Here is a 72,089-nt window from a genome sequence, read left to right on the forward strand (position 1 = left end):
TGGAGAGACCTGTTTATATATGATGTTTATATATTATATACAGCTGGTGCTGTGATCCTGGAGAGACCTGTTTATATATGATGTTTATATATTATATCCTCTTGACATTACCCTAGGATAGGGGGCGCCACAGCGCATTTTGGAAAAAATTCGTGGCCATTTTCAACGGCCTACTAATCAAACTCAGAAGCTAGGATATGCATATAATTAATACCGGTGGATAGAAAACACCCTAAAGTTTCTAAAACTGTTTGAATGGTGTCTGTGAGTATAACAGAACTCATATGGCAGTCAAAACCCCGAGACCGATTGAAACAGGAAGTGGAATTCTGAATTGTGGACTCAACTTCACGTCGTTGCCTATTTTTCACACCGTGAGCTATCGTTATTTGAGCACTTCCTATTGCTTCCACAAGATGTCGCCAGTCTTTACAAAGTGTTTTGAGCCTTCTACTGTCGAAACTCAGTGAATGAGACGCATTGGAAATTGGTCACAGGGGGAGGGCCATCACCATTATGACGCCCTGTCTACCCCCACCTTTGGAAACGTTTTGAAACACAATGAAATCGTCCCCCTCGAATCTTATTGGCTCTCTTGTTGAAACCGGCCATGAAGATTTATGTTATACAACGTTTGACATGTTTGAACGAACCTAAATGGGAAAAAAAAAAAAAATCCGAAACGGCTGTCCGCGGCCGGCAGAGCTTTTGGATACAGCCTTCAGACGCGCTAACAACAGCAAGCTAATGGAACATAAAGGATGGACTTTTTCGACCGAAAATACATCTGTTGTTGACCTGGGATTCCTGGAAGTGCTTTCTGATGAAGACAACTAAAGGTAAGGGATTATTGACAATATTATACAACATTAGATGTGATATGCGATTGTTCCAAGATGGCGCCGAGCTGTATTTACTAGCTCATTTTCTGAGTATCGCATCCCCTTTTATCGCTAAGTGTGATTACCCAGTAAAGTTATTTTTAAATCTGGTATGACAGGTGCTTTCAAGAGATATTCATCTATAAATCTTAGAATGACAATTTTACATTTTAAACATGTTTTCGAATAGTAATTCAGTAAATTGTAGCTCTGTTTCCCCGGATTGCATTTGACTGGAAAATAGTTAGTCAACGTTACGCACCGATGTAAAATGCTGTTGTTATATATAAATATGAACTTTATTGAACAAAAGAATGCATGCATTGTGTAACATGATGTCCTAGGTGTGTCATCTGATGAAGTTTGTAAAAGGTTAGTGCTGCATTTAGCTGTTTTTGGGTTATTTGTGATGCATGTAGTTGGTCGGAAAATTTTCATGTTGCTGCTTTTACGATGGACTCCTCTAACATAATCTAATGATTTGCTTTTCCTGTAAAACCTTTTTGAAATCGGACGACGTGGGTCGATTCAGGAGAGGTGTATCTATAAAACGATATGAGACAGTCCTATATTTGAAAAAAATATATATTACATTTCGTTATGCTAATGTCGCTAGGAGTTTTCCCTGGATTTTGATCCCGCTTGCGGGACGAGACGCTGAAGAGGATATACAGCTGGAGCTGTGATCCTGGAGAGACCTGTTTATATATGATGTTTATATATTATATACAGCTGGAGCTGTGATCCTGGAGAGACCTGTTTATATATGATGTTTATATATTATATACAGCTGGACCTGTATGCATATTCTAGTTACTGGGTAGGATTAGTAACCAGATTAAATCGGGTACATTTTTTTTATCCAGACGTGCAAATGCTGCCCCCTAGACCCAACAGGTTAACCTCTCTGGGCTAATTCGTCCCACCTACGCAACAGCCAGTCTAATCCAGTGGCGCGATTTTCAAATACCTTAAAAATCCTATTACTTCAATTTCTCAAACATATGACTATTTTACAGCTATTTAAAGACAAGACTCTCATTAATCTAACCACACTGTCCAATTTCAAAAAGGCTTTACAATGAAAGCAAAACATTAGATTATGTCAGCAGAGTACCAAGCCAGAAATAATCAGACACCCATTTTTCAAGCTAGCATATAATGTCACAAAAACCCAGAAGACAGCTAAATGCAGCACTAACCTTTGATGATCTTCATCAGATGACAACCCTAGGACATTATGTTATACAATACATGCATGTTTTGTTCAATCAAGTTCATATTTATATCAAAAACCAGCTTTTTACATTAGCATGTGAAGTTCAGAACTAGCATACCCCCGCAAACTTCCGGCGAATTCACTAACAATTTACTAAATTACTCACGATAAACGTTCACAAAAAGCACAACAATTATTTTAAGAATTATAGATACAGAACTCCTCTATGCACTCGATATGTCCGATTTTAAAATAGCTTTTTGGTGAAAGCACATTTTGCAATATTCTAAGTACATAGCCCAGCCATCACGGGCTAGCTATTTAGACACCCGGCAAGTTTAGCACTCACCAATATCAGATTTACTATTACAAAAGTTTGATTACCTTTTGTTGTCTTCGTCAGAATGCACTCCCAGGACTGCTACTTCAATAACAAATGTTGGTTTGGTCCAAAATAATCCATCGTTATATCCGAATAGCGGCGTTTTGTTCGTGCGTTCCAGAAACTATTCGAAATGGTAAATCAGGGTCGCGCGCATGGCGCAATTCATGACAAAAAAATTCGAAATATTCCATTACCGTACTTCGAAGCATGTCAACCGCTGTTTAAAATCCATTTTATTGCATTTTTCTCGTAAAAAAGCGATAATATTCCGACCGGGAATGTCCATTTAGCTAAACAGAGGAAAGAAAACAAAGCTTTCGGTCGACGCGGGCATGAGCCTGAGTCTCACAGTACTGTAACCAGCCACTACCCAAACGCGCTACTTTGTTTCAGCCAGAGCCTGCAAAGCCATGATTCAGCATTTTGCCGCCTTCTGAGAGCCTATGGCAGCCGTAGGAAGTGTCACGGGACAGCTAAGATCCTCACTCTTCAATAAACAGAGACAAGAAGAACGACACCTTGTCAGACAGGCCACTTCCTGCATGAAATCTTCTCAGGTTTTTTCCTGCCATATGAGTTCTGTAATACTCACAGACACCATTCAAACAGTTTTAGAAACTTTAGGGTGTTTTCTATCCAAAGCCAATAATTATATGCATATTCTAGTTACTGGGCAGGAGTAGTAACCAGATTAAATCGGGTACGTTTTTTATCCAGCCGTGTCAATACTGCCCCCTACCCCCAACAGGTTAAACATATGAATTCCTTTATCAATCCACCCTTTTACTAAATATTACACACTGATACTTCAGTCTTTATTAGAAAATAAAGTCATACCAAATCAAACAAAACCAATACATGTATTTACATCACATACTCATCAACGACTGTTCTAGGCCTATATCCAATTATAACTCTTCTTTTTAGGATTTTCATTATAATCTTCATTATCCTCTCTAGGGTACGGGCAGTATTTTCATGGCCGGATGAAAAATGTACCCAAATTAAACTGCCTGCTACTCGGGCCCAGGAGGTAGGATATGCATATTATTAGTAGATTTGGATATTAAACCCCGTTCTGCCAGTGGAACCTCTAGCCAACAGCCAATGGTGTCGAATGGTGCGAAATACAAATACCTCAAAAAATCTATAATTTCAATTTCTCAAACATATCCACACACATCAACACACTCATACAGGCTAAAGCGGCAACACGGTGATTATAAAATTTTTATAACATTTTTCCATTTCCCAAACATACTAAAACATACTTCCCAAACATACTATCGAACCACCCTGTCACAGATGTATTAACCCCTGAGTTCTCAGCCCATTCTTCACTTAGAGCCATTAACCCTGCTAGAGCTCTAGTTTTATTAGAAATAAACGTACAACAACGAACCCCTATTGTTCTACATACCCCGCCCTTTTCTGCCAATGACATATCAAGAGCCAGCCTATTTTGCCAGGTCATGAAGGAGGTGGCGGATAATTGGTCAGAGATCCCCTTTACTGCATCCCCGGTTTCATTCATCATATCAAATGTATTTATATAGCCCTTCTTACATCAGCTGATATCACAAAGTGCTGTACAGAAACCCAGCCTTAAACCCCAAACAGCAAGCAATGCAGGTGTAGAAGCACGGTGGCTAGGAAAAACTCCCTAGAAAGGCCAAAACCTAGGAAGAAACCTAGAGAGGAACCAGGCTATGAGGGGTGGCCAGTCCTCTTCTGGCTGTGCCGGGTGGAGATTATAACAGCACATGGCCTAGATGTTCAAATGTTCATAAATGACCAGCATTGTCAAATAATAATAATCATAGTAGTTGTCGAGGGTGCAACAAGTCAGTAAGACAAGAGTAAGTGTCAGTTGGCTTTTTCATAGCCGATCTTTGAGAGTATCTCTACCGCTCCTGCTGTTTCTAGAGAGTTGAAAACAGCAGGTCTGGGACAGGTAGCACGTCCGGTGAATAGGTCAGGGTTCCAGCAGGTCTGGGACAACAGGTCTGGGACAGGTAGCATGTCCGGTGAACAGGTCAGGGTTCCATATCTGCAGGCAGAACAGTTGGAACTAGAGCAGCAGCACGGCCAGGTGAACTGGGGACAGCAAGGAGTCATCAAGCCAGGTAGTCCTGAGGCATGGTCCTAGGGCTCAGGTCCTCCGAGAGAGAGAAAGAAAGAAAGAGAGAATTAGAGAGAGCATATTTAAATTCACACAGGACACCGGAAAAGACAAGAGAAATACTCCAGATGTGACAGACTGACCCCAGCCCCCCCGACACATAAACTACTGCAGCATAAATACTGGAGGCTGAGACAGGAGGGGTCAGGAGACACTGTGGCCCCATCCGATGAAACCCCCCGGACAGGGCCAAACAGGTAGGATATAACCCCACCCACTTTGCGAAAGCACAGCCTCCACACCACTGGAGGGATATCTCCAACCACCAACATACCATCCCGGGACAAGGCCGAGTATAGCCCACAAAGATCTCCGCCACGGCACAGCCCAAGGGGGGGCGCCAACCCAGACAGGAAGACCACGTCAGTGACTCAACCCACTCAAGTGATGCACCCCTCCCAGCGACGGCATGGAAGAACACCAGTAAGCCAGTGACTCAGCCCCTGTAATACGGGTAGAGGCAGAGAATCCCATTGGAAAGAGGGGAAACCGGCCAGGCAGAGACAGCAAGGGCGGTTCGTTGCTCCAGCCTTTCCGTTCACCTTCACACCCCTGGGCCAGACTACACTTAATCATAGGACCTACTGTAGAGATATGTCTTCAGTAAAGACTTAAAGGTTGAGACTGAGTCTGCGTCTCTCACATGGGTAGGCAGACTATTCCATAAAAATTGAGCTCTATAGGAGAAAGCCCTGCCTCCAGCTGTTTGCTTAGAAATTCTAGGAATAATTAGGAGGCCCGCGTCTTGTGACCGTAGCGTACGTGTAGGTATGCACGGCAGGACCAAATCGGAAAGATAGGTAGGAGCAAGCCCATGTAATGCTTTGTAGGTTAGCAGTAAAACCTTGGAATCAGCCCTTGCCTTAAAAGGAAGCCAGTGTAGGGAGGCTAGCACTTGAGTAATATGATCACATTTTTTGGTTTTAGTCAGGATTCTAGCAGCCGTATTTAGCACTAACTGAAGTTTATTTAGTGCTTTATCCGGGTAGCCGGAAACTAGAGCATTGCAGTAGTCCAACCTAGAAGTAACAAAGGCATGGATTAACTTTTCTGCGTCATTTTTGGACAGAAAGTTTCAGATTTTTGCAATGTTACGTAGATGGAAAGAAGCTGTCCTTGAAACAGTCTTGATATGTTCTTCAAAAGAGAGATCAGGGTCCAGAGTAACTCCGAGGTCCTTCACAGTTTTATTTGAGACGACTGTACAACTATCCAGATTAATTGTCAGATTCAACAGAAGATCTCTTTGTTTCTTGGGACCTAGAACAAGCATCTCTGTTTTGTCCGAGTTTAAGAGTAGAAAGTTTGCAGCCATCCACTTCCTTATGTCTGAGACACAGGCTTCTAGCGAGGGCAATTTTGGGGCTTCACCATGTTTCATTGAAATGTACAGCTGTGTGTCATCCGCATAGCAGTGAAATTTAACATTATGTTTTCGAATGACATCCCCAAGAGGTAAAATATATAGTGAAAACAATAGTGGTCCTAAAACGGAACCTTGAGGAACACCGAAATGTACAGTTGATTTGTCAGAGGACAAACCATTCACAGAGACAAACTGATATCTTTCCGACAGATAAGACCTAAACCAAGCCAGAACTTGTCCATGTAGACCAATTTGGGTTTCCAATCTCTCCAAAAGAATGTGGTGATCGATGGTATCAAAAGCAGCACTAAGATCTAGGAGCACGAGGACAGACGCAGAACCTCGGTCTGACGTCATTAAAAGGTAATTTACCACCTTCACAAGTGCAGTCTCAGTGCTATGATGGGGTCTAAAACCAGACTGAAGCATTTCGTGTACATTGTTTGTCTTCAGGAAGGCAGTGAGTTGCTGTGCAACAGCTTTTTCAATTTTTTTGAGAGGAATGGAAGATTCGATATAGGCCGATATTTTTTATAATTTCTGGGTAAAGATTTGGCTTTTTCAAGAGAGGCTTTATTACTGCCACTTTTAGTGAGTTTGGTACACATCTGGTGGATAGAGAGCCGTTTATTATGTTCAACATAGGAGGGCCAAGCACAGAAAGCAGCTCTTTCAGTAGTTTAGTTTGAATAGGGTCCAGTATGCAGCTTGAAGGTTTAGAGGCCATGATTATTTTCATCATTGTGTCAAGAGATATAGTACTAAAACACTTTAGTGTCTCCCTTGATCCTAGGTCCTGGCAGGGTTGTGCAGACTCAGGACAACGGAGCTTTAGAGGAATATGCAGATTTAAAGAGGAGTCTGTCATTTGCTTTCTAATGATCATGATCTTTTCCTCAAAGAAGTTCATGAATTCATCACTGCTGAAGTGAAAGCTATCCTCTCCTGGGGAATGCTGCTTTTTAGTTAACTTTGCGACAGTATAACACCACAGGTACTGTAATACTGTATAACACTATAACACCACAGGTACTGTAGTACTGAATAACACTAACACCACAGGTACTGTAATACTGTATAACACTATAACACCACAGGTACTGTAGTACTGAATAACACTATAACACCACAGGTACTGTAATACTGTATAACACCACAGGTACTGTACTACTGTAAAACACTCCAACACTATAATTCCAGGTGGATCTGGTCCAGTCTGTGTTAATATCCTCGCTCTCTCCTGTGTTTAGTTCCAGGTGGATCCGGTCCAGGTGATGTGACCTATGCTGACGTCAACCACACAAAAAGACAACACAACAGGAGGAGAGGTAGGAAGAAGGGAGAGGCCAACAACACTCCGCTCATCTTTCTGAAGTAAAAAATATGTTTTTAGTGTTTTAACATGTCACTAGTTGTAACCTGTTTATATGTTTCTTTCAGAGAACGTCGTTCCAGACCCTGTCTACTCAGCAGTGAAGACAGACAGACCGAGATACAGGTCAGAAGGTCGATCCAGTCCCTGTCTACTCAGCAGTGAAGACAGACAGACAGACAGACAGACAGACAGACAGACAGACAGACAGACAGACAGACAGACAGACAGACAGACAGACAGACAGACAGACAGACAGACAGACAGACAGACAGACAGACAGACAGACAGACAGACAGACAGACAGACAGACAGACAGACAGACAGACAGACAGACAGAGATACAGGTCAGGCTCAATGATGATGATGAGAAGTAGAGATCATGGCAGCCATTTTGTGCCAGAGGGCTCAGCAACACCCATCAGTTTCTGTGCATAGTGTAGAGAATCATTGTACCATCAAAACCACTGTGAAATATATATTCTATAACCAAGAATATTGTTGTTTCAGCTGTTTCTAAAAGATGCAAAAACATAAGGGAACGTATATCATTGCTCACATAGAACAGATCTACTGCTACTATAAGATCTATAACACACATTTCTATGTGAATTTTGTCAGGTCGCCCCAAAAATAACATATTGCCAGTTTAACTAATTAAATCTATGTGTCCTATAGGTAGAGCTGTATCTGGACCCAGGGAAGTAATGTACAGACTGAGGTAGGTCCATATTACTGTATCACTAACCCTAATGTACAGACTGAGGCAGGTCCAGTTCACTGTATCACTAACCCTAATGTACAGACTGAGGTAGGTCCTGATCACTGTATTACTAACCCTAATGTACAGACTGAGGTAGGTCCATATCACTGTATCACCAAACTGTAATATAGACTGAGGTAGGTCCTGATCACTGTATCAATAACCCTAATTTACAAACTAAGGTAGGTCCATATCACTGTATCACTAACCCTAATGTACAGACTGAGGTAGGTCCAGATCACTGTATCACTAACCCTAATGTACAGACTGAGGTAGGTCCAGATCACTGCATCACTAACCCTAATGTACAGACTGAGGTAGGTCCTGATCACTGTATCAATAACCCTAATTTACAAACTAAGGTAGGTCCATATCACTGTATCACTAACCTTAATGTACAGACTGAGGTAGGTCCAGGTCCAGATGTATATATAACCCTAAATTCATCCTTAACTTCAAAATGAAGTGTTTGTTATAAATGATGTAGCATGTTGTGTTATGAATGATGTAGCATGTTGTGTTATGAATGATGTAGCATGTTGTGTTATGAATGATGTAGCATGTTGTGTTTGTTATTAATGATGTAGTATGTTGTGTTTGTTATAAATTATGTAGCATGTTGTGTTTGTTATGAATGATGTAGCATGTTGTGTTTGTTATGAATGATGTAGCATGTTGTGTTTGTTATAAATGATGTAGCATGTTGTGTTTGATATGAATGATGTAGCATGTTGTGGTATGAATGATGTGGCATGTTGCGTTTGTTCAAATCACATGGTTAGCAGATGTTAATGTGAGTGTAGCGAAATGCTTGTGCTTCTAGTTCCGACCATGCAGTAATATCTAACAAGTTAACTAACAATTTCACAACAATTCAAAACAACAATTTAATTTGTCTGGGAGCAAGACGTCGGTGCCCGCGACGGGGCTGGTTTTCTTTTTGTAATCAGTGATTGACTGTAGACCCTGCCACATACGTCTTGTGTCTGAGCCTGTGACGAACGTCGTAAGGAGGAGACCAAGGTGGACATCTACACATGGTGGTGGCTCCGGTTCGGGGCGTAGCTCCCGCTCCGCCCGCTGATCCCTCTGCTTTTGTGCCACCGGACCGTGGATTGTTGTCGGAGGAACCGGACCGTAGATCATCGCTAGAGGCTCTGTACTGCAGGCCGCCGCCGGATGCTCCGGTCAGCGGACCGTCGCCGAAGACTGCGGACCGTCGCCGAAGACTGCGGACCGTCGCCGAAGACTGCGGACCGTCGCCGGAGGCTCCGGACCGCGGGCCGTCTCAGTAGGTTCCGGACCGCGGGCCGTCTCAGGAGGTTCCGGACCGCGGGCCGTCTCAGGAGGTTCCGCGCCGTGGGCCGTCTCAGGAGGTTCCGCGCCGTGGATCGTCCCTGGAGGCTCCGGGCCGTGGATCGTCCCTGGAGGCTCCGGGCCATGGATCATCCCTGGAGGCTTCGGGCCATGGATCATCCCTGGAGGCTCCGGGCCATGGATCATCACTGGAGGCTCCGGGCCATGGATCATCACTGGAGGCTTCATGCCATGGATCATCACTGGAGGCTTCGAACCATGGATCATCACTGGAGGCTTCGGACCATGGATCATCACTGGAGGCTTCTTATGTGGAGCTGGAACCGGTTTCACCGAACTGGGGAGACGCACTGGAGACCGGATGCGCAGAGCTGGCACAGGGTATACTGGGCCGTGGAGGCGCACTGGAGGTCTGGAGCTTAGGTCTGGCACAACCCGTCCTGGCTGGATGCTTACTTTAGCCCGGCAAGGGCGGAGCGCTGGCACAGAACGAACTGGGCTGTGAAGGCGTACTGGCGACACAGTGCGTAGAGCTGGAGCAGGATATCCTGGACCGAGGAGGCGCACTGGAGACCAGGAGCGCTGAGCTGGCACAATCCATCCTGGCTGAATGCCCACTCTATCATGGCAAATGCGGGGCGCAGGCACATCGCGTACCGGGCTATGAATGCTCACTGGAGATATAGTGCGCATCATAGCATAACACGGTGCCTGGCTGTTCACCTGGTCCCCACGGTAAGCACGGTGAGTTGGCTCAGGTCTCCACCCTGACTCTGCCAATCTACCCGTGTGCCCCCCCATTTTTGGGGCTGCCTCTCGTGCTTCCGTCGTTGCCGTGCTAGTTCCTCGTCACGTTGCCGTTCTGCTCTCGCTGCCTCCACCTGTTCCCATGGGAGGTGATCCCATCCAGCCTGGATCTCCTCCCACGTCCAGGATCCCTTGCCATCCCGGATGTCTTCCCAGGTCCATTTCTCCTGACCACGCTGCTTGGTCCTTTTGTGGTGGGACGAACGTCGTAAGGAGGAGACCAAGGTGCAGCGTGGAAAGTTGTCATATTTATATTTATTGTAACTCAGAACACTAAAGCAAAATAACGAAACAACTGCAGTCTTGCAGGCTTTACTGAGCTGTACAAACACAAGATCCACAACTGAAGGTGGAAAAAGGGCTGCCTATGTATGATTGGTAGGCAGCTGCATCTGATTAGGAACCATACTCGGCTCAACACAAAGAAAAAGAAAACATAGAATGTAACATAGAAATTTACCACAGACTGCCCACCCCACACCCTGACCTAACAAAATAGAGAAATAAACCGTCTCTCTCAGGTCAGGGCGTGACAGAGCCGTTGAATTGCAACTCTACTTTGTCTCTATACTGACACTTAGCTTGTTTGATTGCCTTGCGGAGGGAATAGCTACACTGTTTGTATTCGGTCATGTTTCCAGTTGCCTTGCCATGATTAAAAGCAGGGGTTCGCACTTTCAGTTTTGCGCGAATGCTGCCATCAATCAACGGTTTCTGGTTGGGGAAGGTTTTAATATTCACTGTGGGTACAACATCAACGATGCACTTGCTAATATACTCGCTCACCGAAACAGCGTATACATCAATATTGTTGTCTTAAGCTATCCGGAACATATCCCAGCCCACGTGATTGAAGCAATCTTGAAGCGTGGAATCCGATTGGTCGGACCAACATTGAACAGACCTGAGCACGGGCGTTTCCTGTTTTAGTTTCTGTATACAATACATGCATGTTTTGTTCAATCAAGTTCATATTTATATAAAAAACCAGCTTTTACATTAGCATGTGACGTTCAGAACTAGCATACCCCCCGCAAACTTCCGGTGAATTTACTAAATTACTCACGATAAACGTTCACAAAAAACATAACAATTATTTTAAGAATTATAGATACAGAACTCCTCTATGCACTCGCTTTGTCCGATTTTAAAATAGCTTTTCGGTGAAAGCACATTTTGCAATATTCTAAGTAGATAGCCCGGCATCACAGGGCTAGCTATTTACACACCCACCAAGTTTAGCACTCACCAAAGTCAGATTTACTATAAGAAAAATGTTATTACCTTTGCTGTTCTTCATCAGAATGCACTCCCAGGACTTCTACTTCAATAACAAATGTTGGTTTGGTTCCAAATTATCCATAGTTATATCCAAATAGTGGCGTTTTCTTCGTGCGTTCAAGACACTATCCGAAGGGTAAACAAGGGTGACGCGCACGGCGCGTTTCGTGACAAAAAAATTCAAAAAATTCCATTACCGTACTTCGAAGCATGTCAAACGCTGTTTAAAATCAATTTTTATGCAATTTTTCTCGTAAAAAAGCGATACTATTCCGACCGGGAAACCCTGTTTTCGTTCAAAGAAGAAAAAATAAAAACATGGTGTCGGCTCGTGCACGCGCCCCAGTCTCATTGTTCTCAGATCGACCACTATCCAAATGCGCTACTGTTTTTCAGCCATGGCCTGCAAAGTCATCATTCAAAGTTCTGGCGCCTTCTGAGAGCCTTTGGGAGCGTTAGAAAATGTCACGTTATGCCAGAGATCCCCTGTTTTGGATAGAGATGATCAAGAAGGCCAAGAAATAGTCAGAGAGGGCGCTTCCTGTTTGGAATCTTCTCAGGTTTTGGCCTGCCATATGAGTTCTGTTATACTCACAGACACCATTCAAATAGTTTTAGAAACATTAGGGTGTTTTCTATCCAAATCAAACAATTATATGCATATTCTAGTTTCTGGGCAGGAGTAATAATCAGATTAAATCGGGTACGTTTTTTATCCGGCCGTGAAAATACTGCCCCCTATCCATAACAAGTTAACTAAGACTGTCTCTGTGTTGGCTCTAAGATAATTTACTACTTTAACTAAGACTGTCTCTGTGTTGGCTCTAAGATAATTTACTACTTTAACTAAGACTGTCTCTGTGTTGGCTCTAAGATAATTTACTACTTTAACTCAGACTGTCTCTGTATTGGCTCTAAGATAATTTACTACTTTGCCTCTGTGCTTTGGTGGGCACAAAAACCAGATTGGAATTGGAAGGCTTAAATTGTGATATCATTTTCCTGAACATGTCTGTGTCAACCAGGGAAAAGAAATCCATAGTACCTTTGTGTGGTAGATTAGTACACATTATCATCAAACTTCTCATCAGGTCTTGACTGATACCCAGTCCAATGTTGAATCTAGTACCTGAAATATGCTGCAAACTCACCACATTTAGATGTGGAGGAAAGTTCTCATACATTTACATTTTACATTTAAGTAATTTAGCAGACACTCTTATCCAGAGCGACTTACAAATTGGTGCATTCACCTTATGATATCCAGTGGAACAACCACTTTACATACAATAGTGCATCTAAATCTTTTAGGGGGGGATTAGAAGGATTACTTTATCCTATCCCAGGTATTCCTTAAAGAGGTGGGGTTTCAGGTGTCTGCGGAGGTAGGATTTATCAGGCCATCAATGGTGGAGAAGAGCACTCTCTAATTATTCTGATTAATAGTGATCAAGTTAGTAAAATGAGCCCATCTGGCATTTCTAATGGCCTTGTTAAATATGATGCTCTCTCATTTCTAATGGCCTTGTTATATATGATGCTCTCTCATTTCTAATGGCCTTGTTATATATGATGCTCTCTCATTTCTAATGGCCTTGTTATATATGATGCTCTCTCATTTCTAATGGCCTTGTTATATATGATGCTCTCTCATTTCTAATGGCCTTGTTATATATGAAGCTCTCTCATTTCTAACGGCCTTGTTATATATGATGCTCTCTCATTTCTAACGGCCTTGTTATATATGATGCTCTCTCATTTCTAATGGCCTTGTTATCTTGTTATGGATAGGGGGCAGTATTTTTACGGCCGGATAAAAAACGTACCCGATTTAATCTGATTATTACTCCTGCCCAGAAACTAGAATATGCATATAATTATTAGCTTTGGATAGAAAACACTCCAAAGTTTCTAAAACTGTTTGAATGGTGTCTGTGAGTATAACAGAACTCATTTGGCAGGCCAAAACCTGAGAAGATTCTGTACAGGAAGCGCCCTCTCTGACCATTTCTTGGCCTTCTTGATCATCTCTATCCAAAACAGGGGATCTCTGGCATAACGTGACATTTTCTAATGCTCCCATAGGCTCTCAGAAGGCGCCAGAACGTTGAATGATGACTTTGCAGGCCATGGCTGAAAAACAGTAGCGCATTTGGATAGTGGTCGATCTGAGAACAATGAGACTGGCGCACACGTGCACGAGAAGAGTCCATTTTACTTTCTCTATCTTTGAACGAAAACAACGACTCCCGGTCGGAATATTATCGCTTTTTTTACGAGAAAAATTGCATAAAAATTGATTTTAAACAGCGTTTGACATGCTTCGAAGTACGGTAATGGAATATTTTGAAATGTATTGTCACGAAACGCGCCGGGCGCATCACCCTTCATTACCCTTCGGATAGTGTCTTGAACGCACAACAAAACGCCGCTATTTGGATATAACTATGGATTATTTGAAACCAAAACAACATTGGGTGATGAAGTAGAAGTCCTGGGAGTGCATTCTGATGAAGAACAGCAAAGGTAATCCAATTTTTCTTATAGTAAATCTGAGTTTGGTGAATACCAAACTTGGTGGGTGTCAAAATAGCTAGCCATGATGGCCGGGCTATCTACTCAGAATATTGCAAAATGTGCTTTCACCGAAAAGCTATTTTAAAATCGGACACCGCGATTGCATAAAGGAGTTCTGTATCTATAATTCTTAAAATAATTGTTATGTTTTTTGTGAACATTTATCGTGAGTAATTTAGTAAATTCACCGGAAATGTTCGGTGGGAATGCTAGTTCTGAACGTCACATGCTAATGTAAAAAGCTATTTTTTTATATAAATATGAACTTGATTGAACAAAACATGCATGTATTGTTTAACCTCTCTAGGCTAGGCGGGACGAATTCGTCCCACCTACGTCACAGCCACTGCTATCTGGTGGCGCGATTTTCAAAACCTTAAAAATCCTATTACTTCAATTTCTCAAACATATGACTATTTTACAGCCATTTAAAGACAAGACTCTCGTTAATCTAACCACACTGTCCGATTTCAAAAAGGCTTTACAACGAAAGTAAAACATTAGATTATGTCAGCAGAGTACCAAGCCAGAAATAATCAGACACCCATTTTTCAAGCCAGCATATAATGTCACCAAAACCCAGAAGACAGCTAAATGCAGCACTCACCTTTGATGATCTTCATCAGATGACAACCCTAGGACATTATGTTATACAATACATGCATGTTTTGTTCAATCAAGTTCATATTTATATCAAAAACCAGCTTTTTACATTAGCATGTGACGTTCAGAACTAGCAAACTTCCGGGGAATTCGCTAACATTTTACTAAATTACTCACGATAAACGTTCACAAAAAGCATAACAATTATTTTAAGAATTATAGATACAGACCTCCTCTATGCACTCGATATGTCCGATTTTAAAATAGCTTTTGGTGAAAGCACATTTTTCAATATTCTAAGTACATAGCCCAGGCATCACGGGCTCGCTTATTTAGACACCCGGCAAGTTTAGCACTCACCATAATCATATTTACTATTATAAAAGTTTGATTACCTTTTGTTGTCTTCGTCAGAATACACACCCAGGACAGCTACTTCAATAACAAATGTTGGTTTGGTCCAAAATAATCCATCGTTATATCCGAATAGCGGCGTTTTGTTATGCGTTCCAGACACTATCCGAAATAGTAAAGAAGTGTCACGCGCTTGGCGCAATTCGTGACAATAAAATTCTAAGTATTCCATTACCGTACTTGAAGCATGTCAACCGCTGTTTAAAATCAATTTTTACGACATTTTTCTCGTGAGAAAGCGATAATATTCCGACAGGGAATCTCCTTTTCGGCAAACAGAGGAAAAAAATCCCAAAGGCGGGGCGGTCGGGATCACGCGCATAAGCTAGTGTCTCTTGATGGGCCACTTGAGAAAGGCGATAATGTGTTTCAGCCTGGGGCTGGAATGACGACATTCTGTTTTTTCCCGGGCTCTGAGCGCCTATGGACGACGTGGGAAGTGTCACGTTAGAGCAGAGATCCTTAGTAAATGATAGAGATGGAAAAGAAGTTCAACAAATGGTCAGACAGGCCACTTCCTGTTATGGAATCTCTCAGGTTTTGACCTGCCATTTGAGTTCTGTTATACTCACAGACACCATTCAAACAGTTTTAGAAAATTTAGGGTGTTTTCTATCCATATGTAATAAGTATATGCATATTCTAGTTACTGAGTAGGAGTGGTAACCAGATTAAATCGGGTATGTTTTTTATCCAGCCGTGTCAATGCTGCCCCCTAGCCCTAACAGGATAACATAATGTCCTAGGAGTGTCATCTGCTGAAGATCATCAAAGGTTAGTGCTGCATTTAGCTGTGGTTTTGTTTTTTGTGACATTATATGCTAGCTTGAAAAATGGGTGTCTGATTATTTCTGGCTGGGTACTCTGCTGACATGATCTAATGTTTTGCTTTCGCTGTAAAGCCTTTTTGAAATCGGACAGTGTGGTTAGATAAAGGAGATTCTTGTCTTTAAAATGGTGTAAAATAGTCATATGTTTGAAAAATGGAAGTTTTCGGATTTTCGAGGACTTTGTATTTCGCGCCACGCCCATCATTGGATATTGGAGCAGGTGTTCCGCTAGCGGAACGTCTAGATGTAAGAGGATTTATATATGATGCTCTCTCATTTCTAATGGCCTTGTTATATATGATGCTCTCTCAGAATATCATAATGGACCTGCAACTTTGACTTCATCCAATTCCACTCCGTCTTTCTGCAGTTTCTCTTTAATTTATTAGTTTCCTCAGTCATCCAAGGGCCTCTCCTTTTTTCAACTTTACTGGATCTATGGCATCAATGTTTTCCCTTCATTTACAATGTTTTTATTTAACTAACGTTGACTGGCAACAAGCTAGTAAAAAAATCCCCAGTGGTGATCAGAGAAAGCAACATCAACAATAGAGGATATGTCAATAGAAAGCCCCTTGGTAATAACCAGGTCCAGAGTATGGCTGTGGTTATCGGTGGGCCCAGTAGAAAGCCCCTTGGTAATAACCAGGTCTATAGTATGGCTGGGGTTATGGGTGGGCCCAGTAGAAAGCCCCTTGGTAATAACCAGGTCCAGAGTATGGCTGTGGTTATGGGTGGGCCCAGGAGAAAGCCCCTTGGTAATAACCAGGTCCAGAGTATGGCTGTGGTTATGGGTTGGCCCAGTAGAAAGCCCCTTGGTTATAACCAGGTCCAGAGTATGGCTGTGGTTATGGGTGGGTTCAGTAGAAAGCCCCTTGGTAATAACCAGGTCCAGAGTATGGCTGTGGTTATGGGTGGGCCCAGTAGAAAGCCCCTTGGTAATAACCAGGTCCAGAGTATGGCTGTGGTTATGGGTGGGCCCAGTAGAAAGCCCCTTGGTAATAACCAGGTCCAGAGTATGGCTGTGGTTATGGGTGGGCCTAGTAGAAAGCCCCTTGGTAATAACCAGGTCCAGAGTATGGCTGTGGTTATGGGTGGGCCCAGTAGAAACACCCTTGGTTATAACCAGGTCCAGAGCATGGCTGTGGTTATGGGTGGGCCCAGTAGAAAGCCCCTTGGTAATAACCAGGTCCAGAGTATGGCTGTGGTTATGGGTGGGCCCAGTAGAAAGCCCCTTGGTAATAACCAGGTCCAGAGTATGGCTGTGGTTATGGGTGGGTCCAGTAGAAAGCCCCTTGGTAATAAACAGGTCTATTTTATGGCTGTGGTTATGGGTGGTTCAGTAGAAAGCCCCTTGGTAATAACCAGGTCTATTTTATGGCTGTGGTTATGGGTGGGCCCAGTAGAAAGCCAGTAGAGCCAAATGGTAATAACTGGTTCCATTTAAACAGTATAACATGATGCTCTGGTCTGGTGGCTGACATTTAAACAGTATAACATGATGCTCTGGTCTGGTGGCTGACATTTAAACAGTATAACATGATGCTTACAGCTGAGAGCATTAGTAGTAGCTTTATGTGAACAACATCACCCATAGTTAACCACCAATGTCCCTTTGTCACACACAGATGTGACCTGTTTCAGGAAACTAGGCGAACAACTGAAAGCATTAGTAAAAATAGAGGCTGTCTCCACCCCACCACATATAGATACTTATCAGAGCAGGAGATCTGTGTCTGTTTGAGGTTATAGCTGTATGTGAACAACATCACCCATTGTTAAACACCTCTGTCCCTCTGTCACACATTTTACATGTATTTTTATATGTTTTTGTCATTTAGCAGACGCTCTTGTCCAGAGAGACTTACAGAAGTGAGCGGATACATTTTTGTACTTTTCTAAGCACCAGTCTCTACCAACTGAGCCACACAGGACACACATGCAGAGAAACAAAACACACACACACACACACACACACACACACACACACACACACACACGCACACACACACACACGCACACGCACAGGCCCAGACATGTACCTCCCTCTTCTTGCCTTTGCTGACTGTTGCAGCAGGTCTATTTTAGTCTGAATGGGAACGTACAGTTGAAGTCGGAAGTTTACATACACTTAGGTTGGAGTCAAACTCATTTTTTAACCACGCCACACATTTCTTGTTAACAAACTATAGTTTTGGCAAGTCCGTTAGGACATCTACTTTGTGCATGACACAAGTAATTTTTCCAACAATTGTTTACAGACAGATTATTTCACTTATAATTACTTGTATCACAATTCCAGTGGGTCAGAAGTTTACATACACTATTGGAGGATTACCTGTGGATGTATTTCAAGGCCTACCTTCAAACCCAGTGCCTCCTTGCTTGACATCATGAGAAAATAAAAATAAATCAGCCAAGACCTCAGAAACAAAATTTAAGACCTCCACAAGTCTAGTTCATCCTTGGGAGCAATTTCCAAATGCCTGAACGTACCACGTTCATCTCTACAAACTATAGTACGCAAGTATAAACACAATGGGACCACGAAGCCATCATACCGCTCAGGATGGAGACACATTATGTTTCCTAGAGATTAACCTGTTAGGGCTAGGGGGCAGTATTGACACGGCTGGATAAAAAACGTACCCGATTTAATCTGGTTACTACTCCTGCCCAGTAAATAGAATATGCATATAATTATTGGCTTTGGATAGAAAACACTCCAAAGTTTCTAAAACTGTTTGAATGGTGTCTGTGAGTATAACAGAACTCAAATGGCAGGTCAAAACCTGAGAAGATTCTGTACAGGAAGTACCCTGTCTGACCATTTCTTGGCCTTCTTTGTCATCTCTATCCAAAACAAAGGATCTCTGCTGTTACGTGACACTTCCTACGGCTCCAATTGCCTCTCAGAAGGAGGAAAAAAGCTGAATCGTGGCTTTGCAGGCTCTGGCTGAAAAAAAGTAGCGCGTTTGGGTAGTAGCTGGTTACAGTACTGTGAGACTCAGGCGCGTGCCCCCGTCGACCGAATGCTTTGTTTTCTTTCCTCTGTTTACCTAAACGCAGATTCCCGGTCGGAATATTATCGCTTTTTGACGAGAAAAATTGCATAAAAATTGATTTTAAACAGCGGTTGACATGCTTCGAAGTACGGTAATGGAATATTTAGAATTTTTTTGTCACGATTTGCGCCATGCTCGTAACCCTTATTTACACTTCGGATAGTGTCTTGGAACGCATACGAACAAAACGCCGCTATTTGGATATACCGATGGATTATTTTGGACCAAACCAACATTTGTTATTGAAGTAGCAGTCCTGGGAGTGCATTCTGACGAAGACAACAAAGGTAATCAAACTTTTGTAATAGTAAATCGGAGTTTGGTCAGGGCTAAACTTGGTCGGTGTCTAAATGGCTAGCCGTGATGGCTGGGCTATCTACTGAGAATATTGCAAAATGTGCTTTCACCGAAAAGCTATTTTAAAATCGGACACCTCGATTGCACAAAGGAGTTCTGTATCTATAATTCTTAAAATAATTGTTATGTTTTTTGTGAACGTTTATCGTGAGTAATTTAGTAAATTCACCGGAGGTTTGCGGGGTATGCTAGTTCTGAACGTCACATGCTAATGTAAAAAGCTGTTTTTTGCTATAAATATGAACTTGATTGAACAAAACATGCATGTATTGTATAACATAATGTCCTAGGTGTGTCATCTGATGAAGATCATCAAAGGTTAGTGCTGCATTTAGCTGTCTTCTGGGTTTTTGTGACATTATATGCTAGCTTGAAAAATGGGTGTCTGATTATTTCTGGCTGGGCTGGATACTCTGCTGACATAATCTAATGTTTTGCTTTCGTTGTAAAGCCTTTTTGAAATCGGACAGTGTGGTTAGATTAACCTGTTGGGTCTAGGGGGCAGCATTTGCACGTCTGGATAAAAAAAATGTACCCGATTTAATCTGGTTACTAATCCTACCCAGTAACTAGAATATGCATATACTTATTATATATGGATAGAAAACACTCTAAAGTTTCCAAAACTGTTTGAATGGTGTCTGTGAGTATAACAGAACTCATTTGGCAGGCAAAACCCTGAGACATTTTCTGACAGGAAGTGGATACCTGATGTGTTGTATTGACTTTAAACCTATCCCATTGAAAAACACAGGGGTTTAGGAATATTTTGGCACTTCCTATTGCTTCCACTAGATGTCACCAGCCTTTACAAAGTGTTTTGAGTCTTCTGGAGGGAGATCTGACCGAACAAGAGCCATGGAACGGTGATGTCCCATTAGACACCTGGCGCGCTACTTCATGTTGGGTACCCTCGTTCCAATACGTTATAAAAGGCTATGCATTCGTCCACCTTGAATATTATTCATGTTCTGGTTAAAAAAGGCCCTAATGATTTATGCTATACAACGTTTGACATGTTTGAACGAACGGAAATATATTTTTTCCCCTCGTTCATGACGAGAAGTCCGGCTGGCTTACATCATGTGCTAACGAGACGGAGATTTTTGGACATAAATGATGAGCTTTTTTGAACAAAACTACATTCGTTATGGACCTGTGATACCTGGAAGTGACATCTGATGAAGAGAATCAAAGGTAATGGATTATTTACATAGTATTTTCGATTTTAGATCTCCCCAACATGACGTCTAGTCTGTATCGCAACGCGTATTTTTCTGGGCACAGTGCTCAGATTATTGCAAAGTGTGATTTCCCAGTAAGGTTATTTTTAAATCTGGCAAGTTGATTGCGTTCAAAAGATGTAAATCTATAATTCTTTAAATGACAATATAATATTTTACCAATGTTTTCTAATTTTAATTATTTAATTTGTGACGCTGACTTGACTGCCGGTTATTGGAGGGAAACGATTTCCTCAACATCAATGCCATAGTAAAACGCTGTTTTTGTATATAAATATGAACTTGATAGAACTAAAAATGCATGCATTGTCTAACATAATGTCCTAGGAGTGTCATCTGATGGAGATTGTAAAAGGTTAGTGTATCATTTTAGCTGGTTTTATGGTTTTGGTGACCCTGTCTTTGACTTGACAAAACATTACACACAACTCTTGTAAATGTACTGTCCTAACATACTCTAAATTTATGCTTTCGCCGTAAAACCTTTTTGAAATCGTAAAACGTGGTTAGATTAAGGAGATGTTTATCTTTCAAATGGTGTAACATAGTTGTATTTTTGAAAAATTTGAATTTTGACATTTATTTGGATTCAAATTTGCCGCTCTTGAAATGCACCTGCTGTTGATGGAGTGCACCACAGGTGGCACGCTAGCGTCCCACCTAGCCCCAAGAGGTTAACGACAGTCTTGTCTTTAAAATGCTGTAAAATAGTCATATGTTTGAGAAATTTAAGTAATAGCATTTCTAAGGTATTTGAAAATCGCGCCACTGGATTACACTGGCTGATGCGTAGGTGGGACAAATTCGTCCGCGCCCGGCTGGCGGGCGGCTCTGGCAGCTCCGGGCTGGCGGGCGACTCTGGCCGCGCCCGGCTGGCGGGCGACTCTGGCCGCGCCCGGCTGGCGGGCGACTCTGGCTGTGCCCGGATGGCGGGAGGCTCTGGCGGCTCCGGACTGGCGGGCGGTTCTGGCGGCTCCGGACTGGCGGGCGGTTCTGGCGCTCCGGACTGGCGGGCGGCTCTGGCAGCTCCGGACTGGCGGGCGGCTCTGGCGGCTCCGGACTAGGATTCACCAGGCTGGGGAGACATGCAGGAGGCCTGGCTCTGGGCGCAGGCACAGGACTCACCAGGCTGGTGAGACCCCCTGGAGGCCTGGTCCTGGGAGGAGGCACACAATAGACCAGGCTGGTGAGACCCCATGGAGGCCTGGTCCTGGGAGGAGGCACAGGATAAACCGGGCTGTGGGGGAGCACTGGAGTTCTAGTGCGTAGGCTTGCCACCCATACTCCAGGCTGAATGCCCACTCTTGGCCGGCACGGGCGGAGCGCAGGCATAGAGCGAATTGAGCCCTCCCATCACCCCGGAGACACAGTGCGCAGAGCCGGCGCAGGATAACCTGGACCGAAACGGCGCACTGGAGACCATGCTCTTCTCCTGGTGCAGCTCCTTCCTCCGCTGCTTGGTCCTTTTCTGGTGGGTGATTCTGTAACAACCGTCGTCGCAATGAGACCAAGGTGCAGCGGAGGATGTGTTCATCATAAAGGATTTTAATAAACGAATGAACACTACAAACAAAACACGAAAAGAAACGACAGCCAAACAGTCCTGTCAGGATTAACACAAACCTAGACAGAAAATAATCACCCACAAACCCCAAAGGAAAAACAGGCTGCCTATGTATGACTCTCAATCAGCAACAACGATCTACAGCTATTCCTGATTGAGAGCCACACACGGCCTAACCAAAGAAACAAACCAACATAGAAAAATAAACATAGAACGCCCACCCATGTAACACCCTGGCCTAACCAAAATAGAGAACAAAAAACCCTCTCTATGGCCAGGGCGTTACACCTATATCGATATAACCTGAAAGGCCGCTCAGCAAGGAAAAAGCCACTGCTCCAAAACCGCCATAAAAAAGCCAGACTACGGTTTGCAACTGCACATGGGGAAAAATATCGTACTTTTTTGGAGAAATGTCCTCTGGTCTGATGAAACAAATATAGAACTGTTTGGTCATAATGACCATTGTTTTGTCTGGAGGAAAAGGGGAGGCTTGCAAGCCAACGAACACCATCCCAACCGTGAAGCACGGGGGTGGCAGCATCATGTTATGAGGGTGCTTTGCTGCAGGAGTGACTGGTGCACTTCACAAAATAGATGGCATCATGAGGTGGGAAAATTATGTGGATATATTGAACATATCAAGACATCAGTCAGGAAGTTAAAGCTTGGTCGCAAATGGGTCTTCCAAATGGACAATGACCCCAAGCATACGTCCAAAGTTGTGGCAAAATGGCTTAAGGACAACAAAGTCAAGGTATTGGAGTGGCCATCACAAAGCCCTGCCATCAATCCTATAGAAAATGTGTAGGCAGAACTGAAAAAGTGTGTGCGAGCAAGGAGGCCTACAAACCTGACTCAGTTACACCATTTCTGTCAGGAAGAATGGGCCAAAATTCACCCAACTTATTGTGGGAAGCTACCTGAAACGTTTGACCCAAGTTAAACAATTTAAACAACCAAATAATAATTGAGTGGATGTAAACTTCTGACACACTGGGAATGTGATGAAAGAAATAAAAGCTGAAAGAAATCATTCTCTCAACTATTATTCTGACATTTCACATTCTTAAAATAAAGTGGTGATCCTAACTGATCTAAGACAGGAACGTTTTACTGGGATTAAATGTCAGGAATTGTGAAAAACTAAGTTTAAATGTAGTTTGCTAAGGTGTATGTCAACTTCCAACTTCAACTGTACGTATTCTGTATGATGTACATTCAGAGTTCTAAACACTTAAAACACCAGTCAAACATCTGATTGAATCAGTCATTATAATTGGACTGTATGTTGGGGTGTATAAATGTATCTAACTACACATTAAACACTGAGACCTGTAGGGGTGTATCAATGTTCCTGTGGTGTTGGAGGTCTTCACTGTAGTAGACTGGATCAGCTCCTCTGTCCCTCACTCATCTCTCTCTCCTCTCTCTTTACCTAGTGACCCTGTTCATCAGAACGTCATGGTGGGTGGAAAAAGATGCTCTCTTCAGCAGCGGTGAATAACCACAACCCTGTCAGTCCATCTCTTTACTTCTCATTTCTCTTATTTTCTCTCTCCCCCTTCCCTTTTCACACCAGCACACTTATCTTTAGATGCAGCAGCCTTGACCTCCATCAACAGTATCAGCAACAGAGAGGTGTGAAGTTTCCACAACAGAGTTAGAGTCAGTTTATCATGTACTTCTCTTTAGATGCTGCAGCCTTGACCTCCATCAACAGAGTTAGAGTCAGTTTATCATGAGAACATTCAGACACCACTGACTGGAACCAGCTGACAGTATCAGTTGTAAAGGCTTCATTACTACTAACAGAAGGAAAGTTGTAGTGTTATGTCCATGATGAAAAGGCTTCATTACTACTAACAGAAGGAAAGTTGTAGTGTTATGTCCATGATGTAATGTCATTGTGTGTGTTTACCTTGAGCAACACCATTGTATGGTTGCTAACTTGTCAAATTAAGCTTCCTAAAATTTGTTAGAAAATGTGTCAGTGTCACAACTATACTAATGTCACGTCCTGACCATAGTAAGATGTTATTTTTAGAGCAGGGTGTGGCAGGGGGTGTTGTGTTTTTCTATGTTTTGTATTTCTATGTTGTTTATTTGGGATGATCTCCAATTAGAGGCAGCTGGTCCTCGTTGTCTCTAATTGGAGATCATACTTAAGTATGTTTTTTTTACACCTGTGTTTTTGGGTAGTTGTCTTCTGCTTAGTTTTCTGTACCTGACAGAACTGTGTGCTTTTGTTTTCGCGTCGTTATTTTTTCTTTAGTGTTCTGAGTTAAAATAAATATTCATCATGAGCAATCAACACGCTGCACTTTGGTCCCCTCTCTACGACAGCCGTTACAGTCAGTTTGTCACTTTCATGAGTTTAGAGTAATAACATGTTCCACTACTGAAGACATTGTTTCTAATCTAGGTTGGAGTAATAACATGTTCCACTACTGAAGACATTGGCTCTAATCTAGGTTGTGCCTTTATATTTAGAGAAAATGAACAACTCAGGAAGAATGTTTCACTTCTCTTTGTGACTTCTCTAACCCCAAACCCCAACCTGGTCTCATTGGTCTGTTTCACAAGCATTCCCCAAAGTCTGGCGATATTGTGCCTCTTGGTTTAGAAATGTCTGGTGGGTATTAGCATGATCTGAGAAGGTTTGAATCCTAAGCAACCTGCCAACACATTGTTTGAAGTAAAATAGACCAACATAGCTACCGTAGTAGGTGAAATCTGTGTGTTGGAAAACCTTGGTAGAGCATGGGTGTAGAAGGCATTGTGGTGCTCACGTGAATTTACTTTCTTTGACATTATGCTCACAATGCAAATAGTCCAGGAAGCCATTTGATTACATGTTCAGGAGTCTTAAAGCTTGGGGGTAAAAACTGTTGAGAAGCCTTTTTGTCCTAGACTTGGCACTCCGGTACTGCTTGCATTGCGGTAATAGAGAGAACAGTCTATGACTGTGGTGGCTGGGGTCTTTGACAATTTTTAGGGCCTTCCTCTGACACCGCTTGGTGTAGAGGTCCTGGATGGCAGGCAGCTTAGCCCCAGTGATGTTCTGGGCCATACGCACTACCCTTTGTAGTGCCTTGCGGTCAGAGGCCGAGCAATTGCCGTACAAGGCAGTGATGCAACCAGTCAGGATGCTCTTGATGTTGCAACTGTAGAACCCTTTGAGGATCTCAGGACCCATGCCAAATCTTTTTAGTTTCCTGAGGGGGAATAGGCTTTGTCGTGCACTCTTCACGACTGTCTCGGTGTGTTTGGACAATTCTAGTTTGTTGTTGATGTGGACACCAAAGAACTTGAAGCTCTCAACCTGCTCCACTACAGCCCCGTCGATGAGAATGGGGGCGTGCTCGGTCCTCCTTTTCCTGTAGTCCACAATCATCTTCTTAGTCTTGGTTACGTTGAGGGATAGGTTGTTATTCTGACACCACCCGGCCAGGTCTCTGACCTCCTCCCTATAGGCTGCCTCGTCGTTGTCAGTGATCAGGCCTACCACTGTTGTGTCGTCTGCAAACTTAATGATGGATTTGGAGTCGTGCCTGGCCATGCAGTTGTGAGTGAACAAGGAGTACAGGAGGGGACTGAGCACGCACCCCTGGGGAGCTCCGGTGTTGAGGTCCAGCGTGGCAGATGTGCTACCTACCCTCACCACCTGAGGGCGGCCCGTCAGGAAGTCCAGGATCCAGTTGCAGAGGAAGGTGTTTAGTCCCAGGATCCTTAGCGATGAGCTTTGAGGGTACTATGGTATTGAACGCTGAGCTGTAGTTAATGAATATTATTCTCACATAAGTGTTCCTTTTGTCCAGGTGGGAAAGGGCAGTGTGGAGTGCAATGGAGATTGCATCATCTGTGGATCTGTGGCGGTATGCAAATTGGAGTGGGTCTAGGGTTTCTGGGATAATGGTGTTGATGTGAGCCATTACCAACCTTTCAAAGCACTTCATGGCTATGGACCTGAGTGCTACGGGTCTGTAGTGATTTAGGCAGGTTATCTTGCTGTTCTTGGGAACAGGGACTAAGGTGGTCTGCTTGAAACATGTTGGTATAACAGACTCAATCAGGGACATGTTGAAAATGTCAGTGAAGACACCTGCCAGTTGGTCAGCACATGCCCGGAGCACACGTCCTGGTAATCCGTCTGGCACCGCAGCCTTGTGCATGTTGGCCTGTTTCAAGGTCTTTCTCACATCGGCTACGGAGAGCGTGAACACAGTCTTCCGGAACAGCTGATGTTCTCATGCATGCCTCAGTGTTGCTTGCCTTGAAGCGAGCATAGAAGTGGTTTAGCTCGTCTGGTAGTCTCGTGTCACTGGGCAGCTCGCGGCTGGGCTTCCCTTTGTAGTCTGTAATAGTTTGCAAGCCCTGCCACATAAGACGAGCGTCAGAGCAGGTGTAGTATGATTCAATCTTAGCCCTGTATTGACGCTTTGCCAGTTTGATGGTCCGTCGCAGAGCATACCAGGATTTCTTGTAAGCTTCCGGGTTAGAGTCCCGCACCTTGAAAGCGGCAGCTCTACCCTTTAGCTCAGTGCGAATGTTGCCTGTAATCCATGGCTTCTGGTTGGGGTATGTAGGTACAGTCACTGTGGGGACGACGTCCTCGATGCACTTATTGATAAAGCCAGTGACTGATGTGGTGTACTCCTCAATGCCATCGGAAGAAACCCAGAACATATTCCAGTCTGTGATAGCAAAACAGTCCTGTAGTTTAGCATCTGCTTCATCTGACCACTTTTTTTATAGACAGAGTCACTGGTGCTTCCTGCTATAATTTTTGCTTGTTAGCAGGAATCAGGAGGATAGAGTTGTGGTCGGATTTACCAAATGGAGGGCGAGGGAGAGCTTTGTACGCGTCTCTGTGTGGAGTAAAGGTGATCTAGAATTTTTGCAAAAGTAAAAGTTGTCAAAATATACATTTTATAAATATAAATACAGATACACCAAAAAACGACTTAAGTAGTACTTTAAAGTATTTTTACTTCAGTAATTTACACCACTGGACATAAAAGGAACATTGTTACACATGAAAACCTGGTGTGACAATATTGAAACTGTAATGCCACCTAGTGGACACCAAGAGGAACTACACCTCACACACACAAACACAATAACCTTAAAACAGATGCATGCTTTATATATTGTTCTTTTTTATTAGCTAAATATGTCCAATCAAGGAGACATTTCAAAAGACGGAATGTAAAGCACAAACGCCTGGAAAGTTCTTCAAAAGCAGCTGTAGTGAGTGAAGTATCTTGAGGTTACCTGAAATAGGTCAAAGCATATATTAAATAGAACTCAACAACATCTTCAACACAGACATAAGTTACCTGCTATATTTGGGCAACAGGATTAACACAGAGAGAACTTGGCAAAATACATTGTATGTTTCTGTAGTACGAGTAGGCTGTTGTGTACAAGCCTCCTAGCTAATAAAATATTGGAGCTGGCAGTCATTTAGTTACATTTTAACTTCTCTGGGCTAGGTGGGACGTGAGCGTCCCACTCTATTCAACAGCCAGTGGTAGAGCGTGGCGCGAAATTCAAAACCTCAAAAATGCTATAATTTCAATATTTCAAACATACGACTATTTTACACCATTTGAAAGATAAGACTCTCGTTAATCTAAACACATTGTCCGATTTCAAAAAGGCTTGTAGCTCCCACATACACAGTAATACCCAACAAAAGGTTTGTTTGTAGCTCCCACATACACAGTAATACCTAACAATAGAAAACACAATCTTAAAAATGTATATAATAAATATCAGAACAAGTTGTGTAAGTCACTGAGTCACATGTCAGCTACAAACATTTAGATTGGTAAGTTAGTCTAGCCAGTTGTCTAAACTTCTGGTAATAATGCCCCAATACCAATTTTGTTAAGTCACTCTCAGATATGGTTAACAAACATAAGTCTTGGCAAAATGTGTAGAATCGCAGGAAATTCCCTGCAATACTGCTCCATGGCAAAATGAGTCTAATTGCATGAAATGTATTATAAATGTCTATTTCACTCCACCGTCAGGAGGGAGGGGGAGGTAAAATGTTTTGCCAGTGAGGTGGGGGGCACCCCAACAAAATCTCAGTTAGGGCCTCCAAAAGGCATGTTAAGATCCAAATGAACATCAGAACATGGACAGAGGGGGACCTGGGACTTCATCCACAAATCATCTCACAGTAATTGCTGATCTAGGATGTGTCTATAATCTCATTCTTGTTGTAAACTGCAAAACTGATCCGAGAGGAACACTTCTACTCTGAGACATGTGGTGGTTCATTTCTGCATTACCAAATGAGGAGAAACAAACTTCACACAGTCAGAGTTATACTTATAACTACATCTTTAATAATAAGAGCTTTGCAATAGCAATGACTTTCAACGATTCACCATTTCGAGTGACAACACAACGGCTACTGAGATATTTTATAGCAAAGATCCACCCCCCCTCTAGTCGACATAACAAACCACAGATATAATGAACAGTTCACAAAGGAAGACTTTATAATGAGAAAGGAGTATCCCGTAGCCAGATAGCATTCACTATAAATGATCGTTCAGTTTGGTCCCTAAAACGAGGTTCTAATCTCATTCCTGGTACTTCATAGCACAAAAACACCAACTCATCCAATGGCATAACTCAATTGTCAACTCTAGATACTCCCATCTCAAGTAAAACCCCTTCTTGACCCCTCTCCTGGACAAGCTCACTGAGGAGAGTGAGCCTCTAGGTCATACACTATCCCAGGATAAGTGCAACATCAGAGGACATCCAATGGTCCAGACACCGCCATACACCTCCCCCAATGCCAAAGGAGGGAGTGACTTGCTCACAGACATTGTGGAGACAAGTAATTGGTTCCCCATTAATCACACCATCCCTTCACATGGTTTAACAGATACATTCACATATGAAGACAATGTTCCATCCTGTCCTCTTCCCTTCCTGATATTCTGCATAGCAGCAGGGATATGTGAAAGACAAGCCTGACTTCTCCTCTGTCTGGGCCCCAGGTGATTGAGCCCCAGGTGACTGGGCCCCGTGTGACTGAGCCCCAGTGTGACTGAGCCCCAGTGTGACTGAGCCCCAGTGTGACTGAGCCCCAGTGTGACTGAGCCCCAGGTGACTGAGCCCCAGTGAGACTGAGCCCCAGTGTGACTGAGCCCCAGTGTGACTAAGCCCCAGTGTTACTGAGCCCCAGTGTGACTAAGCCCCAGTGTGACTGAGCCCCAGCTGAGGGAAGAAGTGCAACTGCCAACACCAGAGTCCGAAGGGATACATTCTAATAACAAGTATATCACATCTGCACATTATACAGATAAGACATCTTAATTATCTATGTTACCCAACTAATTCTGATTCATCCGCCACAGACACTTGATAGGTTAGATTGAATGTTGATAGGTCCCAAGAAACAAAGAGATCTTCTGTTGAATCTGACAATTAATCTGGATGGTTGTACAGTCGTCTCAAATAAAACTGTGAAGGACCTCGGCGTTACTCTGGACCCTGATCTCTCTTTTGAAGAACATATCAAGACTGTTTCAAGGACAGCTTTTTTCCATCTACGTAACATTGCAAAAATCAAAAACTTTCTGTCCAAAAATGACGCAGAAAAATGTATCCATGCTTTTGTTACTTCTAGGCTGGACAACTGCAATGCTCTACTTTCCTGCTACCCGGATAAAGCACTAAAGAAACTTCAGTTAGTGCTAAATACGGCTGCTAGAATCCTGACTAGAACCAAAAAATTTGATCATATTACTCCAGTGCTAGCCTCCCTACACTGGCTTCCTGTTAACCTGTTAGGGCTAGGGGGCAGCATTGACACGGCTGGATAAAAAACATACCCGATTTAATCTGGTTACCACTCCTACTCAGTAACTAGAATATGCATATACTTATTACATATGGATAGAAAACACCCTAAATTTTCTAAAACTGTTTGAATGGTGTCTGTGAGTATAACAGAACTCAAATGGCAGGTCAAAACCTGAGAGATTCCTTTACAGGAAGTGGCCTGTCTGACCATTTCTGGAACTTCTTTGCCATCTCTATCATTTACTAAGGATCTCTGCTCTAACGTGACACTTCCCACGTCGTCCATAGGCTCTCAGAGCCCGGGAAAAAGAGAATGTCGTCATTCCAGCCCCAGGCTGAAACACATTATCGCCTTTCTCAAGTGGCCCATCAAGAGACACTAGCTTATGCGCGTGACCCCGACCGCCCCCGCCTTTGGGATTTTTTCCTCTGTTTGCCGAAAAGGAGATTCCCTGTCGGAATATTATCGCTTTTCTACGAGAAAAATGACGTAAAAATTGATTTTAAACAGCGGTTGACATGCTTCGACGTACGGCAATGGAATACTTTGAATTTTATTGTCAGGAATTGTGCCAAGCGCGACACTTCTTTACTATTTCGGATAGTGTCTGGAACGCATACGAACAAAACGCCGCTATTCGGATATAACGATGGATTATTTTGGACCAAACCAACATTTGTTATTGAAGTAGACGTCCTGGGTGTGCATTCTGACGAAGACAACAAAAGGTAATGACATTTTTATAATAGTAAATATGATTATGGTGAGTGCTAAACTTGCCGGGTGTCTAAATAGCGAGCCCGTGATGCCTGGGCTATGTACTTAGAATATTGCAAAATGTGCTTTCACCAAAAGCTATTTTAAAATCGGACATATCGAGTGCATAGAGGAGGTCTGTATCTATAATTCTTAAAATAATTGTTATGCTTTTTGTGAACGTTTATCGTGAGTAATTTAGTAAAATGTTAGCGAATTCCCGTAAGTTTGCGGGGGTATGCTAGTTCTGAACGTCACATGCTAATGTAAAAAGCTGGTTTTTGATATAAATATGAACTTGATTGAACAAAACATGCATGTATTGTATAACATAATGTCCTAGGGTTGTCATCTGATGAAGATCATCAAAGGTGAGTGCTGCATTTAGCTGTCTTCTGGGTTTTGGTGACATTATATGCTGGCTTGAAAAATGGGTGTCTGATTATTTCTGGCTTGGTACTCTGCTGACATAATCTAATGTTTTGCTTTCGTTGTAAAGCCTTTTTGAAATCGGACAGTGTGGTTAGATTAACGAGAGTCTTATCTTTAAATGGCTGTAAAATAGTCATATGTTTGAGAAATTGAAGTAATAGGATTTTGAAGATTTTGAAAATCGCGCCACAGGCTGGCAGTGGCTGTTACGTAGGTGGGACGAATTCGTCCCGCCGGTCCCATAGAGGTTAACCTCTATGGGCTAGGTGGGACGCAGGCGTCCCCCCCGTGGTGCACTCCATCAACAGCAGGTGCATTTCAAGAGCGGCAAATTTGAATCCAAATAAATGTCAAAATTCAAATTTTTCAAACATACAACTATTTTACACCCTTTGAAAGATAAACATCTCCTTACTCTAACCACGTTTTACGATTTCAAAAAGGTTTTACGGCGAAAGCATAAATTTAGAGTATGTTAGGACAGTACATTTACAAGAGTTGTGTGTAATGTTTTGTCAATTCAAAGACAGGGTCACCAAAACCATAAAACCAGCTAAAATGATGCACTAACCTTTTACAATCTCCATCAGATGACACTCCTAGGACATTATGTTAGACAATGCATGCATTTTTAGTTCTATCAAGTTCATATTTATATCCAAAAACAGCGTTTTACTATGGCATTGATGTTGAGGAAATCGTTTCCCTCCAATAACCGGCAGTCAAGTCAGCATCACAAATTAAATAATTAAAATTAGAAAACATTGGTAAAATATTATATTGTCATTTAAAGAATTATAGATTTACATCTCTTGAACGCAATCAACTTGCCAGATTTAAAAATAACCTTACTGGGAAATCACACTTTGCAATAATCTGAGCACTGCGCCCAGAAAAATACGCGTTGCGATACAGACTAGTCGTCATGTTGGGGAGATCTAAAATCGAAAATACTATGTAAATAATCCATTACCTTTGATTCTCTTCATCAGATGTCACTTCCAGGTATCACAGGTCCATAACGAATGTAGTTTTGTTCAAAAAAGCTCATCATTTATGTCCAAAAATCTCCGTCTTGTTAGCACATGATCTAAGCCCGCCGGACTTCACTTCATGAACGAGGGGAAAAAATATATTTACGTTCGTTCAAACATGTCAAACGTTGTATAGCATAAATCATTAGGGCCTTTTTAACCAGAACATGAATAATATTCAAGGTGGACGAATGCATACTCTTTTATAACGTATTGGAACGAGGGTACCCAACATGAACTCGCGCGCCAGGTGTCTAATGGGCCATCATAGTTCCATGGCTCTTGTTCGGTCAGATCTCCCTCCAGAAGACTCAAAACACTTTGTAAAGGCTGGTGACATCTAGTGGAAGCAATATGAAGTGCCAAAATATTCCTCAGCCCCTGTGTTTTTCAATGGCATAGGTTTAAAGGTAATACAACACATCAGGTATCCACTTCCTGTCAGAAAATGTCTCAGGGTTTTGCCTGCCAAATGAGTTCTCTTATACTCACAGACACCATTCAAACAGTTTTAGAAACTGTAGAGTGTTTTCTATCCATATATAATAAGTATATGCATATTCTAGTTACTGGGTAGGATTAGTAACCAGATTAAATCGGGTACATTTTTTTTATCCAGCCGTGCAAATACTGCCCCCTAGCACTAACAGGTTAACCTGTTATGGCTAGGGGGCAGTATTTTCACGGCTGGATAAAAACGTACCCGATTTAATCTGGTTACTACTCCTGCCCAGTAACTAGAATATGCATATAATTATTGGCTTTGGATAGAAAACACTCCAAAGTTTCTAAAACTGTTTGAATGGTGTCTGTGAGTATAACAGAACTCAAATGGCAGGTCAAAACCTGAGAGATTCCTTTACAGGAAGTGGCCTGTCTGACCATTTCTTGAACTTCTTTGCCATCTCTATCTTTTACAAAGGATCTCTGCTCTAACGTGACACTTCCTACGTCTTCCATGGGCGCTCAAAGCCCGGGAAAAAACAGAATGTCGTCATCCCAGCCCCAGGCTGAAACACATTATCGCCTTTCTCAAGTGGCCGATCAAGCGACTGTGGGCTTAGGCGCGTGCCCTGGCTGCCCCCGTCTTTGTGATTTTCCCTCTGTTTGCCGAAAAGGAGATTCCCGGTCGGAATATTGTCGCTTTATTACGAGATATATTGCATAAAAATGGATTTTAAACAGCGGTTGACATGCTTCGAAGTACGGTAATGGAATATTTAGATTTTTTTTGTCACGAATTGCGCCATGCGCACGACCCTAATTTACCATTTCAGATAGTGTCTGGGACGCACGAACAAAACGCCGCTATTCGGATATAACGATGGATTATTTTGGACCAAACCAACATTTGTTATTGAAGTAGCAGTCTTGGGAGTGCATTCTGACGAAGACAACAAAAGGTAATCAAACTTTTATAATAGTAAATCTGATATTGGTGAGTGCTAAACTTGCCGGGTGTCTAAATAGCTAGCCCTGTGATGCCTGGGCTATGTACTTAGAATATTGCAAAATGTGCTTTCACCAAAAAGCTATTTTAAAATCGGACATATCGAGTGCATAGAGGAGTTCTGTATCTATAATTCTTAAAATAATTGTTATGCTTTTTGTGAACGTTTATCGTGAGTAATTTAGTAAATTGTTAGCAAATTCCACGGAGGTATGCTAGTTCTGAACGTCACATGCTAATGTTAAAAGCTGTTTTTTGATATAAATATGAACTTGATTGAACAAAACATGCACGTATTGTATAACATAATGTCCTAGGTGTGTCATCTGATGAAGATCATCAAAGGTTAGTGCTGCATTTAGCTGTCTTCTGGGTTTTTGTGACATTATATGCTAGCTTGAAAAATGGGTGTCTGATTATTTCTGGCTTGGTACTCTGCTGACATAATCTAATGTTTTGCTTTCGCTGTAAAGCCTTTTTGAAATCGGACAGTGTGGTTAGATAAAGGAGAGTATTGTCTTTAAAATGCTGTGAAATAGTCATATGTTTGAAAAATTGAAGTTTTTGTATTTTTGAGGAATTTGTAATTCGCGCCACGCCTATCATTGGATATTGGAGCAGGTGTTCCGCTAGCGGAACGTCTAGATGTAAGAGGTTTACATTTACATTTACATTTAAGTCATTTAGCAGACGCTCTTATCCAGAGCGACTTACAAAATGGTGCATTCACCTTATGATATCCAGTGGAACAACCACTTTACAATAGTGCATCTAAATCTTTTAAGGGGGGGGGTTAGAAGGATTACTTTATCCTATCCTAGGTATTCCTTAAAGAGGTGGGGTTTCAGGTGTCTCCGGAAGGTGGTGATTGACTCCGCTGTCCTGGCGTCGTGAGGGAGCTTGTTCCACCATTGGGGTGCCAGAGCAGCGAACAGTTTTGACTGGGCTGAGCGGGAACTGTGCTTCCTCAGAGGTAGGGGGCCAGCAGGCCAGTGGTGGATGAACGCAGTGCCCTTGTTTGGGTGTAGGGCCTGATCAGAGCCTGAAGGTATGGAGGTGCCGTTCCCTTCACAGCTCCGTAGGCAATCACCATGGTCTTGTAGCGGATGCGAGCTTCAACTGGAAGCCAGTGGAGAGAGCGGAGGAGCGGGGTGACGTGAGAGAACTTGGGAAGGTTGAACACCAGACGGGCTGGTTAAGGCAAGGGCTGATTTCAAGGTTTTACTGCTAGCCTACAAAGCATTACATGGGCTTGCTCCTACCTATCTTTCCGATTTGGTCCTGCCGTACATACCTACACGTATGCTACGGTCACAAGACGCAGGCCTCCTAATTGTCCCTAGAATTTCTAAGCAAACGGCTGGAGGTAGGGCTTTCTCCTATAGAGCTCCATTTTTATGGAATGGTCTGCCTACCAATGTGAGAGACGCAGACTCAGTCTCAACCTTTAAGTCTTTACTGAAGACTTATCTCTTCAGTAGGTCCTATGATTAAGTATAGTCTGGCCCAGGAGTGTGAAGGTGAACGGAAAGGCTGGAGCAACGAACCGCCCTTGCTGTCTCTGCCTTGCCGGTTCCCCTCTTTCCACTGGGATTCTCTGCCTCTAACCCTTTTACAGGGGCTGAGTCACTGGCTTACTGGTGTTCTTCCATGCCGTCCATGGGAGGGGTGCGTCACTTGAGTGGGTTGAGTCACTGACGTGGTCTTCCTGTCTGGGTTGGCGCCCCCCCTTGGGTTGTGCCATGGCGGAGATCGTTGTGGGCTATACTCGGCCTTGTCTTAGGACGGTAAGTTGGTGGTTGGAGACATTCCTCTAGTGGTGTGGGGGCTGTGCTTTGGCAAAGTGGGTGGGGTTATATCCTGCCTGTTTGGCCCTGTCCGGGGTATCATCGGAAGGGGGCCACAGTGTCTTCTGATCCCTCCTGTCTCAGCCTCCAGTATTTATGCTGCAGTAGTTTATGTGTCGGGGGCTAGGGTCAGTCTGTTACATCTGGAGTATTTCTCGTGTCTTATCCGGTGTCCTGTGTGAATTTAAATATGCTCTCTCTAATTCTCTCTTTCTGTCTTTCTCTCGGAGGACCTGAGCCCTAGGACCATGCCTCAGGACTACCTGGCATGATGACTCCTTGCTGTCCCCAGTCCACCTGGCCGTGCTGCTGCTCCAGTTTCAACTGTTCTGCCTGCGGCTATGGAACCCTGACCTGTTCACCGGACGTGCTTGTTGCACCCTCGACAACTACTATGATTATTATTATTTGACCATGCTGGTCATTTATGAACATTTTAACATTTTAACATCTTGACCATGTTCTGTTATAATATCCACCCTGCACAGCCAGAAGAGGACTGGCCACCCCTCATAGCCTGGTTCCTCTCTAGGTTTCTTCCTAGGTTTTTGGCCTTTCTAGGGAGTTTTACCTAGGGAGTTTTTCCTAGCCACCGTGCTTCTTTCACATGCATTGCTTGCTGTTTGGGGTTTTAGGCTGGGTTTCTGTACAGCACTTTGAGATATCAGCTGATGTACGAAGGGCTATATAAAAATAAATTTGATTGATTTGATTGAGTTGAATCCTGTGGCGCGATTTTCAAATTCCTTAGAAATGCTATTACTTCAATTTCTCAAACATATGACTATTTTACTGCATTTTAAAGACAAGACTCTCGTTAATCTAACCACACTGTCCGATTCCAAAAAGGCTTTACAACGAAAGCAAAACATTAGATTATGTCAGCAGAGTACCCAGCCAGAAATAATCAGACACCCATTTTTCAAGCTAGCATATAATGTCACAAAAACCCAGAAGACAGCTAAATGCAGCACTAACCTTTGATGATCTTCATCAGATGACACACCTAGGACATTATGTTATACAATACATGCATGTTTTGTTCAATCAAGTTCATATTTATATCAAAAAACAGCTTTTTACATTAGCATGTGACGTTCAGAACTAGCATAACAATTTACTAAATTACTCACGATAAACGTTCACAAAAAGCATAACAATTATTTTAAGAATTATAGATACAGAACTCCTCTATGTACTCGATATGTCCTATTTTAAAATAGCTTTTTGGTGAAAGGACATTTTGCAATATTCTAAGTACATAGCCCAGCCATCACGGGCTAGCTATTTAGACACCCGGCAAGTTTAGCCTTCACCAAAATCAGATTTACTATAAGAAAAATGTTATTACCTTTCCTGTTCTTCGTCAGAATGCACTCCCAGGACTTCTACTTCAATAACAAATGTTGGTTTGGTCCCAAATAATCCATCGTTATATCCAAACAGCGCCGTTTTGTTTGTGCGTTCTAGACACTATCCGAAATGGTAAATCAGGGTCGTGCGCATGGCGCATTTCGTGACAAAAAATGTCTAAATATTCCATTACCGTACTTCGAAGCATGTCAACCGCTGTTTAAAATCAATTTTTATGCAATTTATCTCGTAAAAAAGCGATAATATTCCGACCGGGAATCTGCGTTTCGGTAAATAGAGGGAAAAACAGAACGACGGGGGCGGCCAGTGCACGAGCATAAGCCCTTTGTCCTCTGATAGACCACTTAGCAAAAGCGCTCGTGTGTTTCAGCCAGGGCTTTGAATTACGTCATTCAGCTTTTTCCCGGGCTCTGAGAGCCCATTGGAGCCGTAGGAAGTGTCACGTAACAGCAGAGTTCCTTTGTAATGGATAGAGATGACAAAGAAGGCCAAGAAATGGTCAGACAGGCCACTTCCTGTAAAGGATTCTCTCAGGTTTTTGCCTGCCATATGAGTTCTGTTATACTCACAGACACCATTCAAACAGTTTTAGAAACTTTAGGGTGTTTTCTATCCATATCTAATAAGTATATGCATATTCTAGTTACTGGGTAGGAGTGGTAACCAGATTAAATCGGGTACGTTTTTTATCCGGCGGTGTAAATACTGCCCCCTAGCCCTAACAGGTTAACTATGGAGACGTGTCTCTCTAGTGTCTAGAGAGTTAGGTGGAGACTCCTTTAGTGTCTAGAGAGTTAGGTGGAGACTCCTTTAGTGTCTAGAGAGTTAGGTGGAGATGCCTTTAGTGTCTAGAGAGTTAGGTGGAGACGCCTTTAGTGTCTAGAGAGTTAGGTGGAGACTCCTTTAGTGTCTAGAGAGTTAGGTGGAGACTCCTTTAGTGTCTAGAGAGTTAGGTGGAGACTCCTTTAGTGTCTAGAGAGTTAGGTGGAGACGCCTTTAGTGTCTAGAGAGTTAGGTGGAGACGCCTTTAGTGTCTAGAGAGTTAGGTGGAGACTCCTTTAGTGTCTAGAGAGTTAGGTGGAGACGCCTTTAGTGTCTAGAGAGTTAGGTGGAGACTCCTTTAGTGTCTAGAGAGTTAGGTGGAGACGCCTTTAGTGTCTAGAGAGTTAGGTGGAGACTCCTTTAGTGTCTAGAGAGTTAGGTGGAGATGCCTTTAGTGTCTAGAGAGTTAGGTGGAGACGCCTTTGGCTTCCTTGTGCCTTGCTGTGAAATTATCTACATTAAAGTTTACATTTAGATAAATTTGTGCATATAGGGTATTTCAGAAAGCTGTTAGAAGACATTTTTACTGAAGATTGTAACTATTTTTTATTCATGTGTTTTCCTTTGTGTATTGTTGTGTATATGAATGTGTTTCCCTTTGTGTATTGTTGTGTATGTGAATGTGTTTTCCTTTGTGTATTGTTGTGTATGTGAATGTGTTTGTTGTATTTTGATGTGTATCGTGCTACAGTTCTCATCTAGAAAAACAACAATATTGTAGAAGAAACGTGTTCCTAATATTTTCAGAGAGAGAGAGAGAGAGAGAGAGAGAGAGAGAGAGAGAGAGAGAGAGAGAGAGAGAGAGAGAGAGAGAGAGAGAACTTACAGAGTAGCCAGTAGAGTGGTGTGAGTTCCATCCTGTCTTGCTGCTGAGTGAGACTCTGTGATCTCCAGTTATAGACTTATAGACGTTCCTGTTCACAAAGCCCTGCTGACGACGTCATGAAACAAAAGAAAGAAGAGAGAAACTTCTTCATTACAACCCTCCAACCCCTGGGTCATGTCCGTTAAACTATGTTATTCTGAGAACACTGACCCCTAACCCCTACTATCAGTCACTACTGTAGATCTGAGAGGATTGACCTCTAACCCCTACTATCAGTCGCTACTGTAGATTTGAGAGGATTGACCTCTAACCCCTACTATCAGTCACTACTGTAGATCTGAGAGGATTGACCTCTAACCCCTACTATCAGTCACTACTGTAGATCTGAGAGGATTGACCTCTAACCCCTACTATCAGCCACTACTGTAGATCTGAGAGGATTGACCTCTAACCGCTACTATCAGTCACTACTGTAGATCTGAGAGGATTGACCTCTAACCCCTACTATCAGTCACTACTGTAGATCTGAGAGGGTTGACCTCTAACCCCTACTATCAGTCACTACTGTAGATCTGAGAGGATTGACCCCTAACCTCTATTATCAGTTACTACTGTAGATCTGAGAGGATTGACCTCTAACCCCTACTATCAGCCACTACTATAGATCTGAGAGGATTGACCTCTAACCCCTACTATCAGTCACTACTGTAGATCTGAGAGGATTGATCTCTAACCCCTACTATCAGTCACTACTGTAGATCTGAGAGGATTGACCTCTAACCCCTACTATCAGTCACTACTGTAGTTCTGAGAGGATTGACCTCTAACCCCTACTATCAGCCACTACTATAGATCTGAGAGGATTGATCTCTAACCCATACTATCAGTCACTACTGTAGTTCTGAGAGGGTTGACCTCTAACCTCTACTATCAGTCACTACTGTAGATCTGAGAGGATTGACCCCTAACCTCTACTATCAGTCACTACTGTAGTTCTGAGAGGATTGACCTCTAACCCCTACTATCAGCCACTACTATAGGGAGGAGGAGCTAAATGCTCGAGAGTAGGGTCTAGGGAGTAGGGTCTAGAGAGTAGGGTCTAGGGAGTAGGGTCTAGGGAGTAGGGTCTAGGGAGTAGGGTCTAGAGAGTAGGGTCTAGAGAGTAGGGTCTAGGGAGTAGGGTCTAGGGAGTAGGGTGTAGGGAGTAGGGTCTAGGGAGTAGGGTCTAGGGAGTAGGGTCTAGAGAGTAGGGTCTAGAGAGTGCTGCAGCAGGGTCTATTTTAGTCTCCATGGGAACCTACGTATTCTGTATGATGTACATTCAGAGTTCTAAACACTTAAAACACCAGTCAAACACCTGGTTGAATCAGTCATTACAATTGGGCTGAATGTTGGGGTGTATAAATGTATCTAACTACACATTAAACACTGAGACCTGTTGGGGTGTATAAATGTTCCTGTGGTGTTGATGGTCTTCACTGTAGTAGACTGGATCAGCTCCTCAGTCCCTCACTCATCTCTCTCCTCTCTCTTTACCTCGTGACCCTGTTCATCAGAACGTCATGGTGGGTGGAAAAAGATGCTCTCTTCAGCTGCGGTGAATAACCAAAACCCTGTCAGTCCATCTCTTTACTTCTCCTTTCTCTTATATTCTCTCTCCGTCCTTCCCTTTTTGTGACCAACACACTCTCTTTAGACGCTGCAGCCTTGACCTCCATCAACAGTATCAGCAACAGAGAGGTGTGAAGTTTCCACAACAGAGTTAGAGTCAGTTTATCATGTACTTCTCTTTAGACGCTGCAGCCTTGACCTCCATCAACAGAGTTAGAGTCAGTTTATCATGAGAACATACAGACACCACTGACTGGAACCAGCGGACAGTATCAGTTGTAAAGGCTTCATTACTACTAACAGAAGGAAAGTTGTAGTGTTATGTCCATGATGAATGATGTAAAGGCTTCATTACTACTAACAGAAGGAAAGTTGTAGTGTTATGTCCATGATGAATGATGCAAACACTTCAATGTGTTTTTATATTGAGCTGCTCTGTTAAATTCTGTTTGTTCATGTGAAATTGGAAATTGTATTTTTCTATAATGTGTTTGTGTGTGTTTACCTTGAGCAACACCGTTGTATGGTTACCAACTGAGAAACACTGTTGTGTGGTTGGAGGAGTAACATGTTCCACTACTGAAGACATTGTCTCTAATCTAGTGGAGTAATAACATGTTCCACTACTGAAGACATTGGCTCTAATCTAGTGGAGTAGTAACATGTTCCACTACTGAAGACATTGTCTCTAATCTAGTGGAGTAATAACATGTTCCACTACTGAAGACATTGGCTCTAATCTAGGTTGTGCCTTTATATTTCTAGAAAATGAACAACTAAGGAAGAATGTTTCACTTCTCTTTGTGACGTCTCTAACCCTAAACCCCGGCCTGGTCTCATTGGTCTGTTTCATAAGCATTCTCCGAAGTCTGGCGATATTGTGCCTCTGGGTTTAGAAATGTCTGGTGGGTATTAGCACCAACAGAGAAGGTTTGAATCCTAAGCAACCTGCCAACACAATGTTTGAAGTACAATAGAGCAACATAGCTACCGTAGTAGGTGAAATCTGTGTGCTGAAAAACCTTGGTAGAGCATGGGTGTAGAAGGCATTGTGGTGCTCACGTGAATTTCCTTTCTTTGACATTACGCTCACAATGCAAATAGTCCGGGAAGCCATTTGATTACATGTTCAGGAGTCTTAAAGCTTGGGGGTAAAAACTGTTGAGAAGCCTTTTTGTCCTAGACTTGGCACTCCGGTACTGCTTGCCATGCGGTAATAGAGAGAACAGTCTATGACTGGGGTGGCTGGGGTCTTTGACAAGTTTTAGGGCCTTCCTCTGACACCGCCTGGTGTAGAGGTCCTGGATGGCAGGCAGCTTAGCCCCAGTGATGTACTGGGCCGTACGCACTACCTTTGTAGTGCCTTGCGGTCAGAGGCCGAGCAATTGCCGTACAAGGCAGTAATGCAACCAGTCAGGATGCTCTCAATGTTGCAGCTGTAGAACTTTTTGAGGATCTCAGGACCCATGTCAAATCTTTTTAGTTTCCTGAGGGGGAATAGGCTTTGTCGTGCCCTCTTCAAGACAGTCTTGGTGTGTTTGGACAATTCTAGTTTGTTGTTGATGTGGACACCAAGGAACTTGAAGCTCTCAACCTGCTCCACTACAGCCCCGTCGATGAGAATGGGGCCATGCTCGGTCCTCCTTTTCCTGTAGTCCACAATCATCTCCTTAGTCTTGGTTACGTTGAGGGATAGGTTGTTATTCTGGCACCACCTGCAGAACTACTCCTTTATTGGGGGTGTCTTGCTAATTGCCTATAATTTCCACCTGTTGTTTATTCCATTTGCACAACAGCATGTGAAATTTATTGGCAATCAGTGTTGCTTCCTAAGTGGACAGTTTGATTTCACAGAAGTGAGATTGACTTGGAGTTACATTGTGTTGTTTAAGTGTTCCCTTTTATTTTTTTTGAGCAGTGTATAAATACAAATAATTATAAATACACAAAAAAACTACTTAAGTAGTACTTTAAAGTATTTTTAGTTAAGTAATTTACATCACTGGACTTAAAAGGAACATTGTTACACATGATAACCTGGTGTGACAATATTGAAACTGTAATGACACCTAGTGGACACCAAGAGGAACTACACCACACACACAAACACAATAACCTTAAAACAGATGCATGCTTTATATACATTGTTCTTTTTTATTAGCTAAATATGTCCAATCAAGGAGACATTTCAAAAGTTGGAATGTAAAGCACAAACGCCTGGAAAGTTCTTCAAAAGCAGCTGTAGTGAGTGAAGTATATTGAGGTTACCTGAAATGGGTCAACAACATCTTCAACACAGACACAAGTTACCTGCTATATTTGGGCAACAGGATTAACACAGAGAGAACTTGGCAAAATACATTGTATGTTTCTGTAGTACCAGTAGGCTGTTGTGTACAAGCCACCTAGCTAATAAAATATTGGAGCTAGCAGTCATTTAGTTACATTTTAACCAAAGCAATAGAGTTCACCGGCAAATGCAGACACACCAGAAGTAATAACTAAACCAACGAACAAGAATTGCTTGTAGGCGACCAGAATGAGGACAGACATTTTTCTAAATAAATGTTGTCAGTGAAAAAATTAATTAAACAGCCCACTTCCTGCCTGGTATCTTATTCTGCTGCTATACAACTTTGTATGGGTTGTTTGTTGGCAACCTTGTTATTTACAAAGTTTTTGGAGCAGATTCCTGTTGGAGGAAGGAACATACAGAGGGGGAGGACGTTGTCACCGCAGGACCCTGAGATGGCGGAAGCTGAAGTGTCGTTTGAAGCTGAAAGCGCGTCGAGTACAGTTAGCTAGAAAGATAAGTGGACAACAGGGAAGTCCAACAATGGAACAAAAAGGGCTAAAATTATTGTGTAAAATGAGTCTGTTTAATCGCTCCTTGTTGGAATACGTTTTTTGGGATAAAGATGTTTATTTGGGAAACCCCTTGAAGTCACGAGTATGGTGAAGAAGTGTTGGGAAAGTGGAAGAAGTCTATTACTAGCCTGTTCAACCTCTCTTTCGTATCGTCTGAGATTCCCAAAGATTGGAAAGCTGCCGTGGTCATCCCTCTCTTCAAAGGGGGAGACACTCTGGACCCAAACTGCTACAGACCTATATCCATCCTGCCCTGCCTTTCTAAGGTCTTCGCAAGCCAAGTTAACAAACAGATCACAGACTTTTTCGAATACCACCGTACCTTCTCAACTATGCAATCTGGTTTCCGAGCTGGTCATGGGTGCACCTCAGCCACGCTCAAGGTCCTAAACAACATCCTAACCACCATCGATAAAAACAGTACAGTGTAGCCGTATTCATTGACCTGGCCAAGGCTTTCGACTCTGTCAATCACTGCATTCTTATCGGCAGACTCAATAGCCTTGACTTCTCAAATGACTGCCTCGCCTGGTTCACCAACTACTTCTCAGATACTTCTCAGATAGAGTTCAGTGTGTCAAATCGGAGGGCCTGTTGTCCGGTCCTCTAGCAGTCTCTAGGGGGGTGCCACAGGGTTCAATTCTCAGACCGACTCTTTTCTATTGTATATATCAATGATGTCGCTCTTGCTGCTGGTGATCCTCTGATCCACCACTATGCAGATGACACCATTCTGTATACATCTGGCCCTTCTTTGGACACTGTGTTAAAACCTCTTTGGGATAGGCCTCGACAACATTCCGTGAAATTGGCGAGCGCCAAATTCAAAATACAGAAATAGTCATAATAAACATTCATAAAAGATACAAGTGTTATACATTGGCTTAAAGATTAACTTCTTGTTAATGCAGCCGCTGTGTCAGATTTCAAAAAGGCTTTACGGCGAAAGCATACCATGCGATTATCTGAGGACAGCGCCCCGCTTACAAAAGCATACAAACATTTTCCAACCAAGTAGAGGAGTCACGAAAGTCAGAAATAGCAATAAAATAAATCACTTAACCTCTTGACGTTACCCTACGATAGGGGGCGCCACAGCGCATTTTGGAAAAAATTCGTGCCCATTTTCAACGGCCTACTAATCAGACTCAGAAGCTAGGATATGCATATAATTAATACCTGTGGATAGAAAACACCCTAAAGTTTCTAAAACTGTTTGAATGGTGTCTGTGAATATAACAGAACTCATATGGCAGTCAAAACCCCGAGACCGATTGAACCAGGAAGTGGAATTCTGAATTGTGGACTCAACTTCACGTCGTTGCCTATTATTCACACCGTGAGATATCGTTCATTGAGCACTTCCTATTGCTTCCACAAGATGTCGCCAGTCTTTACAAAGTGTTTTGAGCCTTCTACTGTCGAAACTCAGTGAATGAGACGCGTTGGAAATTGGTCACAGGGCCATCACCATTATGACGCCGGCGGCCCTGTCTACCCCCACCTTTGGAAACGTTTTGAAACACAATGAAATCATCCCCCTCGAATCTTATTGGCTCTCTTGTTGAAACAGGCCCTGAAGATTTATGTTATACAACGTTTGACATGTTTGAACGAACCTAAATGGGAAAAAAATGTTTTATTTCGAAACGGCTGTGGCGCGCACGGCAGAGTAGTTGGATACAGCATTCAGACGCGCTAACAACAGAAAGCTAATGGAACATAAAGGATGGACTTTTTCGACCGAAAATACATCTGTTGTGGACCTGGGATTTCTGGAAGTGCTTTCTGATGAAGACAACTAAAGGTAAGGGATTATTGACAATATTATACAACATTAGATGTGATATGCGATTGTTCCAAGATGGCGCCGAGCTGTATTTACTAGCTCATTTTCTGAGTATCGCATCCCCTTTTATCGCTAAGTGTGATTACCCAGTAAAGTTATTTTTAAATCTGGTATGACAGGTGCTTTCAAGAGATATTCATCTATAAATCTTAGAATGACAATATTACATTTTAAACATGTTTTCGAATAGTAATTCAGTAAATTGTAGCTCTGTTTCCCCGCATTGCATTTGACGGGAAAATAGTTAGTCAACGTCAGACGCCGATGTAAAATGCTGTTTTCATATATAAATATGAACTTTATTGAACAAAAGAATGCATGCATTGTGTAACATAAAAGGTTAGTGCTGCATTTAGCTTGTTTTTTGGTTATTTGTGATGCATGTGGTTGGTCGGAAAATGGCTATGTTGCTGCTATTACGATGGACTCCTCTAACATAATCTAATGATTTGCTTTTCCTGTAAAACCTTTTTGAAATCGGACGACGTGGGTCGATTCAGGAGAGGTGTATCTATAAAACGATATAAGACGGTCAAAACATGCAGACAAATACATCCTAATACTACAAAGCATCCTTCACTAATGCTGCCAAACATACCCTCGTAAAACTGACTATCCCACCGATCCGTGACTTCGGCGATGTCATTTACAAAATCGCCTCCAACACTCAACTCAGCAAACTGGATGTTGTCTATCACGTTTTGTCACCAAAGCCCCATATTCTACCCATCACTGCGACCTGCATGCTCTCGTTGTCTGGCCCTCGCTACATATTTGTTGCCAACCCCACTGGCTCCAGGTCATCTATAAGTCTTTGCTAGGTAAAGCCCAGCCTTATCTCAGCTCACTGGTCATCATAGCAACACCCACCCGTAGCACACGCTCCAGCTGGTATATCTCACCGATCATCCCCAAAGCCATCACTTCCTTTGGCAGCCTTTCCTTCCAATTTCTCTGCTGCCAATGACTGGAACGAAATGCAAAAATCACTGAAGCTGGAGTCTTATGTCTCCCTCTCTAACTTTAAACATCATTGCATTACCTCTTTCATTAATGCGAAGACTGTTATTTTATCAAATCAATGAATTATTCTTTACCTCACCTTAGTCTCATTCCAAACGTCGTAAACTGTTGGTTATCGGCACGAACCCAGTCTTCACTATGAATAATCCATACATCAATTGTCTTAATCATTTATTTACTAACTAAATAATCACAGAAATGCACAAACAACACAGTAGATATGGTAACAATGAACCACAACTAGTTGCCAATGCTTTACTTCAATCAAGTGATCTGGATACACTTATTGTGATGGTGGATTTTGTAGTATTTATATCCACAGTGATTAATTGCACAGGACAAGTGTCCAAGAATTCCAAGAATCTGGACATCATTATATCTGAAGCCGAGAAGTTTTTGGGCCTCCAAGACTCAACCTCTTACATCTAGACGTTCCGCTAGCGGAACATCTGCTCCAATATCCAATGATAGGCATTGGCGCGAATTACGAATTCCTCAAAAATACAAAAACTTCCATTTTTCAAACATATGACTATTTCACAGCATTTTAAAGACAAGACTCTCCTTTATCTAACCACACTGTCCGATTTCAAAAAGGCTTTACAGCGAAAGCAAAACATTAGATTATGTCAGCAGAGTACCAAGCCAGAAATAATCAGACACCCATTTTTCAAGCTAGCATATAATGTCACAAAAACCCAGAAGACAGCTAAATGCAGCACTAACCTTTGATGATCTTCATCACATGACACACCTAGGACATTATGTTATACAATACATGCATGTTTTGTTCAATCAAGTTCATATTTATATCAAAAAACAGCTTTTTACATTAGCATGTGACGTTCAGAACTAGCATACCCCCCGCAAACTTCCGTGGAATTTGCTAACAATTTACTAAATTACTCACGATAAACGTTCACAAAAAGCATAACAATTATTTTAAGAATTATAGATACAGAACTCCTCTATGCACTCGATATGTCCGATTTTAAAATAGCTTTTTGGTGAAAGCACATTTTGCAATATTCTAAGTACATAGCCCAGGCATCACGGGCTAGCTATTTAGACACCCGGCAAGTTTAGCACTCACCAATATCAGATTTACTATTATAAAAGTTTGATTACCTTTTGTTGTCTTCGTCAGAATGCACTCCCAGGACTGCTACTTCAATAACAAATGTTGGTTTGGTCCAAAATAATCCATCGTTATATCCGAATAGCGGCGTTTTGTTCGTGCGTCCCAGACACTATCCGAATGGTAAAGAAGGGTCGCCCGCATGGCACAATTCGTGACAAAAAAAATCTAAATATTCCATTACCGTACTTCGAAGCATGTCAACCGCTGTTGAAAATCCATTTTTATGCAATTTTTCTCGTAAAAAAACGATAATATTCCGACCGGGAATGTCCATTTAGCTAAACAGAGGAAAGAAAACAAAGCTTTCGGTCGACGCGGGCACGAGCCTGAGTCTCACGGTACTGTAACCAGCCACTACCCAAACACGCTACTTTGTTTCAGCCAGAGCCTGCAAAGCCACGATTCTGCATTTTGCCGCCTTCTGAGAACCTATTGCAGCCGTAGGAAGTGTCACGGGACAGCTAAGATCCTCACTCTTCAATAAACAGAGACAAGAAGAACGACACCTTGTCAGACAGGCCACTTCCTGCATGAAATCTTCTCAGGTTTTTGCCTGCCAAATGAGTTCTGTTATACTCACAGACACCATTCAAACAGTTTTAGAAAATTTAGGGTGTTTTCTATCCATATATAATAAGTATATGCATATTCTAGTTACTGGGTAGGATTAGTAACCAGATTAAATCGGGTACATTTTTTTATCCAGCCGTGCAAATACTGCCCCCTAGCCCCAACAGGTTAACAAACTATAGTTTTTGAAAGTCAGTTAGAACATCTACTTTGTGCAAGACAAGTAATTTTTCCAACAATTGTTTACAGACAGATTAAATATATATGATTTCACTGCATCACAATTCCAGTGGGTCAGAAGTTTACCTACACTATGTTGACTGGACCTTTAAACAGCTTGGAAAATTCCAGAAAATGATGTCATGGGTTTAGAAGCTTCTGATAGGCTAATTGATGTAATTTGAGTCAATTGGAGGTGTACCTGTGGATGTATTTCAAGGCCTACCTTCAAACTCGGTGCCTCTTTGCTTGACATCATGGGAAAATCAAAAGAAATCAGCCAAGACCTCAGATAAAAAATGTGTAGACCTCCACAAGTCTGGTTCATCCTTGGGAGCAATTTCGAAATGCCTGAAGGTACCATGTTCATCTGTACAAACAATAGTACGCAAGTATAAACACCTTGGGACCACACAGCCGTCATACCGCTCAGGAAGGAGATGCGTTCTGTCTCCTAGAGATGAACGTACTTTGGTGCAAAAAGTGCAAATCAATCCCAGAACAACAGCAAAGGACCTTGTGAAGATGCTGGAGGAAACGGGTACAAAAGTATCTATATCCACAGTAAAACTAGTCCTATATCGACATAACCTGAAAGGCCGCTCAGCAAGGAAGAAGCCACTGCTCCAAAACTGCCATAAAAAAGCCAGACTACGGTTTGCAACTGCACATGGGGACAAAGAATGTACTTTTTGGAGAAATGTCCTCTGGTCTGATGAAACAAAATGGAATAATGACTGTTTAGCCATAATGACCATCGTTATGTTTGGAGGAAAAAGGGGGAGGCTTGCAAGCCGAAGAACACCATCCCAACCATGAAGCACGGGGGAGGCAGCATCATGTTGTGGGGGTGCTTTGCTGCAGGAGGGACTGGTGCACTTCACAAAATAGATGGCATCATGAGGACGGACAATTATGTGGATATATTGAAGCAACATCTCAAGACATCAGTCAGGAAGTTGAAGCTTGGTCGCAAATGGGTCTTTCAAATGGACAATGACCTCAAGCATACTTCCAAAGTTGTGTCAAAATGGCTTAAGGACAACAAAGTCAAGGTATTTGAATGGCCATCACAAAAAGCTGACCTCAATCCTGTAGAACATTTGTGGGCAGAAAAAGTGTGTGCAAGCAAGGAGTCCTGCAAACCTGACTCAGTTACACCAGCTCTGTCAGGAGGAATGGGCCAAAATTCACCCAATTTATTGTGGGAAGCTTGTGGAAGGCTACCCAAAACGTTTTCCCCAAGTTAAACAATTTAAAGGCAATGCTACCAAATACTAATTGAGTGTATGTATACTTTTGACCCACTGGGAATGTGATGAAAGAAATAAAAGCTGAAATAAATCATTCTCTCTACTATTATTCTGACATTTCAGATTCTTAAAATGAAGTGGTGATCCTAACTGACCTAAGACAGGGAATCTTTACTAGGATTAAATGTCAGGAATTGTGAAAAACTGAGTTTTTAAATTTATTTGTCTAAGGTGTATGTTAACTTCTGACTTAAACTGAGGGCAGAGCGATAGTTGTTCTCGCTAGGGACTGGAACTGGAGAATCTATTCATAATGTTCATAACATATACTGCTCAAAAAAATAAGGGGAACACTTAAACAACACATCCTAGATCTGAATGAAATAAATAATCTTATTAAATACTTTTTTCTTTACATAGTTGAATGTGCTGACAACAAAATCACACAAAAATAATCAATGGAAATCCAATTTATCAACCCATGGAGGTCTGGATTTGGAGTCACACTCAAAATTAAAGTGGAAAACCACACTACAGGCTGATCCAACTTTGATGTAATGTCCTTAAAACAAGTCATAATGAGGCTCAGTAGTGTGTGTGGCCTCCACCTGCCTGTATGACCTCCCTACAATGTCTGGGCATGCTCCTGATGAGGTGGCGGATGGTCTCCTGAGGGATCTCCTCCCAGACCTGGACTAAAGCATCCGCCAACTCCTGGACAGTCTGTGGTGCAACGTGGCGTTGGTGGATGGAGCGAGACATGATGTCCCAGATGTGCTCAATTGGATTCAGGTCTGGGGAACGGGCGGGCCAGTCCATAGCATCAATGCCTTCCTCTTGCAGGAACTGCTGACACACTCCAGCCACATGAGGTCTAGCATTGTCTTGCATTAGGAGGAACCCAGGGCCAACCGCACCAGCATATGGTCTCACAAGGGGTCTGAGGATCTCATCTCGGTACCTAATGGCAGTCAGGCTATCTCTGGCGAGCACATGGAGGGCTGTGCGGCCCCCCAAAGAAATGCCACCCCACACCATGACTGACCCACCGCCAAACCGGTCATGCTGGAGGATGTTGCAGGCAGCAGAACGTTCTCCACGGCATCTCCAGAATCTGTCACATCTGTCACGTGCTCAGTGTGAACCTCCTTTCATCTGTGAAGCGCACAGGGCGCCAGTGGCGAATTTGCCAATCTTGGTGTTCTCTGGCAAATGCCAAACGTTCTGCACGGTGTTGGGCTGTAAGCACAACCCCCACCTGTGGACGTCGGGCCCTCATACCACCCTCATGGAGTCTGTTTCTGACCGTTTGAGCAGACACATGCACATTTGTGGCCTGCTGGAGGTCATTTTGCAGGGCTCTGGCAGTGCTTCTCCTGCTCCTCCTTGCACAAAGGCGGAGGTAGCGGTCCTGCTGCTGGGTTGTTGCCCCCCTACGGCCTCCTCCACATCTCCTGATGTACTGGCCTGTCTCCTGGTAGCGCCTCCATGCTCTGGACACTACGCTGACAGACACAGCAAACCTTCTTGCCACAGCTCGCAATGATGTGCCATCCAGGATGAGCTGCACTACCTGAGCCACTTGTGTGGGTTGTAGACTCCGTCTCATGCTACCACTAGAGTGAAAGCACCGCCAGCATTCAAAAGTGACCAAAACATCAGCCAGGAAGCATAGGAACTGAGAAGTGGTCTGTGGTCCCCACCTGCAGAACCACTCCTTTATTGGGGGTGTCTTGCTAATTGCCTATAATTTCCACCTGTTGTCTATTCCATTTGCACAACAGCATGTGAAATGTATTGTCAATCAGTGTTGCTTCCTAAGTGGACAGTTTGATTTCACAGAAGTGTGATTGATTTGGAGTTACATTGTGTTGTTTAAGTGTTCGCTTTATTTTTTTGAGCAGTGTTTTTACTTGAATCGGTTCTCCCACTGCCTCCGAGTTCTGGTTCGTTAGAGAAACAAAATAATGGGCAATCTTCCAGAAGTTTCTGTTGGTAGCAAAACGCAGCCAGCCATGTAGACGATTTTGGAGGACTTTTACCAGACTGACTGGTCTTCCAACCTGGTGCCTGGTGCGTTTGTGACTCAACTGAAAAATATGCACACTGTCTTATTTAAACACAATTGAGGGAATTGATATTTATTTGAGTCAGAAAAAGGATACTCATATGATAGGTAAGATATATATATATATAAATATAAAATATAAATATAAAATATGGTAAGATAGACAAACCTTGCCAACTGACAATCTCTTAGAAAAAAAATACAAACTGTTGGAACACAGACTTCAAAATATCTGATATTGGCACAAGAGGGAGGGAGTGTTGGAACATAACGAACAAAAATGTACGCTTAATCCAGTATAAACTAATGTATAGAATGTATTATATGATACACAATTCAAAATGTTTACAGCACAATGGCAGTGTCATGTCTTACGTGTAAAACTAATAATGACTAAATAATTAATCCCTTCTGGAAGTTATGGGTGGAGTTAGAAAGTTGGCCTGCAGAAGTTTTATCTCAGTTTACTTTTAATGTCTTTCTTCATATTTCAAGACATGGCATATGAGGGTGCGGTGAGATACCCAAATCTGAACTCCTCATGAGGGGCCGCAGGAAGATTTTGCGAGAAAGTTTATTTGCTGTCAGCTGGAGTAATAAAGGCCTAGTTCACTAATTTGTAGAAGGAAAAAAACAACGACCGACTGGAGTAGAAGGTAACATGATGTATCTAATTTAAAACATTTGGGCGAGAAACAGAGAGAAACAGATTAGTGCAGTTTTGAGGCCATATGTGTTACAAGCCGTGGCGATTTTAGCATGGAAATCTTGGTGGGGCAAAAACAATATAATTAAGAGGAAAAAAATAGACCAAATTATTAATGTGTGGCACATGGGCTGCTAACAGCTTACTACACAACATGCATACACTTATGTATACTGTAGCTAAGAAAGTAATACTATCTCCCTGGCATCTTTTATGCAGCAGCATATAATACATTTTGGACTCCCCTTGTTGGGCTGTGCTCACTTGAACAGGAAGGTGGCGTGGCGGTCCTTCGTGGGCAAATGTTGTCATCATTTTGTCAACAAAGTCTGGTATTCTCTGGATTTGGAGGCTTTATTAACTCAATGATGTTTGTATTTATTTTTGACATTGTGTGCAAACTGATATGTGACACATTAATGCCAAAATAACATGCAAAACAACAACAGAAAATGAGAGAGAGCCCCATCTGCCCTGAATGACGGGTCACCACTGGTTACAAGCACTGGAAAACTCCAAGGTATGAGGGATGTTGTTGTGAGACAAACGGTATGGGTATAGTGGTAGTAGCAGTAGTAGTAGTGGTGGTGGTAGTAGTAGTAGTAGTTATAGATGAGGTGGGAACATGCAGATCTTAGCAGGTGTGATGTCATTGATGTTTGTTGACATTTCTCTCAATAATCCACCACCGATTTTTCAGATCAAATGAACATTGGCAACATCAGGAAGTAGCATTAGCCACCCTAGCACGGTGGTGGGAATTATTTATTTTGACAGTACACGTTTTTTCACCGAGCCATTAAAATCTCGTTAAGGAGAAAACTATCACCTTCGCATCCTGAATAGAGGATGTTTGATGTATGAACCGGTCGCGGGGGGACAAGCGTATTACCGGCTGGTCTGACTGCATTCCCACCTAGAGGTAATACGAGATCAGGAAGAACCCTCTATGGTTCTTGGCGCAAGGAAAGTTTGTCAGTGTTCAGAATCATTCTGTTTTGATCGGAGTGATTGTTGAGGTTTATCTAACAAATGTAGACGTTAATGCTGTAACTAGTTGTGCGTTTTCAGTGAAAATCAAGCCCTGTGCTTTAGCTGTCACCCTGATATTCGCTACATCCTTCGCTGTGTCCCGGAGTTGTGCTGCCAGCTTGCCGTTCATGCTCCATATGTTTTGGTAAGGAAAATAAGTTGGAAAAAGTTAACGCCGGCGACATAATGATTTCACTTATTTTTTATTTTATGAGTTCCCAATTGTCTTGAATGCAGCAGTATATACCTACAGCATGTATATACATACAACGTGCATGTCACTGACATCCAGATGGTGAATACTGTAATTATTTCTCCCTTCAATATAAACAACTTGTTGTTTTTACATTTCACTATCGCCCAGCTGTTGAATCTGGTCTAATTTGGTGTTCATTTTCCACGGATCAGTCTGCTCTGTTGGGTAAAATAGTAGTATTTTGTGAGCACGTGAGTCTGTTCACGACAAATACAAAATGTGCTACTAAGTACTAAACTCTACTATATTACCATACTAAACTTCTTTTGAAAAGTTTTATACAACATTTAGACTATTTGGTCTTAAAGATATTCACTCTGATTTAGTTTTTTCAGGTCAGGTTCAGGTTGTTGCTCCAATGTCCAGGATTCATGCCGTAGCGGGTGGTGATGTCATCCTTCCTTGTTTCCTGAAACCCACTATGAATGCTGCGAGCCACACAGTGGAGTGGCTCAGACCAGACTTGAAGCCAAAAGAGGCGCATTGTTACCGCGACCATCGTGACTCTGAAGAGGACCAGAATCCTTCCTACAAGGGAAGGACGTCACTGTTTAAAGAAGAACTGAAGAACGGAAACGTCTCATTGAAACTAACAGGAGTTACTCTCTCTGATGCTGGAAACTACACCTGCTTCATTCCAACTATGAGCAGGACTCAGAGACCTGTCGTTCAACTCCTGGTCGGTGAGTCATGTACATACTAGTGTACACATCAGATGTTATTTTCTCTGTCAAGTACAATGTCTTATCCTTATTTATATAAATATCACAAATAAATAAATCTATTTTTCATAGATCAAAAAAGCCATTCTTCTCTCCCAAGACAACCACCACGAGCAAGTGAGTTAGATCATTGTTAAATCTATGTTATGGTTATTGCTTTAAAGGCTGAATCATTTTAGACTCAAAACCCAATTAAGAAATATTAACTAACGTAGGTAAGATGATGCATATTTTTATTTTTAACCTTTATTTAACTAGGCAAGTCAGTTAAGAACAAATTCTTATTTTCAATGACGGCCTAGGAACTGCCTTGTTCAGGGGCAGAACGACATATTTTCACTTTGTCAGCTCGGGGATTCGATCTTGCAACATTTCAGTTACTAGTCAAATGCTCCAACCACTAGGCTACCTGCCGTCCCTAATGCTATGCTACAGGACTGTTTTGCTAGCACAGACTGGAATATGTTCTGGAATTCATCCAATGGCATTGAGGAGTATACCACTTAAGTCACCGGCTTCATCAATAAGTACATCGAAGATGTCCTCCTCACAGTGACCGTACGTACATATCCAAACCAGAAGCCATGGATTACAGACAACATCTGCACCGAACTAAAGGCTAGAGCTTCCGCTTTCAAGGAGCGGCACACTAATTCGGATGCTTATAAGAAATCCCGCTACGCCCTCAAACGAACCATCAAACAGGCAAAGCGTCAATACAGGACTAAGATTGAATCCTACTACACAGGCTTTGGCGCTCGTCGGACGTGGCAGGGCTTGCAAACTATTACGGACTACAAAGGGAGACCCAGTCGCGAGCTGCCCAGTGACGCGAGCCTACCAGACGAGCTAAATGCCTTTTTTGCTGGCTTTGATGCAAGCAACACTGAAGCATGCATGAGAGCACCAGCTGTCTGGACGACTGTGATTATGCTCTCTGTAGCTGATGTGAGCAAGATATTTAAACATTCACAAAGCCGCGGGGCCAGACGGATTACCAGATCATGTACCCAAAGCATGCGCAGACCAACTGGTAAGTGTCTTCACTGACATTTTCAACCTCTCCCTGACAGAGTCTGTAATACCTACATGTTTCAAGCAGACCACAATAGCAACCTGCCTAAATGATTACCGCCCCGTAGCACTCACGTCAGTAGCCATGAAGTGCTTTGAAAGGCTGGTCATGGCTCACATCAACACCATCATCCCTTAAACCCTAGACCCACTCCAATTCGCATACCGCCCCAACAGATCCACAGATGACGTAATCCCAATTGCACTCCACACTGCCCTTTCCCACCTGGACAAAAGAAACCTGCCTTTACACACCTAGACTAAAGGAACAAGTACACTACCGTTCAAAAGTTTGGGGCCACTTAGAAAAGCTACTTTTGTGTCCATTAAAATAACATCAAATTGATCAGAAATACAGTATAGACATTGTTAACTTCTTTGGGACAGGGGGCGGTATTTTGACGTCCGGATGAAAAGCGTGCCCAAAGTAAACTGCCTGCCACTTAGGCCCAGAAGCTAGGATATGCATATAATTGGTAGATTTGGATAGAGAAAGAAAACACTCTAAAGTTTCTAAAACTGTTAAAATAATGTCTGTGAGTATAACAGAACTGAAATGGCAGGCGAAACCCTGAGGACAAACCATCCCCCCAAAAAAAAATATTCATCCTACCACTGATTTCAATGGCTGGCACTTTTATAATAGGGCGAAATCATGCCGGATTGCAGTTCCTAGGGCTTCCACTAGATGTCAACAGTCTTCAGAAAAAGTTTCAGGCTGGTTTTTGGAAAAATGAGCAATTGTAGTTTTTCTAGGTGGCTCCCATTTTGGCTGTAGTGTTTCCAAGCGTGTGACTGAGAGCGCGTTCTTTGGTATTTTTCTCCGGTAACGATTCTCCGTCTTAAATTGTATTGTTTATTTGCATATTAGAGTACCTAAGGGTTGATTATAAACATTGATTAACTTGTTTGGATAAATTTATTGGTAACGTTTGGGATTAATTTTGTATGCATTTTGAAGGAGGGAAATCGGTCGATTATTGACTGAAGCGCGCCAGCTAAACTGAGTTTTATCGAACAAAAGGACAATTTGTAGTGTAACTGGGACCTTTTGGAGTGCCAACAGAAGAAGATCTTCAAAGGTAAGGCATTTTTTTATATCGCTATTTCTGACTTTTGTGTCGCACCTGCCTGGTTGAAATATGATTTGTCATGCATTTGTATGCGGGGTGCTGTCCTCCAGATAATCGCATGGTTTGCTTTCACTGTAAAGCCTTTTTGAAATCTGACACCTTGGCTGGATTAACAAGAAGTTAAGCTTTATTTTGATGTATAACACATATATTTTCAAGAATGTTAAATATTTGAATTTAGTATTTTTGAATTTCGCGCTCTGCAATTTCACCTGATGTTGGCCAGGTGAGACGCTACCATCCCACATATCCATAAGAAGTTTTAATGTTGTAAATGACTATTGTAGTTGGAAGTGGCAGATTTTTTTATGGAATATCTACGTAGGCGTATAGAGGCCCATTATCAGCAACCATCACTCCTGTGTTCCAATGGCACATTGTGTTAGCTAATCCAAGTTGATCATTTTAAAAGGCTAATTGATCATTAGAAAACCCTTTTGCCATTATGTTAGCACAGCTGAAATCTGTGTCCTGATTAACCTCACTAGGGTAGGGACAACTATTTTCACCTCCAGATGTAAAGCGTGCCCAAAGTAAACAGCCTGTTACTCAGGCCCAGAAGCTAGGATATGCATATATCTGGTAACTGTTTGTAATGTTTTGTGTGCTGGGTGCTGTACTCAGATAATCGCATGGTTTCGCCTTTTTGAAATCTGACACCGCAGTTGGATTAACGATAAGTTAATCTTTAAGCCGATGTATAACACTTGTCTGTTTTATGTATTTTTATTATGAGTATTTCTGTTTTTGAATTTGGCGCTCTGCAATTTCACCGGATGTTGGCCAGGTGGGATGGTAGCATCCCACATATCCATAAGAAGTTAAAGAAGCAATAAAACTAGCCTTCTTTAGACTAGTTGATTATCTGGAGCATCAGCATTTGTGGGTTCGATTACAGGCTCAAAATGGCCAGAAACAAAGCACTTTCTTCTGAAACTCGTCAGTCTATTCTTGTTCTGAGAAATGAAGGCTATTCCATGCAAGAAATTTCCAAGAAACAGAAGATCTCGTACAACGCTGTGTACTACTCCCTTCACAGAACAGCGCGAACTGGCTCTAACCAGAATAGAAAGAGTGGGAGGCCCTGGTGCACAACTGAGCAAGAGGGCAAGTACATTAGAGTGTCTAGTTTGAGAAACAGACGCCTCACAAGTCCTCAACTGGCAGCTTCATAAAATAATACCCAGAAAACACCAGTCTCAACGTCAACAGTGAAGGGGCGACTCCAGATGCTGGCCTTCTAGGCAGAGCTCCTCTGTTCAGTGTCTGTGTGCTTTTGCCCATATTAATCTTTTCTTTTTATTGGCCAGTCTGAGATATGGCTTTTTCTTTGCAACTCTGCCTTGAGAACAAGGAATGAATCCTTTCATATTCATTAGAGGTCGACTGATTTATGATTTTTCAATGCCGATACCGATTATTGGAGGACCAAAAAAAGCCGATACAGATTATATTATAATATATACATTATATACTACTACTACTACTACTACTACTACACTCTCCTCTAGAACAGCCTGGAGACAATAATACATACAGTATTATATACTACTACTACTACTACCTCCTCTAGAACAGCATGGAGACAATAATACATACAGTATTATATACTACTACTACTACTACCTCCTATAGAACAGCCTGGAGAGAACAGTGAAGAGGCGACTCCGGGATGCTTCTAGGCAGAGTTCCTCTGTCCAGTGTCTGTGTTCTTTTGCCCATATTAATCTTTTCTTTTTATTGGCCAGTCTGAGATATGGCTTTTTCTTTGCATGGTCTTGTAGCGGATACGAGCTTCAACTGGAAGCCAGTGGAGAGAGCGGAGGAGCGAGGTGGCGTGAGAGAACTTGGGAAGGTTGAACACCAGACGGGCTGCGGCGTTCTGGATGAGTTGTAGGGGTTTAACCTCTAGGGCCTGTGTGGGACGCAAGCGTGCCACCCCTGGTACACCCTATCAACAACAGGTGTAATATCAAGAGCGGCAAATTTGAAACCAATTAAATGTCAAAATTCAAATTTTTCAAACATACAACTATTTTACACCATTTAAAAGATAAACATCTCCTTAATCTAACCACGTTGTCCGATTTCAAAAAGGCTTTACGGCGAAAGCATAAAGTTAGATTATGTTAGGAGAGTGCATTGACAATAGCTGTGTGTAATGTTTTGTCAATTCAAAGACAGGAGTCACCAAAACCATAAAACCAGCTAAAATGATGCACTAACCTTTGACAATCTCCATCAGATGACACTCCTAGGACATTATGTTAGACAATACATGCATTTTTAGTTCTATCAAGTTCATATTTATATCCAAAAACAGCGTTTTACTATGGTGTTGATGTTCAGGAAATCGTTTCCCTCCAATAACCGCCAGTCAAGTCAGCACCACAAATTAAATAATTAATATTTGACAACATTGGTAAAATATTATATTGTCATTCAAAGAATTATAGATTTACATCTCTTGAACGCAACCGGCTTGCCAGATTTAAAAATAACCTTACTGGGAAATCACACTTTGCAATAATCTGAGCACTGCGCCCAGAAAAATACGCTTTGCGATACAGACTAACCGCCATGTTGGAGAGATCTAAAATCGAAAATACTATGTAAATAATCCATTACCTTTTGATTCTCTTCATCAGATGTCACTTCCAGGAATCCCAGGTCCATAACGAATGTAGTTTTGTTCGAAAAAGCTCATTTATGTCCAAAAAGCTCCGTGTTGTTAGCACATGATCTATGCCGGCCGGACTTCACTTCATGAACGAGGGGGAAAAAAATATTTACGTTCGTTCAAACATGTCAAACGTTGTATAGCATAAATCATTAGTGCCTTTTTTAACCAGAACATGAATAATATTCAAGGCGGACGAATGCATTCTCTTTTAAAACGTATTGGAACGAGGGTACCCAACATGACCTCGCGCGCCAGAGTCTAATCGGCCATCACCGTTCCATGGCTCTTGTTCGGTCAGATCTCACAGTAGAAGACTCAAAACACTTTGTAAAGACTGGTGACATCTAGTGGAAGCAATAGGAAGTGCTCAAAGATTAATAAGCCCCTGTGTGTTTCAATGGCATAGGCTTAAAGGTAATTCAACACATCAGGTATCCACTTCCTGTCATAATTTGTCTCAGGGTTTTGACTGCCATATGAGTTCTGTTATACTTAGACACCATTCAAACAGTTTTAGAAACTTCAGAGTTTTCTATCCAAACCTGAACAATAATATGCATATTCTAGCTTCTGAGTTGGTGTAGGAGGCATTTAAAAATAGGCACATATTTTTTTCAAAATTCTCAATACTGCCCCCTAGCCCCAAGAGGTTAATGGCACAGGCAGGGAGCCCAGCCAACAGCGAGTTGCAGTAATCCAGACGGGAGATGACAAGTGCCTGGATTAGGACCTGTGCCGCTTCCTGTGTGAGGCAGTGTCGTACTCTGCGATTGTTGTAGAGCATGAACCTACAGGATCGGGTCACCGCCTTGATGTTAGCGGAGAACGACAGGGTGTTGTCCAGGGTCACGCCAAGGTTCTTAGCACTCTGGGAGGAGGACACAATGGAGTTGTCAACCGTGATGGCGAGATCATGGAACGGGCAGTCCTTCCCCTGGAGGAAGAGCAGCTCCGTCTTGCCGAGGTTCAGCTTGAGGTGGTGATCCGTCATCCACACTGATATGTCTGCCAGACATGCAGAGATGCGATTCGCCACCTGGTTATCAGAAGGGGGAAAGGAGAAGATTAATTGTGTGTCGTCTACATAGCAATGATAGGAGAGACCATTTGAGGATATGACAGAGCCAAGTGACTTGGTGTATAGCGAGAATAGGAGAGGGCCTAGAACAGAGCCCTGGGGTGAGAGCACGTGGTGCGGAGACAGATTCTCGCCACGCCACCTGGTAGGAGCGACCTGTCGGGTAGGACGCAATCCAAGCGTGGGCCGCGCCGGAGATGCCCAACTCGGAGAGGGTGGAGAGGAGGATCTGATGGTTCCCAGTATCGAAGGCAGCAGATAGGTCTAGAAGGATGAGAGCAGAGGAGAGAGAGTTAGCTTTAGCAGTGCGGAGAGCCTCCGTGACACAGAGAAGAGCAGTCCTAGTTGAATAACCAGTTGAATGCAACGCAGGTCATGTTAGATAAACTAGTAATATCATCAACCATGTGTAGTTAACTAGTGATTATGTGAAGATTGATCGTTTTTTTATAAGATAAGTTTAATGCTAGCTAGCAACTTACCTAGGCTTCTTGCTGCCCTTGCGTAACAGGTAGTCAGTCTGCCACGCAGGCTCCTCATGGAGTGCAATGTAAGGCAGGTGGTTAGAGTGTTGGCGGAAGGTTGCAAAAACGAATCCCCGAGGTAAAAATCTGTTCTGCCCCTGAACAAGGCAGTTAACCCCCGTTCCTAGGCCGTCATTGAAAATAATGTGTTCTCAATCTGACTTGCCTAGTTAAATAAAAGGTGCAAAAAAATACCGATTACCGATTGTCATGAAAACTTGAAATCGGCCCTAATTAATCAGCCATTCCGATTAATCGGTCGACCTCTAATATTCATAACAGGAATCTCACCCCTGTGTTAACTTTAATCTTTGCAGGCCCTGGATTTCAGCCAGTCCTCTCTATTGAAGGAACTGATGGTAGTGGGCTGGTCCTGAGGTGTGAGTCCGAAGGCTGGTACCCTGAACCTGAGCTGGAGTGGTTTGACAACAATGGAGCCATCCTCCCTGCTACTGGACCTACAGAGACCGAGACTGACACTGAGGGTTTCTACACTGTGAGACGAAATGTCACCATACAGCAGACTGACAACAACTGGTTCACCTGTAGAGTTCAACAGCAGAACATCACCAGAACGAAGCACATTCGCATTCCTGGTGAGGGATCTGTTTTGAAAAGATTATTGAATTTACAATTGGAAGTTTTTGAAAATGTTTTATGAAATTATTATTTTGTTTGCACCACGCTGCCAATGTTCTTTCATAGATTAGCAATCTGGAGGTCCAAACCAATCAATTGGTATGATAGTATGTAATGGGTTCTACATGGCTTCTGTGTTTCAGATGAAGTCTTTCCCAAGCCGTGCCAGTCCTACTGGACAGTTGGGCTTTGTCTGGCAGTGGGAGCTGTAGTGGGAGCTGCAGTGGGAGCTGCAGTAGCCACGCCAATGGGGTATGTGGTTGGAAATCGACGTACGAAACGTCAATGTGTGACAGGTGAGGTGATCTCTAACCGTTCAGAGATGTTCCAATGCTTTCGTCACAATATTGTGAGCTTTAGTTCAATCACTCCACCTTAATTACCTCTATTCTATTACAAACAGATTTGTAAAATCACTCCTCCCCAAATCAATAGCTTTTCAGTGTTGGGACTGTCTACATTTAATTCAGGTGGGCTGTATATGTGTGTTTGCAAGGCTCCCGGGTTCTTAATCTCTGTCTGTACTTGTAGGTGAAACCGTAGATCCTGAAAATCTATCAGGTATGTGTGCGATGTGCCCAACATAGTGATAGTTGAAATATCAACATATTTAACATATTGATGTAGAAAGCTGACTGTACATTTTCAGTTTGCGCTAACTGGCCTTTTCTTAATCACCCTCTCATTCTATTATGCAGTGCTGTTGAAAGGGAACTCCTCAGGAGAGCTCAATTGAATGAGATGAGGCTCGAGGCAGGAGAGACACTGATGCCAGCAGCCCTCCTGTTTCCGTCCCACTTCGCACCTTTTCCCTGTCGGACTTGAGATTCGAACCGGTGACCCGTCGAAGCACAGATCTGGGGAAGGGTATCATGAAAAACAAGATTCTCTGGTCTGATGAAACCAAGATTGAGCTCTTTGGCCTGAATGCCAAGCGTCACGTCTGGAAGAAACCAGGCACCATCCCTACGGTGAAGCATGGTGGTGGCAGCATCAGCTGTGGGGATGATTTCAGCAACAGGGAGAATAGTCAGGATAGAGGGAAAGATGAACAGAGCAAAGTACAGAGGTCTTTGATTAAAAACCTGCTCCAGAGCGCTCAGGACCTCAGAACAACATGTCGAAGTCAATCTGAAGGCGTTACATTCCAGGCCAGAGAGATCAAGATATGAATGAATGATCTTAATTTGAAGCCTGTAACTGAATCTGTCAAAAAAGAAATGATCCTCATAGTTAGGGAGGGATTTAGGTCTTCAAGGAAGGGTGCTTTTATCCAAAGCTGAGGGGCTCTCGTGCATCCTTTTCATCTTTTGACATTCCCAAGTCCACTTCCTGTACCTTTAGACAGGCTATTATACAACTGCATGTGGAAAAACAAGCCACATAAGATAAAAAGCAATGAACAAAAAGCACAACAGGGTTTGTGATGGCCGTCTAAATGTCTTAGAATTCACTCTCTCTCTCTTCAAAAGTCAACTGGGCTAAAAGGCACTTAAAAAATCCTCATAGTTTCTGGAATATTGTACCTCATTTTGTTTTTCAGAAGCTCAGAGGGCTTAATTATTTATTTTTTTACTACAATGTCCCTATATTGTGGGTAAACTTCCTGTGAAATTGGCAGCTTTTCACAAGCAGGCTTTAATGTGCTGGGCTTTGCTGTATAATCACAACTTTTCACCCCATAAATGTTTTATATGGAACAATGGGTCGATTATTACATAGAAACAAGATGTTATTTTACCGTAACTGGTTCTCTAAAAACATTGTCCTTGTCAGCCAATTAGTTAGTATTAGAAGGAATCTATTTATGCGGAGAGAATTTATGGAAAGATACAACTTTGAGGTTTCAAGCAAGGAATATGACGCTGTTATTAAAGATATACCTAGTGGGATAAAATCTTTACTTCAGATTAATGAATATTTTGGAATATCTCCTATTGTAAGCGATATCCAGGTGAATGGCATAGGTCTACTAGATACGAAATTCAACAATCGTTTATTAAGGGATATTTTCTACAGGAAGTCTATTGTGTATGTGATGCTCGTCGTTTGATGCGACGCAGACAGGGTGGGGAGAGTGGGGAAACAGAAGAGTCATTGTCTGTTATTTTGAGTTTTGAAGTTGAGTCTCTGCCTGACAAAGTGAAGTCAGGATATATAAGTTATCCTGTAGGAGCGTATGTTCCGAATACATTACGATGTTACAGGTGTCCAGCTGATGGGCGGGTGGCAGCAGTGTGTAGGAGGGAGGGTCCAAGGTGTGAGAAATGTGCAGAAGGGCACGAGACAAAGGAATGTGTAGCATCAGGGAAAGTAGTGGTATGTGTTAATTGTGGGGGTGCCCATGGAGCTGGGGATCAGAAATGTCCCGTGAGAGAGAGGCAGGTTGAGGTTTACAGGGTCATAGTAGCGCAGAAGTTGTCATATGCTGAGGCAGTGAAGAAAGTAGAGGAAGATGGGTTAAGGGGAGGAGTGGTGAGAGTAGTGGAGATATACCAGTACAGAGGGATAGGGCAAAATATGAAATATGTTTCAGTAAGATTGGATTTTTAGCATTTATAGCAATGGTTATGAACTGTACAGCAGGGATGGATCTGAAGTCTCAGGAAATAGAGGTTGTGGTGGCAGCTGCAGAGAGGTATTTGGGTGTGTGGGAGACTTGACAATAGAAAGAGTAACAGGGTGTGTTAAGTGGTGTTGTCCCATCCTTTCAGGGTGATGGCAGGAATGGTAGGAATAAATACCTTTAATTAGTGGAGTAGGGGGGTGTTCATTTTATTCTATTTAATTTTGAAATTAGTGAGTATAGTGTTAGATGGTAGGGTATTTATTCAGTACATTTGTTTCTTTTTCAAGTAAAGTATAAGGGAGTTGTACTCCAGGCTAGTAGGTGGCGGTAATGCAACAAATTGGATGCCAACCGGCGTTAAACCTCAGAAGAAGAAGATTGTTTGGAACGTCATTAGACGGAAAAGGAAGAACGTCATTAGACGGAAGAGGAAGGAAAGTGTGTTTGAAACTAAAATCGCTAGTAACAACCAGCATCAAACGTAACATTGCTTGTCAAATGGATATCATTTTTCGTTATGGTTTGTAGTTATGCTGGCTTTGCTTCTGCTGTCTTTCTACAACATCCGAAGGTGGGTTGTTCACACCATCGCTTAGCTAGCTTCAGAAAGCTCAGCTACCTAGCTAGCTAAGTTAGCTAGTAAACACAATGTAAGCTGGCTAGCAAAGATACATCCTGAAGTGATATAACGTTGTTAGCAATACGATGTGAAGTTATATGGTGTTATTCTCAACTTGCTATCATCTTAGATCATCCAGATGCAGGTTTATGTAGCTAACGTTAACTAGTTAACTGACTTGTCTAGTTAAATAAACAAATAAACAATAAATGACAATTTCCAGTGACACAGTAGCTCTGCAGACCCTGTTCTACTACAGTAGCCAGCTAGCTCTGCAGACCCTGTTCTACTTCAGTAGCCAGCTAGCTCTGCAGACCCTGTTCTACTACAGTAGCCAGCTAGCTCTGCAGACCCTGTTCTACTTCAGTAGCCAGCTAGCTCTGCAGACCCTGTTCTACTTCAGTAGCCAGCTAGTTCTGCACACCCTGTTGTACTTCAGTAGCCAGCTAGCTCTGCAGACCCTGTTCTACTTCAGTAGCCAGCTAGCTCTGCAGACCCTGTTCTACTTCAGTAGCCAGCTAGCTCTGCAGACCCTGTTCTACTTCAGTAGCCAGCTAGCTCTGCAGACCCTGTTCTACTTCAGTAGCCAGCTAGCTCTGCAGACCCTGTTCTACTTCAGTAGCCAGCTAGCTCTGCAGACCCTGTTCTACTTCAGTAGCCAGCTAGCTCTGCAGACCCTGTTCTACTTCAGTAGCCAGCTAGCTCTGCAGACCCTGTTCTACTTCAGTAGCGAGTATCAAGTGTATGAGTGTGTCCTCATTGCACATCTGTTATTTGATATCGCACCTCAAATGATGAGCTAGTGGACTGAGACCAGATGGGGGGGTGTAATGGGTGGTGACATGACAGTGTGTTATCAGAGGACTGAGACCAGATGGGGGGTGAAATAGGTGGTGACATGACAGTGTGTTATCAGAGGACTGAGACCAGATGGGGGGTGTAATAGGTGGTGACATGACAGTGTGTTATCAGAGGACTGAGACCAGATGGGGGGTGAAATAGGTGGTGACATGACAGTGTGTTATCAGAGGACTGAGACCAGATGGGGGTGTAATAGGTGGTGACATGACAGTGTGTTATCAGAGGACTGAGACCAGATGGGGGTGTAATAGGTGGTGACATGACAGTGTGTTATCAGAGGACTGAGACCAGATGGGGGGTGTAATAGGTGGTGACATGACAGTGTGTTATCAGAGGACTGAGACCAGATGGGGGTGAAATAGGTGGTGACATGACAGTGTGTTATCAGAGGACTGAGACCAGATGGGGGGTGTAATAGGTGGTGACATGACAGTGTGTTATCAGAGGACTGAGACCAGATGGGGGGGTGAAATAGGTGGTGACATGAGGGTGGGTATAATTTGTGTGTTATAAGTGTTTCATTCAGAATGAGATAACGGGTAGGGAGTGAACAATGTAATAACGTTTTTCAACCACCACGTTTATTCTGAAAAATGTCTCTCTTCGTTCTGGTAGCCTCCAACATTCCTCGTTCGTTGGTTTAGTTATTATTTCCGGTGTTCCTGCATTCGCCAGGTGAACTCTGTTGCGCCTCAATTAGGGAATCGCTATGGTTGAAATGTAACTAATCACTGCCAGCCCCAGTATTTTATTAGCTAGGTGGCTTGGACACAATTGTTACCGATGATACTGTATACACCAGCCTACTATTATTACAGAAACATACATTGTATTTAGCCAAGTTCTCTCTGTGTTAATCCTGTTTCCCAAATATATCAGCTAACTTGTGTCCGTGTCGATGTTGTTTAGTTCAAGGTGCCTAGTTAAATAAAGATGAAATAAATTAGAACATATAAAATATATGCTTTGACCTATTCCAGGTAACCTAAAGATGCTTGATTCACTACAGCTGCTTTTGAAGAACTTTCCAGTCGTTTTTGCTTTACATTCTGACTTTTGAACGTCTGTTTATTGGACATATATATTAGTGTCTAATAAAACAGAGCATCCCATCTGTTTTAAGGTTATAGTTTGTGTGATGTAGTTCCTCTTGATGTCCACTAGGTGTCAGCACAGTTTCAATAATGTCACACCAGGTTACTACATGTTTTCATGTTGTGAATACTCCATGTGTAGACCTTACAGTGAAATGCTGACTTACAAGCCCTTAACCAACAATTTCGTTTTAAGAAAAATATGTGCTAAGTAAAAAATAAGAAAAAAAAGTAACAAATACTTAAAGAGCAGCAGTAAAATCAAAATAGCGAGGCTCTATACATGGGGTACCGGTTAGTCGAGGTAATTGAGGTGTTCCTTTCAAGTCCAGTGGTGTAAATTACTTAACAAAAATGTATTTAAACTACTCCACTACATTCCGTTTATATATCTGGTTATTTTGTATCTGTACTTTTACTCTTTATGTTTCTTTACAACTTTAAATTTTACTTCACTACATTTCTAAATAAAATAATGTATTTTTTACTGCATACAGTTTCCCTGGCACACAAAAGTACTTGTTTCATTTCGAATGCTAAGCCGGACAGGAAAATGGTCCAATTCCCACACTGATCCAGACAACATCCCTGGTCATCCCTACTGCCTCTGATCTGGAGGACTCACTAAACAGAGAACATCCCTGGTCATCCCTACTGCCTCTGATCTGGAGGACTCACTAAACAGGGAACATCCCTGGTCATCCCTACTGCCTCTGATCTGGAGGACTCACTAAACAGGGAACATCCCTGGTCATCCCTACTGCCTCTGATCTGGAGGACTCACTAAACAGAGAACATCCCTGGTCCTCCCTACTGCCTCTGATCTGGAGGACTCACTAAACAGAGAACATCCCTGGTCATCCCTACTGCCTCTGATCTGGAGGACTCACTAAACAGAGAACATCCCTGGTCATCCCTACTGCCTCTGATCTGGAGGACTCACTAAACAGAGAACATCCCTGGTCCTCCCTACTGCCTCTGATCTGGAGGACTCACTAAACAGAGAACATCCCTGGTCATCCCTACTGCCTCTGATCTGGAGGACTCACTAAACAGAGAACATCCCTGGTCATCCCTACTGCCTCTGATCTGGAGGACTCACTAAACAGAGAACATCCCTGGTCCTCCCTACTGCCTCTGATCTGGAGGACTCACTAAACAGAGAACATCCCTGGTCATCCCTACTGCCTCTGATCTGGAGGACTCACTAAACAGAGAACATCCCTGGTCATCCCTACTGCCTCTGATCTGGAGGACTCACTAAACAGAGAACATCCCTGGTCCTCCCTACTGCCTCTGATCTGGAGGACTCACTAAACAGAGAACATCCCTGGTCATCCCTACTGCCTCTGATCTGGAGGACTCACTAAACAGAGAACATCCCTGGTCATCCCTACTGCCTCTGATCTGGAGGACTCACTAAACACATGCTTCATTTGTAAATGATGTCTGATTGTTGGAGTGTTCCCCTGGTTATTTCTTAAATAAAATAACAAGAGAATCGTGCTGTCTGGTTTGCTTAATATATGGAAGGTCAAATCATTTATACTTTTACCACTGATACTGAAGTATATTTTAGCAATGACGTTTACTTAGTATTTTACTGGGTGACTTTCACTTTTACTTGAGTCATTTTCTATTAACATCATCTTATTATTGTACCTTTTTCCCTTCATTTGCCTACTACTGTCTATAAGCTGTCATAACATGTGGGTTTTTTCATGGGGACCAGGTATCGGAACGCCTTTGAAGGGTCTACAAAGCCCCCAGGTAAAAGTTGGCTTTTGCAGACAAGGATTGTATTGTTACTCCACGACATAATATGTTATCACAACTCTATTAAAAGGACATTCTACACAAGGTGTCACTTCATTCCTTCTATTTGATGGGAACTCCTGTTTAGGAATGGGGAACGAGTGCTCTCTCTGGGGAAAAAACATGTTTATACCTATGCAGTACCTTTAGCAATAATAATAATAAACCTCTACTTTAGTAAAGAAAACAATTATGACAGGTGTGTTGTAATAAAAATGAGTGGTGTCCACTGACTAAATGCAGTCTTTCTGGAAAACCCAGATATTCACAAAGTGTTTGATGAATGACACGTTGCTTCTTCATGCAAAATAGATTTGGACTTTAAAATTCAATTAAGCTGCTTTATTTTCAGGGTTTAGTGAAGGTGGGTCATTTTTTACCCTTGGGACAATGGGAGTAAACAGACTGCTAAGACTACACAAGGGTTAAGTCAAGTATTTACAAGGTGTCTAGTCATTTCTGGTGGTTAATGTCTAATTGACCACACATTGGTGCAAGTTGAAGTGTTGTCAGTGCTACACAGGTGTCTGTAGTCTAGGTGCTCGTTATAAGTGCTTGAAATCATAGATTGCCGTGTTCCAGAGCATCAAGACTGTGATCGAAGGGTGAATTGTGACTGAATTACTGAGCTACAAATAATATGAAGTAGTTATTTATAAGTCAAGGTTACTCTACATCACTCTCGACTCGCCTTAAAAGTCATCTGCAATGTGGAACGTCCAACAATTCATTGACACAGTTGTGACTGGTAAGGTTTATTTGTTATAGCATCACATTTTACACTAAACATGCCAAAATTCATATAAAGATCATTTTAACATACACATGCCATTGTCATGTCTCATTGTTCCTCCTCCAGACTCCTTCATAGCCGTCGGCCAGCTCTTTCACATCCACCATCTAATTGAACTGAAAGGACGTGACCCTCCAATCTAAAATGTGACTTATCTTCACATTTCAAAAGTAGTGTAATGAAAACATTTCACCAAATTATATTTCAGTGTCATGTCCCTTAATAAATTACATTTATTGAATTTGAAAATTCTGTGGTAAAGGAGGTTATTGGGGGGCCTTGAGGCACAAGAGGAATTGAAATAGCATTATAGCATTATAGCAATCCTAAGTCCATTCCTGTGTTTGAATTGATATTAGATGACCCACTGTTGACAAAGTGTTAGAAGAAGGGTTGTTGCAGTCAGTCAGTCATCCATGCTATATGAAACGATAGGGTGGTGACCACCGTAGGGGTCATCCATGCTATATGAAACGATAGGGCGGTGACCACCGTAGGGGTCATCCATGCTATATGAAACGATAGGGGCGGTGACCACCGTAGGGGTCATCCATGCTATATGAAGCGATAGGGCGGTGACCACCGTAGGGGTCATCCATGCTATATGAACGATAGGGCGGTGACCACCGTAGGGGTCATCCATGCTATATGAAACGATAGGGCGGTGACCACCGTAGGGGTCATCCATGCTATATGAACGATAGGGCGGTGACCACCGTAGGGGTCATCCATGCTATATGAACGATAGGGCGGTGACCACCGCAGGGGTCATCCATGCTATATGAACGATAGGGCGGTGACCACCGTAGGGGTCATCCATGCTATATGAACGATAGGGCGGTGACCACCGTAGGGGTCATCCATGCTATATGAAACGATAGGGCGGTGACCACCGTAGGGGTCATCCATGCTATATGAACGATAGGGCGGTGACCACCGTAGGGGTCATCCATGCTATATGAACGATAGGGCGGTGACCACCGTAGGGGTCATCCATGCTATATGAAACGATAGGCGGTGACCACCGTAGGGGTCATCCATGCTATATGAAGCGATAGGGGCGGTGACCACCGTAGGGGTCATCCATGCTATATGAAACGATAGGCGGTGACCACCGTAGGGGTCATCCATGCTATATGAAACGATAGGGCGGTGACCACCGTAGGGGTCATCCATGCTATATGAAACGATAGGGCGGTGACCACCGTAGGGGTCATCCATGCTATATGAACGATAGGGCGGTGACCACCGTAGGGGTCATCCATGCTATATGAAACGATAGGGCGGCGACCACCGTAGGGGTCATCCATGCTATATGAACGATAGGGCGGCGACCACCGTAGGGGTCATCCATGCTATATGAAACGATAGGGCGGCGACCACCGTAGGGGTCATCCATGCTATATGAAACGATAGGGCGGAGACCACCGTAGGGGTCATCCATGCTATATGAAACGATAGGGCGGCGACCACCGTAGGGGTCATCCATGCTATATGAACGATAGGGCGGCGACCACCGTAGGGGTCATCCATGCTATATGAACGATAGGGCGGCGACCACCGTAGGGGTCATCCATGCTATATGAAACGATAGGGCGGCGACCACCGTAGGGGTCATCCATGCTATATGAAACGATAGGGCGGCGACCACCGTAGGGGTCATCCATGCTCTATGAAACGATAGGGTGGTGACCACCGTAGGGGTCATCCATGCTCTATGAAACGATAGGGCGGTGACCACCGTAGGGGTCATCAGGGATTTAGAATGATCACATGGTCAACGGTCTAATTCCTGATCTTTAGGCCCAGAATGGCACTAGTAACACATGCAGGTGAAATACCCTGTAATTGACCAGAATGACTGATTGCGTTATCAGACAGACATGCATGCATGCATTACCCTAATAATTTTTTGAAATATACAGAAATGTTGAAAGTGTGTTTTCTGCAGCACCAGTTAGGACCGTTCTCCTATGATGTAGTCGACCCTATCAGAAAACATTTACTAACTTTTTGCTTTTCTACAAAAAAACATGCCATTTCTCCATTTTGGTGAAAAGTGGGCCATTAGCTAAACCACAACCTTCCTGTCCAAAGACCTTCATGAACTACTGAAACTATATCTGACAGTTTGGGGAGGAATTCATTCTAACGGGTGAAAATGAACCAGGTCTTTTCTGTGTATGTGCCGGTCTTTAAGCATAAATGTAAATATATAAAATATACTAATAATGCATCCAGACTCTGGTTATTGGTGATACTTCCCATTCTGCACAATTGTGACCTTTGTAATATTTGTAGCACAACTAAATATGATATAGGTTTTCTGCAAAAATGAGTAGAAACCACATAACGGTCTTCAAATGGAAATATGCAGTTAAATGGAAAGGTTTTCCCCAGCACTTGTCTCATGTTGGCTGGCCCACTATGCAGTTAAATGGAAAGGTTCTACAGATGTAGACGTGAATTGGGATGAGGGGAAATGACCACCAATGACAACTGAAATAGCAAACATTATCTGTATATCGCTATATTTGTTCTTGTAGACGTACTTTGAATATGTTTAATATGTGGGTGAAGCATTTCATTTTGTAGCCTTTCTTAATTTGTCGTTTTGTGTCCAAAGAAGGGCCAGATGTATACAGAATGGTGTCGTCTGCGTAGAGGTGGATCAGAGACTCACCAGCAGCAAGAGCGACATCATTGATGTATACAGACAAAAGAGTTGGCCCAAGAATTGAACCCTGTGGCACCCCCATGTAAGCAGAAACATGCAGTAGATTGTACCAGAAATGAAACTGCACAAAACCTGCACTGTTAGTCTGTACGTAGTAGTTGACTCTTCCCAATTTCTCTCATGTAAGTTCCCCTGTCTTTTTTACTCAGATTCTTAATGCACAGAGAGTGGTTCAATAGATTATAATGCACCTTCTCCTTGTATTTAGGAGAGATGTCTTTATCATCAACTATTACAGTACTGTTGAACTTCCATCTAAATCCTTTAAGATCCTCAGGTGGTTCTGGTACAGCCAGACACACTGAACCTCCCTTCAACCCATACTGGTCCTTTGGAGGGACTTCAGCCCAGGTTCCTAAAGAGAGGAAGAGGAGGTTGTTAAACAGGAAGCACCTGTTTTTTCAGCCAGGGATAAAACATCAAAAACAAACCAGGATAAAACATGAAACTGTGTTCATTTAAAATGTACTTTTAAAATTATTGACCCTTTTTCTTCAGTCCTCAATGTTTAATTCCTTTGGAAAATACAGTTCCACCATGTAGTAAA

At 42.7% G+C, this 72,089-nt stretch overlaps 1 protein-coding gene and 1 long non-coding RNA gene across 2 annotated transcripts; both read left to right on the forward strand.

Annotated features, from left to right (window-relative positions):
- The first annotated feature begins 7,184 nt into the window (after positions 1-7,184).
- On the forward strand, positions 7,185-24,449 carry LOC106589969 (uncharacterized). Its single transcript, XR_006763216.1, has 4 exons — positions 7,185-7,361; positions 7,474-7,531; positions 8,084-8,126; positions 23,670-24,449. It is a non-coding gene; the product is annotated as an uncharacterized lncRNA (long non-coding RNA).
- A 29,058-nt stretch (positions 24,450-53,507) lies between these two features.
- On the forward strand, positions 53,508-62,754 carry LOC106589968 (butyrophilin subfamily 1 member A1). Its single transcript, XM_045711765.1, has 5 exons — positions 53,508-53,893; positions 60,733-61,011; positions 61,198-61,350; positions 61,586-61,615; positions 61,753-62,754. Exons 1-5 carry the CDS (start codon positions 53,560-53,562, stop codon positions 61,788-61,790), a joined length of 834 nt encoding a protein of 277 aa, XP_045567721.1. The 5' UTR covers positions 53,508-53,559; the 3' UTR covers positions 61,791-62,754.
- Positions 62,755-72,089: the final 9,335 nt, after the last annotated feature.

The sequence above is a fragment of the Salmo salar genome, unplaced genomic scaffold (genome assembly GCF_905237065.1).
Source record: "Salmo salar unplaced genomic scaffold, Ssal_v3.1, whole genome shotgun sequence".
In the NCBI taxonomy this organism is placed as follows: domain Eukaryota; kingdom Metazoa; phylum Chordata; class Actinopteri; order Salmoniformes; family Salmonidae; genus Salmo; species Salmo salar.

What these genes read in the sequence shown, in the direction of transcription:
- LOC106589968 (XM_045711765.1), top strand. Translation starts at nt 53,560, where the DNA reads ATGTCCAGGATTCATGCCGTAGCGGGTGGTGATGTCATCCTTCCTTGT. An exon ending in GAAACGTCAATGTGTGACAG is followed by an intron (nt 61,351 to 61,585) that starts GTGAGGTGATCT and finishes CTGTACTTGTAG; the next exon opens with GTGAAACCGTAGATCCTGAA. An exon ending in AGATCCTGAAAATCTATCAG is followed by an intron (nt 61,616 to 61,752) that starts GTATGTGTGCGA and finishes TCTATTATGCAG; the next exon opens with TGCTGTTGAAAGGGAACTCC.